At 38.9% G+C, this 72089-nt stretch overlaps 3 protein-coding genes across 34 annotated transcripts in view; 1 reads left to right on the top strand and 2 right to left on the bottom strand.

Annotated features, from left to right (window-relative positions):
- snx10b (sorting nexin 10b) overlaps positions 1 to 735 on the bottom strand; it is a 69353-nt gene extending 68618 nt beyond the window's left edge. For 4 of the 8 annotated variants that reach the window (XM_048617847.1, XM_048617832.1, XM_048617839.1 and 1 more), the window contains exon 1: positions 572 to 733. The gene's annotated coding sequence lies outside the window, so the exon portion shown is untranslated. Of the gene's footprint in view, positions 1 to 571 lie in introns of all 8 variants that reach the window. The other 4 variants (XM_048617810.1, XM_048617817.1, XM_048617803.1 and 1 more) reach the window with 3 other exon arrangements.
- A 17255-nt stretch (positions 736 to 17990) lies between these two features.
- On the bottom strand, positions 17991 to 38873 carry LOC109935775 (chromobox protein homolog 3). Of its 16 annotated transcripts, none has more exons than XM_048610465.1 (6): positions 38733 to 38873; positions 37172 to 37253; positions 31198 to 31339; positions 29542 to 29707; positions 24155 to 24252; positions 17991 to 19197 (listed from the first exon to the last, which is right to left on the bottom strand). In XM_048610465.1, the coding sequence occupies exons 2-6, from the start codon at positions 37221 to 37223 to the stop codon at positions 19068 to 19070; spliced, it is 588 nt and encodes a 195-aa protein (XP_048466422.1). In that variant the 5' UTR covers positions 37224 to 37253; positions 38733 to 38873; the 3' UTR covers positions 17991 to 19067. The 16 variants fall into 16 exon arrangements, with proteins under 16 accessions (XP_048466422.1, XP_048466376.1, XP_048466348.1 ...); XM_048610419.1 differs by having other exon boundaries at positions 29524 to 29707; positions 38733 to 38841; XM_048610391.1 differs by having other exon boundaries at positions 29524 to 29707; positions 38640 to 38768.
- Positions 38874 to 39165: 292 nt separating this feature from the next.
- LOC109935774 (heterogeneous nuclear ribonucleoproteins A2/B1) lies at positions 39166 to 62433 on the top strand. 10 transcript variants are annotated; one of them, XR_007264475.1, is made up of 12 exons: positions 39167 to 39364; positions 42020 to 42133; positions 43069 to 43215; positions 44358 to 44568; positions 45463 to 45564; positions 47415 to 47492; positions 47580 to 47639; positions 51245 to 51361; positions 53911 to 54030; positions 57499 to 57561; positions 59119 to 59331; positions 61687 to 62433. XR_007264475.1 is itself a non-coding variant. In XM_048610350.1 (11 exons), the coding sequence occupies exons 1-10, from the start codon at positions 39359 to 39361 to the stop codon at positions 57537 to 57539; spliced, it is 996 nt and encodes a 331-aa protein (XP_048466307.1). In that variant the 5' UTR covers positions 39167 to 39358; the 3' UTR covers positions 57540 to 57561; positions 57933 to 62433. The 10 variants fall into 10 exon arrangements, 4 of the variants coding, with proteins under 4 accessions (XP_048466336.1, XP_020390003.1, XP_048466307.1 ...); XR_007264473.1 differs by having other exon boundaries at positions 47580 to 47642; XR_007264474.1 differs by having other exon boundaries at positions 47580 to 47642; positions 57933 to 60226.
- Positions 62434 to 72089: the final 9656 nt, after the last annotated feature.

Genomic DNA, 72089 nt, shown 5'->3' with positions numbered 1-72089 from the left:
CCACAGTCAAAAGGAAAATGAAAATAAGGAAGCACTCGGTTTGACAGTGCGGATATTGTTTAAAAGGGGAAAGAAAGCAGACTTGTCAAAAGCTACAATTCTAACTAGTATTAACTAACGGTTCTCCACAAGGTCTCTCATTTGGATAAGTACATGAATAGGAAAGATTTAGAAGCATATACACCAAACGCAGGCAGGTGGGACCAATTTAGTTTAGGAACAGGTTTCTTTCTGGTTTGTCGAAAAGCGAGGGTAATACTTAGCAATCTCGGTGATCAGTCGGAATACCACAGATTTAAAACACGCAAGTTATAAAACTGCTGTGTTTTCTAATATTCACGTTTCAGATTCATTCCCCACCCACCCCACCACAGAATTGTTGGCGGGGTTATCCTCAGGTGATGGGAGAAATACTAAATGAATATTACGCGTCAGTTGGATTAAAGGGTCTGTTTCTACGCTGAATGACTCTAAACTTGCGCCCCTGGCGTGAAATCGTTACAATCAAATCACATCAACGTTCAACTCTCAACTTCAGTCAGCCCACTCCCAGCAGCCGTCCTTCACTCACCTGCCCACTGCACCAAAACCCTGAGTTGCCTCACACCCTTTCCACTGCACCGCGCCACTGACTAAAGCCAGCGCAAGCTCGTTCCGATTTCGTGCCTAGACTGGATTATCCCAGTCACGTGACAATGACCAACTTCTCAGCCGCTACTGCTGCTGCTTCCGCCCTTTGCTCAGACAGAGCCAAATACTTAAAGTGGCATACCGTGGCTGTGCAGATTTTTTAAAAAAGGTACTTTCTTCTGAAATGGAAATTCCGGTTCTTCAACGTGCCATTGTTTGATGACGCAGTTCGTTGCACAGTTGACAGTCTTTTTCAGAAACAGTAAGAATAAAACTTGTTTTCTTTCTGAGATGGTAGGAACTGCAGATGCTGGAGAAGAAGGGTCTCGGCCCGAAACGTCAGCCTTCCTGCTCCTCTGATGCTGCTTGGCCTGCTGTGTTCATCCAGCTCTACACCTTGTTATCTCTTGTTTTCTTTCTGCCGGCTTCTCACGAAACATCAAATTTCCCAATTGGATTGAACAAATGTATTTAGTTACTTCGTGTGTATTATGCATTTTCATGCAAAACAAAATAAACGAACCACAATCCAATTACTATTTAACGAAAAGGGAAATAATTACGTCGACGTCAATGAAAACTGATTATTATGGCAGAACTTCAACATATATGTATAGAACAGCTGTAAAGTGGGCACTTGAATAGAGCAATACACATTTGTCACTGAGTCAAAAGATGCAAAATTAGACCAAAGTTTAGTCATAGTGCTAAGATTTAAAAAATGCCTTAAAAGATAGAGACAGAGGAGGAAACTTAAGAGTTGAGGGCTTTGAAGGTAGGGTCAACGAGCAGTGAAACAATACGAAAAGGGAATGTTCAATAAACCAGGGTTAAGGAGAGCACATATATTGGATGGCCCATGGAGAGGTTTGAAAACAAAGATAAGTTTAAATTTGAGGCATTGCTTAACCAGGAACTCGTTTATTCACCATCTGCAGGTACAACAAGTAATTAGGAAGGCAAATGGAATTTTGTCCTTCATTGCTAGAGGGATTGAAATAAAAAGCAGAGAGATTGCAGCTGTACAAGGTGCTGGTGAGGCCACACCTGGAGTACTGTGTGCAGTTTTGGTCTCCTTACTTGAGAAAGGATGTATTGGCACTGGAGGGGGTGCAAAGGAGGTACACTAGGTTGATTCCGGAGTTGAGAGGGTTGGCTTATGAGGAGAGACTGAGTAGATTGGGATTATATTCATTGGAATTCAGAAGATTGAGGGGGGATCTTATAGAAACATATAAAATTATGAAGGGAATAGATAAGATAGAAGTAGAGAGGATATTTCCACTGGCAGGTGAAGCTAGGACAAGAGGGCATAGCCTCAAGATTACAGGGAGCAGATTTAGGACTGAACTGAGAAGGAATTTCTTCACCCAGAGGGTTGTTAATCTATGGAATTCCTTGCCCAGTGAAGTAGTTGATGCTACTTCAGTAAATGTTTTTTAAAAAAAGTAGATTTTTTTTGAACAATATATGAATTAAGGGATACAGTGAGAACGCGGGTAAGTGGATCTAAGTCCACGAAAGGATCAGCCATGATCTTATTGAATGGCGGAGCAGGCTCGAAGGGCCAGACGGCCTACTCCTGCTCCTAGTTCTTATGTTCTTATGCATGTGTAATAAAGTACATTATTTGTGTAATGTTGCAGATATCTAGTTCATATTTTATGTATCACTTGAATAGTTGGAGTCATGTTGATTTAAGAAGTTAACAACATGCAAAGTCAGATCAAAAACATTAGGTCTGCTTGCCAAGCTGGCTATATGGGCTAGAAATTTCCCAGCCACTGAAGATTATAGAATCCCTACAGTGCAGATAAAGGCCAGTCAGCCCATTGGGTCTACACCAACCCTCTGAAGAGCACACCACCCACCCCATAACCCCACATTTATCGTAGCTAATCCACCCAGCCTGCACATCCCTGGGATGGCCTTGGTGAGAAAGTTGGGAAAATAGGATAAGATTGGCAGTAAGGAAATTTCCAATGACGAGAGCAAAACATTTTCCAACCAAGTATGAATTGAGCGGTGACAGGCCTATTCATATCCATTTGTAGCATCTCATTATTAGTTAATCTCACCTCATTAAATGCAGTTTCACATTCTCCAAATGCCAGATAGAATTTAGTTGACAACAATTCCCGGCATGCAAGTTAGAGTGGATACCTGATGAGTCCAGCTTGCTACTTGTTCCTCCAGGTTTCCAACTTGGTCCCCAGTCAGCAACATCTCAGGGCATACTCAATAGACAATGACTGCACACATCTCCCATCTTTGGATGTTGGCATTGGACTCGTACTAGCCTTACTGCATCTGAACCAGTTATAATACGGTTTTGCGCTTCATTGCTGCACTTTGGAATGCACTGCACCTCTCGTTAAAATGCTGCTAGCAGAATACTGTGCATAGGGACAGGTAACTATCTCATGGTTTTGACCAGGGTACATTTCACAGCTCCTCACTTGTACACTTACTTTTTGCCTGCTTGAATGCTCACAGCCCCTCAACCAGAGCTTAAAGACTTGAAGTTCTTCTGTCTTGCCATGTCTTTCAGAGTACACAAAGCCAGGCAGCTTCTCATGGTGGTCAGTCATCAAAGGGATGGACATGTTGTTGTTTTGTCATTGTGATACATCAATCTCAAACCTGCATGATGTACCAAGAACACATACAGCAAACACACTGCACATGCATCAACCAAATGGCCATGTATTGAAATCTAAGGGATGTAGTCTACCGTCAAGCCAAAGAAGGCATCCTTCAGTCAGGGGACTAACAGTAACAGCTCCAGTAAGTCAACAGCAACATTCGCTACCTATCCAGGGCTTGTGCTCAGTTGTTGGCCATTCACGGTAGTCACGGTCAGGGGTTCCATACTTCTACAGTCTGGGGAGTGGGCCATAGTCAACTGTATGGGTCCAATGCAACCAGGCCCAGGAGTAGAGAGAGGTCACTTGGGTAGCTTCACAGAGATCAATTAGGGATTTGATCAGTCATCAGTTGAGGCTGTCCGTCAATTTCTGCCTAAATAGTGTGATGATACTGAAAGTGCAGCCATATTTCACCTGTAGCAATTAATAGAGTGTAGACAAAGGAATACAAAACACAGGAGCAGAAGTAGAACATTCAATCAATCATGGTTTGCCGCTCATTAAGATTGTGGCTGATCATCCTTAACTCCACTTTCCTACCTTATCCTCATAATCTTTTATTCCTTCGCTGACCAAAAATCTGTCTATTTCAGCGTTGACTCTACCCAACAGCCTGACTTTGACAGAGCTTTGTTCTAATATTTTTCTACTTACAGAGATTAAACTAACTGCCTACAGTTGCCTGTTTTATGTGTTGCTCCCTTTTTGAATAAGGCAGTTGGCAGTTTTTCAATCCTCTGAAATTTTTCCACAATCTCAGGATTTTTGAAAGATTACTATTAGTAGCAGCCACTATCTCTGTAGCTACTTCCTTTAAAACCTTAGGATGGTATCCATCAGGTCCAAGTGGCCTTTTGCCCACTAGTTTCTCAAATGCTTTTTCTCTAGTGATAGTTATTGCTTTATTTCCTCCTCCTTAAGCCCCTTGATTATTTACTATTCTTGGAATGTTATTAGTGTCCTTTACCACAAGACTGGTGCATTTCCTGGTTTACCCATAAGTATTTCCTGGCCTCGTTCTCTAAATGGGCCTATGTTCAGATTGACTTCTGTCTTCCTTTTCATATATTTAGAGAAATTCTTGCTGTCCATTTATAAATTACTTACTAGTTTGTCTTCATACTTTACTTCCTGTCTTTTTTTTGGTTATCTTCTGTTGGCTTTTAAACCTTCCCAATCTCTGGTTTACCACTATTATTTGCATATTGTATTTTTTTCTTCAATTTGATACTATCCTTAACTTCCTTGGTTAGCCATGGTCAGTATATTCACTTCCCATTGTCATTCTTCCTCACTGGGATATATCTTCTCATCAAATATTTTCTTAAATATCCTCAACATTTTTGTTTTGTCTAGATCTCTTTCCCAGTCCACTCTACCCAACTCTACCCTCATCCCTATTTAAGTACCCCTACCCTTATTTAATTTTAGCATACCTGTTTCTGACCCAAGTTTCTCACTCACAAACTGAAAGCTAAATTCCACTATATTATCATTGTTATCTCTAAGAGATCTTTTACTGTGAGATTATTTATTAAACCTGAACATTAAACATTACCGGATCCAAAATAGCCTGCTCCCTGTTTGGATCCACAATATATTGATTCAGGAAATTGTCCCAAATGTACTATATGAATTTTCCCTTGTGGATATCCTGCCAATTTGATTATCCCAGCATATGTTAAGATTAAAGTAATCTATGATTAATGTACTGCCTTTTTAACATGCCCTCTTTATCTTCTGATTTATTCTCTGTCCTATACAATAGATCCTTTTAGGAGACCTATAGACTACTCCCACCAGTGTATTCATACACGTGTAATTTCTTACCTTAATCCATATTGATTCTGCATCATCCAATCCTGAATCCTGAATCCTACATCTTAGAAGTAGATTGTTGACCTTACACTTTAATGTTTAAGGATGCTCCAAAGCTGAGGTTTAGTTTCCTTAACCTACCATTTATAGCAACATAAAAGCAAGACAAAGTGAAGATGAGTGCTGATAGACAAAGTATGAAACCTAAAGAGTGCATTGTCGATCAAAAGGCCATTTTAAAATAAACCTGTAGGCTGATAAGGCTGTAAACAGATTAGGTGCATTCAAATCTATCATGATGTTTGAAGAGAGACTCTATCAGTGTCATGTTAATCATTTGCTTGGAAGCGGAAATCTGAATAAATGGGGAGCATGGTAAACCTCCAAATACCCTCTACAGTCCAAAGCAAAAGTCAGAAATAAAGTGAAAGTCATAAAAAAATTGAAAATGAATCTTGCCAGCCTGAGAAATTTGGGAGAATCAAATGAGGAGTTAAGCAATGCCTTTCCCAACATCAAGACCAACAAGTTGCATTTTTCAACTAAGTTCTGGATGTTGAGAAGGCTTTCTCACTTGTGAGCAATGAGAAGCCCATTAGTGAGGAATAGTGTCCACTGTCACCCTCATTATTACTTAATCTCACCTCATTGACATGCACTGTCCTGTTCTGTCACCCACTGGATAGAATCTAGAAACCAAAAGTTCCTGGTGACTCCAGCTCACTGTGTCCTCCTCCAGATCTCCAATTTGGACATACAACACCAACTCATACCAGGCTGGCAGGCTCTGGTGGCATACCCTTCTCTGGTGGTCCTGTGGGAGGAGAACGTCCTCCTCTGCACCACCCTGTCTACCACGATCCTCTCCTTGTCGGCCTGAAGAGTTGGTTGTTGCACTCCTTTCCTGGCTCTTTCAGCTCCATTATGGGTTGTTTTCTGCTGGAAATGAGAGAAAGGGAGGGACTGAGTGAGATGAAAGTGGCCAGCATAGCTGTTACTGCTGGTGCAGATGAGAGAAAAGTGAGTGGCTAGGAAGCACAGAGGGCATGTAAGGTCAGGGCTGGCGGGTTGTTAGACTGCAAATGAGGGATGATGTTGCATGTAAGAGTGAGCGAAGTGCAGCCTAAGCCTTTGTGGGTAACAGGTGCAACAGTAGTGATAGAGTGAATGTGAAATAGCAGAGAGAAGAGTACTGCGCTTCCTCTGGCAGAACAAAGGACTGTTATTGACCTTCTTTCGGCACTGCTGGGCATCTGTCGACACTAACCCGGGTCAGTCTCAGAACAGGCTGGCAGGGTCTGGAGTCATGGCTGCATCTGGAGGTCCTGGGAAGAGGACCTTTGCACCCTCACCACCCACCAAGACATCAAAGTCCTGGTCAGCAAATTGTAGCACCGATTTCCTCTTATGTGTGCGACCATGCAGGGCAGCTTTGGAATGCCCACGCTTTTGTCCGGGTGCAAAATGTGGCACGGTGGCTCAGTGGTTGACACTGCTGCCTCACAGCACCAGGAACCTGGGTTTGATTCCAGCCTTGGGTAACTGTCTGTGTGGACTTTGCAAATTCTCCCCCGTGTCTGTGTGGGTATCTTTCAGGTGCTCCAATTTCCTTCCACAGTCCAAAGATGTCCAGGTTAGGTGGATTGGTCATGCTAAATTGCCCATAATGTTCAGGGATGTGTAGGCTAGGTAGATTAGCCATGGGAAATGCAGAGTTACAGGGATAGGTTGGGATGTTCTTCGGAGGGCCTGGGTGGACTTGATGGGCTGAATGGCCTGCTTCCATGCTATAGGGATTCTATGAAAATGGCATTTTAAAGATGGCACCAGCACCAGGAATGCAGGTCTGTTCAGAAACATCCGGGTAGTGACCTGTCCCTCAGGTTACAGTGGGTGGCAGAATCCACCTGGCTTTGGATGAACGAAACGCCATAGGGCTGGGCTAGTAGTTTAATGAGGCTAGTTTGGAATGATACAGTGAGAAAATTCTGTATGCCTCATGGAGACAAATCCTCCATGAAACTCAATGAAAATGACACACTGCCGAAATTTTTTTAAGATTCAGATCTGTATCTTCTCTCAACAACAGAACTCAACTACCTCACTTAAAATGTCAGGGTCCTGAAAAATACCAAAATATTTAAGGATTACAACTATATTTGCAACATGATAATTTGGACTGAAGCAACAACAAGGAAATGAAGGATATCTGATCTCTGCCTGACTGATAGGGTAAATGCACCACACACTGTTATGCTGAGTTGACTGATTTTAGACAGGGAGTCAATGAGCTTTTGAATTCACCTTAGTATACCCGAAAGAAAACAAAATATTGGCTACAGTTCCTGTTCCTGAATGTTAGTGAGTGCCTTCTGTTCATGACATGTGAAAGTAAACTCAGGTTATGATGTTTCCCTGTTTCTACTGAGCGATATTCACTGCCATGCAAGAGGAAGGGCAAGGACAGAACTGTTCTGTAAAATAACTTAAATTAATGGATATGAAGGAGAGTAAAATAAAGGCATTTCTTAACTGGGAGCTAACATGTACATAATTTGTTTTTAATTTATTCATGGGATGTGAGTGTCACTGACTAAGACAGCATTTATTGCCCATCACTAATTGCACTAAAGAAGATGGTGATAAGCTGTCTTCTTGAGCTGCTACAGTCCTTGAGGTGTATTGACACACACAGTGCTGTTAGAAAGGGAGTTCCTGGATTTTGACCCAGTGGCAGTGAAAGAATGGGAATATAGTTTCAAGTCAGGATAATGCGTAGCTTGGAGGGGACCTTGGAAGTGGTGGCACTCCAATGTATCTGCTACCCTTGTCCTTTAGATGGTAAAGGTTGTGGGTTCAGAAGGTGCTGTTAGAGGAGCCTTAATGAGTTACATGGTACACACTACTGCGACTGTGCATCAGAGGTGAAAGGAATGAATGTTGACGATGGGAATGGGGTACCAAATAAGTGAGCCACTTTGACCTGGATTGTATTGGAGCTGCACCCATTCAGGTAAGTGGAGAGTATTCCAGAACATTCCTGACTTGTACCTTGTAGACGATGGATCAGCTTCGGGGTTTCAGGAGTTAAGCACTACATAAATCTTCAGTATGTACAGTAAATATATATTTGTAATCATAAATGTGTTCTTGGACTAATATATTTGAATTTGTATATTTATTTTAGTAAGATAATGTAAGAAATAAGAGCAAGAGTTGGTCAAACCACCTTTTGAGTCTACTCTGTCATGTAATAGCTGATCTTCAACTTCAATTCCACTAGTCCTCACATCATTTGATTCCCTTTGGGTACACAAATACACTCATTAACTGAGTCTTCACAGCTCTTTGGGAAATACCAAAGATGACAATCCTTTGAGCAAGAAATTTCTTCTGATCTCAGTCTGAAATGGCCTTCCCCTTTCATGAGATGACAAAATTAATTTCCTGTAAAAGGCAGGGTTGGCTACAAATTCTGAAAATCTGTACTATAATCAGTACATGCTGTAGTATATCAGTGCATGCAATGGAAGTAGTAAAAAACATTGTCAACTCCAGGGCTTTTTTTCCTACCCTCATATATCCAGTCACCAATACAGCGTCCCAAGAACTGAACTATTTTTTCATGCATTAGTGTCACCATTACAAGTGGCCAGCTTTCATCTGAATTCTGATAAAGACATGAGTCTATTTCGCAGGGATCAAACCCCCAAAACCTTTCATGTTTTCATGACGTTAGCCTTTGAGTACCTTTTGTAATATCATAGAATTGGTGATATTGTCCTGTGTGATCAACCAAAACCCAAGTAATCATCTCCCATTTTAATCAGAGCACAACTAACATGGAACTTACGCTACAGTTAATGAAAGCAAGTTAGAAACTGAATTAATATTACAGATATCCTCAAGATATTTAAGACCCTGTCTCAGCATACATGCAGATCATGACTGTTTCTTCTCCAGGATCAACGAGGCAAAGGCAACCCCCTCAGAGTAGAGGCAGGCAGCTGGGGTTGCCTCAAAGGTTGTGTCCAAACTGGACTTGTGAACAGCTCCCTTAGCCAGGGATACATGCAGATTCAGGGTGAGATCTGCTGCCTTTCCCCCACTTTCTGCATTGGGTAGCCAAAGATTAGGAACATGGGAATGAAACCGAGCCGGGGTTTAGGAGCAATCTTTACAGATCATTGGCGAAGTCTCACTTCTCACATGCATTCCAATCCCTGCTCCCCCTCTTTCGCTACAGCGCAAGCCCTAATTCTCTGATCCTCCAGAATGCAGGGGCAAGTGGAGCATTAATGATTTAAGATGAAATCCCTTCTATGATGAGATTACATGATGCGAGGTAGGCAAGAAGTGGAGATTTTGTTGGCAGAGGTCAGAAAGAGACATAAATTTAAACTGTATTGTGAGTTGTGTACAGGCCAATGGTAGCAGCTGTGAAGTGTCAGCATCAGAGATCAGCCTAGCATGCAGTAAAAGCAGAGTGGTTTTAATTTTGGATTTTAACTTCTGCATAGATTAGGAAAAGCAGACAAGTTCATCCTGGCAAAAACTTTACATGTGTTCAGGACGGTTTTCTGCAACATTGGCTCAGACATCTGATTACTGTTGCAACTGATTTGTTTGGCGTTAATCATAACAAAAAGTGGACTGTTACTTTTCCATGTTTTTTGTAGCCAGACTTCTGAGTCTGGCCTCCCATAAGTGTTCATCTTAGCCTGTTGTCAAGGCCTTGACACAGCACAGGATGTTGAGGTACCTAAGAACGGAATATATTATTATATAGAGATAGCTCTGTAATTTTCAAGTCAAATCTTTTGTAATGTGCTTTTTCAAATTTTATGAATAAAGTATATTTTTGGATAAATAAATAGTTCTGGCCACCTAACCTTAAGAATTAACATCTCTGTTCTGTCTGTAGGAATGACCGTGACCTCCCAGCCATTTACCACTTCAATGAACCATCTTGGTCTCATGCTAACATTCTCTCCTAGGCGTGTGACAATTTTCCAATGAAGCACAACGCAAGCTTGAGAACAGCACCTCATTTTCCACCTGTGCACCTTACAGCCTCAAAGTTTCAATATTGAATTAAATAACATCAGAAACTGACCGCAGTATCTCTGTTCACCATTTTTATTACATTCTCTCCCCCAACCTTCATCCCCATCAGCCACGCCATGTTTATGTCTTGTTTACTTTCTGTTTAGTAGAATGGACTATTTCTCTCATTTTAGCAGCTTAATTTTCATCCATTTTACATCTTCTTTTCTCCACTATTAACAACCCCTTTATCTTTTGCATTGGGCCTGTATACCCTCTTGTACCTCCTCCGCCTCTGTCAAAAATTTAAAAATGAACTTATTTCCAACACCTTTTAGTTCTGAAGAAGAGTCATACCAAACCCGAAACATTAACTCTGTTTTTCTCTCCACTGAAGCTACAGACCCGTTGAGTTTCTCCAGCATTCTCTGTTTTTGTTTCAGATTTCCAGCATGCACGGTATTTTGCTTTTTTCTGTTGAATTTTAGTCTTGTTTATTTTGATGGGGATTTTGCTGATCTCTCACTGACATCATAGAGGGAGACTTTTCTGAAACAATGTAGAATTTAGGGGACCATGTTTCTAATCATATTAAAAAATTGACTCATTTTAAACAGTTTCATTTTCAAAATAAATATCATTCACATACAGCCACACAACAGAATGATAAGGAGTGATGATCTAAACTGTTACAGTTTTAGTCAGACTGTAGTGGGGAATTTTGAGTAAGTTTCAACATTCTTCACAAGTAGTAAAGACATGAAAAAAAAGGAAAAAGCATACTGTAGATTCATTGCATAAGTTCAGGGATGAGCAGGTTTACAGATATGAAAGCAAATTTGCTTAACTAACAGTGAAATTCACGGCTGACCTTGGAGAAACCTGTATGGGGAGATCACAGCAGGGGAGCAGCTAAGTGGCTAGTTTTTGTTGTAAATCTAAAATAGTGAGTAGAGTGGGTTCTTTTCGATTAAGAGTTTTTATTGAGATCGGTCTCTTGATTAAACTTTAAAAATATAAAACATAGGTACTAAGTTAGCCTGGAGCTGTGTATTACAGTAGTAATACTGTGCTATTTTCTGGGTCTGTAGATTGTTAAGGTGCAAGGATGGCCTTTAGCAGACTGATGTCCTCTTCCTAGTGGATGTGGTAGATTAGGGAGGTGTTCCGTGTTCCTGATGATTATGTCTGCAGGAAACGTGCTTGGTTGTGGGTCCTATCGGATCCCATGGATTGGTTGGAGCGGCAGTTAGAGGCAATGATGAATTTACAAGAAGTATGGGGTGTGACGGATGGCAGCTGCAGCATGGAAGATAAACTGAGAATACAATCAAATAGATTTGTGACCTCCAGGAAAGGTAGGAGAGGGAGGCAGGTTATGCAGGCATCTCCTGTGGCTATCCCTATCTCAGACAAGTATGCTGTTTTGGAAAATGTAGAGGGTTATGGACTCCTAGGGGCATGTAGCACTGATAGCCAGGTTTCTCGTACTGAGACTGGTTCTGACGTAACAAGGGGTATGCCAGGTTCCACACGATCGATTGTGATAGGGGACTCTCTAGTCAGAGGCACAGACAAACGTTTCTGTGGCTGACAGCAAGACATCAGAATGGTGTTGACTCCCTGGTGCCAGGATTAAATATATCTCGGAGGGGGTGCAGAATATTCTCAAAAGGGAGAGGGACCAGCACGAGATTGTTGTATGCATTGGTACTAACGACATTGGAGGAGATAAGAACGAGAGTCTGAGGAGAGAATATAGGAAGTTAGGCAGAAATTTAAAAAGTAGCTCCTCGTAGGTAGTAACATCTGGATTACACACGATGCCACGAGCTAGTGAGAGTAGGATTAGGAGGATGGGGCAGATGAATGGGTGACTGAGGAACTGTTGCAGGGGAGAAGGATTCACATTTTTGGATCATTGCAATCTCTTCTGGGGTAGAAGTGACCTGTATAAGAAGGACGGATTGCACCTGAATTGGATGGGAACTAATATACTGCCAGGGAGATTTGTTAGAGCTGCTCGGGAGGATTTAAACTAGTGAAGGGGGGTTGGACCCAGAGAGATAGTGAGGAAAAAGAGCAGTCTGAGACTGATACAGTTGGGAAAAGGAGTAAGTCAAACAGTTAGGGAAGGCAGGAACAAGGTAGGACTAATCAATTAAACTGCAAATATTTCGATGCAAGAGGCCTAACAGGTATGGCAGATGAACTCAGGGCATGGTTGGGAACAGGGGACTGGGATATCATAGCATTACAGAGACATGGCTCAGGGATGGACAGGACTGGCAGCTTAATGTTCCAGGGTATAGATGCGATAGGAAGGATAGAAAGGGGGGCAAGAGAGGAACGGGAGTGGCATTTTTGATTAGGGATAACTTTACACCTATACTTAGGGAGGATATTCCTGGGAATATGTACAGGAAGTTATTTGGGTAGAACTGAGAAATAATGAAGAGATGATCACATAATTGAGATGTATTGTTTTCTCGACCCCCAGTAGTCAGCAGGAAATTGAGAAGCAAATTTGTAAGGAGATCTCAGTTACCTGTGAGAATAATAGAGTGGTTATGGTAGGGGATTTTAATTTTCCGAACATTGACTGGGACTGCCGTAGTTTTAGGGGCTTGGATGGAGGGGAATTTGTTGAGTATACACAAGAAAATTTTCTCATTCAGTATGGAGAAGGTGCAAAACTTGACCTACTCTTGGGAAATAAGGCAGGGCAGGTGACTGAGGTGTTAGTGACCATAATTCTATTAGTTTTCATATAGTGATGGAAAAGGATAGACCAGATCTAAAAGTTAAAGTTCTCAATTGGAGGAAGGCCAATTTTGATGGTCATGAACTTTCAAAAGTTGAATAGGGGCAGATATTCACAGGTAAAGGGACTGCTGGAAAGTGGGAAGCCTTCAAAATTGAGATAATGAGAATGCAGAGACAGTATGTTCCTGTTAGGATGAGGGGCAAAGCTGGTAGGTGTAGGGAATGCTGGATGACTAGAGAAATTGAGGTTTTGGTCAAGAAAAAAGAAGGAAGCATATGTATGGTATAGACAGCAGAGATTGAGTGAATCCCTAGAAGAGTATAAAGGCAGTAGGAGAATACTTAAGAGGAAAATCAGGAGGGCAAAAAGGGGACATGAGATAGCTTAGGCAAAAATGGTTAAGGAGAATCCAAAGGGATTCTACAAATACATTAAGGACAGAAGGGTAACTAGGGAGAAAATAGGGCCCGTCAAGGATCAGCAAGGCCACCTACGAGTGGAACCACAAGAGATGTCTGAGATACTAAACAAGTATTTTGCATCAGTGTTTACTGTGGAGAAGGATATGGAAGATATAGACCATGGGGAAATAAATAGTGACATCTTGAAAAATGTCCATATTACAGAGGAGGAGGAGCTGGACGTATTAAAACACAAAAAGATGGATAAATCCTTGGGACCTGATCAGGTGTACCCTAGAACTCCATGAGAAGCGAGGGAAGAGATTGCTCGTCCCCGTGCTGAGATATTTGTCTCATCAATAGCCACAGGTGAGGTGCCGGAAGACTGGAGGTTGGCTAACATTCTGCCACTATTTAAGAAACGTGGTAAGGAAAAACCAGGAAACTATAGAACCAGTGAGCCTGACATCAGTGGTGGGTAATTTGTTGGAGGGAATCCTGAGGGAGAGGATTTACTTAATTTGGAAAGGCAAGGATTGATTAGGATAGTCAACATGGCTTTGTATGTGGGAAATCTTGTCTCACTAACTTGATTGAGTTTTTGAAGAAGGAACGAAGAGGATTGATGAAGGCAGAGCTGTGGATGTGATCTATATGGACTTCAGTAAGGTGTTCCACAAGGTTCCTGATGGTAGACTGTTAGCAATGTTAGATCACACAGAATACAGGGAGAACTAGCTATATGGATACAGAACTAGCTCAAAGGTAGAAGTCAGAGGGTGCTGTTGGAGGGTTGCTTTTCAGACTGGAGGCCTGTGATCAGTGGTGTGCCACAAGGATCGGTGCAGGATCCACTGCTTCTTTGTCATTTATATAAATTATTTGGATGTGAACATATGAGGTAAGGTTAGCAAGTTTGCAGATGAGACAAAAATTGGAGATGATGTGAACAGCAAAGAAGATTACTTCAAAGTACAACGGGATCTTGATCAGATGGGGCAATGGGCTGAGGAGTGGCAGATGGAGTTTAATTTAGATAAATGTGAGGTGCTGCATTTTGGAAAGGCAAATCAGGGCAGGACTTATAAACATAACGGTAAGGTCCTGGGGAGTGTTGCTGAACAAAGACACCTTGGAGTGCAGGTTCATAGTTCCTTGAAAGTGGAGTCACAGGTAGATAGGATAGTGAAGGTGTTTGATATGTTTGCCTTTATTAGACAGTGCATTGAGTATAGGAGTTGGGAGGTCATATTGCGGCTGTGTGGGCATCTAGTTCGGTGACTTTTGGAGTATTCATGCAATTCTGGTCTCCCTCTGATAGGAAGGATATTGTGAAATTTGGAAGGGTTCAGAAGAGATTTACGAGGATTTTGCCAGGGTTGGAGGGTTTGAGATATAGGAATAGGCTGGGTCTATTTTCACTGGAGTGTTGGAGGCTGAGGGGTAACCTTATAGAGATTTATAAAATCATGAGGGGCATGGATAGGATAAATAGGCAAGCTCTTTTCCGTGGGATGGTGAAGTCCAAAACTAGAGGGCATAGGTTTAAGGCGAGAGGGGAAAGGTATAAAAGGGACCTAAGGGGCAATCTTTTCACGCAAAGGGTGGTGAATGTCTGGAATCAGCTGCCAGAGGAAGTGGTGGAGGCTAGTACAATTACATCATTCAAAAAGCATCTGGAAGAGTACATGAATAGGAAGGGTTTAAGAGGAATATAGGCTAAATGCTGGCAAACGAAACTAGATTTGTCTAGGATATCTGATCGGCACGGACGCATTGGACCAAAGGATCGGTTTCTGTGCTGTATATCTCTATGACTCTAAGTTGGGACTTCTTTCACTAAGGTTGAAGAATTTAAGGGTTGGCTAGATAGAAGTATTCAAACACTTAAAGTTACAAAAACAAAATGTGCCTATTATGTGAACAAATTACTTTTGTTGTGGCCTGATGAGATTTATTCCCCTGGTTCACCTAATGACTACACTTGGCTATGTACAGCACCACAGGGGATTAACTAGTCCAACATTTAAGATCTTCACACAGAAAATATATATTAATCCAACTGTATTTTCTTTTGAAACACAAAATTTCTGGGTTGTTTTGATACCAACATTTAAGAACCTCAACATGAACAAGAGTAGGTCATAGCAGGAAGCAAGCACAGGGACAATGGGTGAATGAGATTTGGAGTAACGTACAGTCACGTTGGGGCAGCAGTTTGTGAGGAATGGAAAATATGAGGCCAGCCAGAGAACAATAGTATAGTTGTCTAGAGGTAAAAAAAGGCATGTGAGGATTTCAGTCATAGATAGGCTGAGATAGACTCTGATGTTTGAGACAGAAGTTGGGGCGGATGTGTGGTCAGAAACTTAAATACTGACAAGTGAACACCCACATCAGTCTGGAGTACAGGTTTTCAAAGATTCACAACTTTCTGATGGGAGAAATTTCTCCTCAGCTCAGTCACCTATTGTGACTTGCCCAAAGTCCAAAAACACGTCCACCTCAATTTCACAGCTGACCAAAGAAGAAACAGTCCAGGACTCTGGCACTCAGGGGATGGTAAATTAGGAACCATAGAATCCCTAAAAGTGAGGAAGCAGGCCATTCAGCCCATTGAGTCCAAACCAACCCTCCAAAAGGGGACCCCACCTAGACCCAGCCCATCCCTGTAACCTTGTACTTCCCATGGCTAAATCACCTAAGCCTGCACATTCCTGAACACTATGGGCAATTTAGCACAGCCAATCCACCCAACCTGCACATCTTTGGACTGTGGGAGGAAACTGGAGCACCGAAAGGAAACCCACACAGACACAGGGAGAATGTGCAAACTCCACACAGTCATGCAAGGGTGGAAACAAACACAGGTTCCTAGACACTGAGGCAGCAGTGCTAACCACTGAGCCACCATGCCACCCAAATGATTAACATCATTGTCAGAACAATCTTCAGGATTACCCATGCAGTGCAGGGTGTAGATTAATGGACAGATCATAGACTAATCAAAGCAATTCTCAACCTGCTATTGACTTGAACTCAGCACAAATTGCTAAAATTTATTAGAGGTCGTTTCCGAGCAGCTAACCTGAGTAATGTCGCTTAGTGGCTCTATGGTTCTGGGTAGAATGCTCTTTGGAGGGTTGGTGCAGGCTCAATGGACTGAATGGCCTCTGTCTGTAGTGTAGGGATTCTATGACGGGTACTGGGATTCTCTTTTGATGTAACCCAAACCTTTGATAAGGAAGTGGAGAGCAGTGGACCAGTTGTATTGCACCCCGAACAAACCCTCAGTACCACTGAAGAACTTATTAACTGAAAAATCACAATTGATGGCTAATTCAGTAAGATACCAGAAAATGCTTGTTGTCTAAGCAATCAAATCATGACAATGAGTCAGGTGAGGAGAGAACTTGGATTAAAGGGATTTTAAAATTAAGTTGTCAAAGAATGTACAGGTTGTCAATTTCTGTGACAGATTTCAATTTGGTTTTATTGGACATTTATAAGCAGCAGCTCTTAAAATTACTTAATATTGAACCAAAGTGCCCAAAAGAGTGACCTTTCCTTTCAGTAATGGAAATACACACGAAAGGGAGGAACTGTTTTACTTTGTTCATGCCTACGGCAATGATGCAGTGCATGTATTTTTCTTCACTGAAAATATCTTTACACTGCACAGCAAGACAAGGAGTGGCAATTGCAAGTTAATCCATGGTTCTGAACCAACCCCATCCACCACCACGCTCTTCTACCTGGCCGAACTTGTTTTCACTCTGAACAACTCTTTTAACTGGGTCACTGTCATTAGGTCAAAGGGGTGGCTATGGGCACTCGCATAGGTCCCAGTTATGCCTGTCTCTTCAAGGGGTATATGGAACCTTGAAAGCCATCTCTTCAAAAGTTTGTTTTTAGCCTCAATTCCTTTCTTTGTAAAAGCAGTAAACATTTGTTTTTTTCCCCCCACACTGGGGCACTACGAATGTCAGTTGTGGCTCAGCTTGTAATGTACTTGTCTGTGAATCTGTTTCTGGGTTGAGAGCTGACCTAGGCTCTAGCACAAAAAGTGAAGACCGTACTCTAGTGCAGTATGGGTAACATTGCATTAAAGGTACCATTTTTTGAAATGAGAAATTATAAGATTATAGCAACTCTGAGATGATTTTGAAGACACAGTCAGGAGTTGCCCTCAGTACCCTGGTCCATATTGATCCTTGAATCAACACTACAAAAGATGTTTACCTGGTCATTAATCACAGTAATTCAACAAACTCAATCACTGCAGCAAAGTATTTAATTCATTACAAAGCACTAATCATCCTGAAAACCTCTGTAAATGTGTTGGGTTTTTTTGGAAAAAAAGTAGTTGTTCGCAACCCAACAAACTTTTGACATTTCATGATTCTCCATTCTATTTTACCATTCTTTATCAGAAAGGATCCATTTATTCAAGATCACTAACTTATTATCAAAATGGGTCACTGGCAAAATTTGTTGCAGATTAGCAAAGTGCAATAGAGTGTTGGTACAGAATTTCACTAACCACCTTTGTGTTAATGCTAATCCAAACAAAATGCATATGTAGAAGGCACAAAACATGTTAAGCAGCACCAATAATCTATCCTTGTACTTTCATCTTCAATTTGGGATACTTGACTATCATTGAGTAAAGAGATCACATTTATACTCAAAAAGACAAAAATAGTTTTATTAAACATTTCCCTCAGCAGTCAACAAGAAAACAAAAACATTTCAGAAGAAACTGGGCAGTACAAGTATTCAACAAAAACATTGCTTAAGTCTAAATTTATAAATAAAATAACTCAGACTTCAAAACCAACTCGTGTATTGCAGAACTGGTCACATTGGAGAACAAACTGCTGCAGTAGCTCAATATTAGAGCAGAATTGTTTTGGATTAGCTACTTCATGATCATATCATTTATAAGCTTGAACAGAGTCAACTTCATAATAGTTACAGCCTGTAATACACAAGTGACCGTTACTGTCAAATGGCACTTAGTAACTTGATCAAGTACCCAAGTTTCAATTCAGCATTTGCATTACAACAGCAAATTTATTGAATATGAAGTGCCTGATCAGTTTCTTGGTTGTTTAAACCATTACAAAACCTGAGTTAATTGCAACTCCAGAGCAATAGTACATCGCAAATGATACTTTGAAACTACACTTCCATAAACTGCCAATGAAACATTACAGTAACATTAGAAATACGATACAATTAAAATAATTAAAATAGCCATAATAGATTGCTAAGCCAAATATTCTGCAAGTTGGAAACTGATTATTTGTCCAGACGTAGTCTTAATGTGTCATGTGTCCACTTGCAGTTCAGTTTTCTTAAACGTCGACAATATAAGCAAACAGGTTCATACCAAAGCTATTTAAATCAAGGTGACTGCAGTTTAAACGCAGATTTGAATGACAGGTCGCAAACAAGCTGTCCATTAACGTGCACAATAATTTTTCTGGCAAAACAGTCAAGGTAACCTTACTGTCAATAAAAGGACCAAAAATACATTTGATATTTATGCATTTAATCAATATATCCCAAGTAATGTAACAAATGTTCTCAATGCATAAACCAGCCAGTTGAAATTCACCTTGCAGTCAAAGGGCATTAAATAGATGGTGAACTTTATAATTCAGGTGCAGATTTTTAAACTTGCCAATAACAGTACTTCTGAACACGAATACACAAAATTTTGCCAGAACATCCTTTAAATTTACTGCACAGTTAATTTTCCTCATCATCCGTGGAATAGGAATGCCATGTCAGTCTCTCTTCATAAAATGCAATCACAACTTGCGGACACTTAACATTTGCTTCCTTGGATGGAACCAAATCTGCATCATCTGAATCCTTCCTGAAAAAGGTGCAAATAAGAAAGGCTAACATGATCTGTGAAACAAAACATTCTAAAAGGCAACATTCTGAAATCAAGCTCCATTTAATTGAGCCATTCATACACTAAAGTTGAGAACTGTTCAATATCTGACAGCACCCTCAGAATTCCTTCCACCTCACTCAGACTGAATTCACAATGCCACTTTTACCCTGGCTGCATGAATACCCTGTGACAAGAGGGTATTCTGTCTCTGACAGAGCTCAGGTTCCAAGCATAAGTTGGTAATTGTATTGCCAAAGCTATCCAAATAAAGAACAAAGTGCTGGAATAATTCAACAGGTCTGGTACCATGTGTAGAGACAGCAATAGTTAGTGTTGAGTCCAATACAACTGTTTCAAAAGCAAATTATATTAATACTTTGATGATCAATTCAAACCACAAAGCATTCAAAGAAACTCCTTATATTGTGAAGCGGTTTCACAAACAAAGTTGGAAACAAATTACCACCATGCTAATTCACTACTTTTACTCATTTTACCCTAAAATCACATATCCATTAAAGGCTCATTAATAAAGGACAACCTAATGTTATTAGGTCATAAAGATGCAACAAATAACCTTCAACACTACTTGAAGAATCTGACCTTGGCATAACACCAAGTGAGCATAAGGCCTTCAGCACAAAGCTGTCTGCTAACTGTGAAACAGATAAAAACACAATATCAGGGAGAAGGGTATGTAAATCCTCCAAGACACACAAGAAAAATTTAATCACGAGCGTGAAGAATGGACAGGGGACCTGTACCTCCAATCACAAGTTGCTTTTCTCCTGCATTTCCTGCTGATAGCCCCCATCAGCAGAAATGACAGAAGAAAAGTAACCTGTGAATGGAGGAGTGAGAAGGTGAGCGGCAAGAGTTAGCAAGGCTAGGTCTGGAGGGACTGGGGCTGCAGGCTCAGAACCAAGGTCTCGAGAGCGACAGGGAAGAAGTGGGGCAGCAAAGACTACAGAGGCTACTAGACATGGTTTTGACCAAAAACACAAGACTGATTAATTACTGACCCAACAGTGAAAACACCCTAATGCAAGTGAACTTTACACGCAGTTTATGGGATAGAAATGTGGGTCCAAGGCCACGATTTTGAATTTAACAACAGCAATTCAAAGGAAATAAAATCAGAGCTCATGAAAAGTGAACTGGCAATTTAGGTTACGGATAAGTGAAAGAGAGGTGGTGTAGTGGCAAACATTTAAGGGGACATTTCACAAAGCATGGAATAGATACATTCCAGCAGATAAAAAATTCTAGGCGACAACTGCCACCTGTTGTTCGATAAAGTTAAAAGGTAGCATCAAACTCAAAAAAAAGACAATTATGAAAAGACAGGTGGCAGGTCAGAAGACTGGACAGAAGTTTTCTTTAAAACAAATCAAAAAATTACTAATTTTCCCTCGTATTAATAGTTCAGAGTATGAAAGAGGTTAGCAAAAAAAAAATAAACAGATAGGAAACATTTCTTTTAATATTCAAAAAAGAAAAAGCAAGCAGTCACCCTACAGAAAATGAGTCTGGGGAATTAGTGATGGAGGCTAAAGAAATGGCAGACGAATTAAACATAGCATGTTGGTCTTCACTAGAGAGGATACAAGTAGCATCCGGAAAACAGCCGTAAGTTAGGAAATGAAAGAGAGGGAGGAACGCAAAAAAACACACCCATCACTGGGGAAGAGATAGTAAGAACTGCAGATGCTGGAGAATCTGAGATAACAAGGCGTAGAGCTGGATGAACACAGCAGACCAAGCAGCATCAGAGGAGCAGGAAGGCTGACGTTTCGGGCCTAGACCTCACTGGGAAAGTAGTACTGAGGAAATTGTTGGAACGAAGTTGACAAGCCCAGATTTCACCCTTAGGTCTTAAAAATAACCAGAGAGATAGAGGATACATTAGTTTTAATTCTCCAAAACACATTAGATTCAGAGAAGGTTCTTTTAGATTGGAAACTAACTCTTTTGTTCAAAAAGGGAGGCAGAAAGGAGGCAAATGCAGCCCCATTAGCTTATCATCCACAATACAGGAACATTAGAAGCTGTTAGTAAAGGCATTATATTGAGCTTATCAAAGTGCTCTTATAATTTGACAAAACCCTGTTAGCTTTGCCTAAGGGAAATCATGCATTACCTTTAATTCATTGGAGTTCTTTGAAGTAACTTGTGCTTGGTTAAAAGGGAACCCTGTGGATGCATTGTGCTTAAATTTCCAGAAGGCATTAAGGTTTTGTGATAAATAAAAGATCACTAAGGAAGGGGTAATATATTGGCATGGATAGAATCTTGGCTGGCTAACAGGAAATAAGGAGTAGGAATAAATGGGTTTTTCAGGCTAGTGCGATGTCATGAGTTGTATGCCACAGCGGGTAGGTACTGGGACTTTGAAATCTGTACAATTTGGACAAAGTGACCAAAGGTAGCTAAATTTGTTGTTGACATAGATAGGTAAGAGTGTGGGTTGTGAAGAGGACACAAGGAGTCTACAAAAGGTCACTGATAAGTTGAGTGTGTGCAAAGATTTGGCAAGTGGATCACAATGTGGGAAAATGTGAACCTGTCCATTTGGCAGTAAGAATACAAGAACATTATTTAAATTCGGAGGTTGCAGATCATTGGGATGTGGAGGGTTCTGGGTTTCCCTGTGCATGAATCTCACATTGTGCAGGTACAAGTAATTAGAGAAGCAAACAGAATGTTAACCATTTATCATTAGGAGAATGAAGTAAGAGTAGGGAGATTACACTTCAGTTATACAAGGTATTGGTGAGACCACATCTAGAGTACTGTGCACAGTACTGGTCATATTACTTAAGGAAGGATGTAAGTACGTTTAAGGCACTTCAGAGAAGATTTGCTCGACTAAGACCTGGAATTAGAGGATTGCCTTTGAGAAAAGATTGCATAGGCTAGGCTTGTATCTACTGGAATTTACAAGAATAAGAGGCAACTTGATTGAACCTTATTAAATCCACAGAAGTCTTGACTGGGAAAATGTCAAGTGATCGCTCCCTTTTATGGGAGAATATAGAGCCAGGAGTCACTATTTAAAAGACAGGGGCCACTCATTTAAAACAGAGATGGTGAAATTCTCTCCCTCAAAAGGGCCAAGTCTTTGGAATGCTTCCTAAAAAGATGGTGGAAACAAAATCATTAAATATTGTTTAAAAGGAGGTAGATGGGATTCTTGTTTAGAAAAAGGTTGAAAGCTTATCAGGGCTAGGCAGGAATGTGGGATTTGATGTTACAATCAGATTAGCCATGACCATATTTTATAGTGGAGCAGGCTTAAGGGGTTGAATGGCCTATTCATGTTCCTTATTTGTATGTTCGTATTTTATGCAGTGAGTGGTTTAATCTGGAATGCAATGTCCAAAGTGTGGCATACAGGTAGATTGAATTCTGATGTTGGGAAAGGAAATGGATACACACCTGAAGAGATGAAATGTGCAGAAATATTGGTCTGGCCAAATTGGTCCTGTAATCAGCTGTTGGGCTGAAATGCCTTCTTCAATGTTTTAATGTTTCTATGAATTGCAAGGAGCTTCTAGATTTTTCTTCCTAAGATGGAGACTGTTTGCTCATTTCCCCTTGCTAAATTCCTCCTCCCTTGTCCAGTCAGTCAAAATAACCAAAGCTCTCAATCTTCACACACTGTACAACACAATTCCCTAAAGTGCCATGGGATACCTTCCAATGTAAAAAAAAATTATAAATTCAAGTTTTGTATTGGTACAGGGGCAGAGAGGACCCCACCCTGATTAGGAATAACCAAATCCCTGTGGAGATGTCAATTAATACTGTTGGCTTGAATATAAATTAACAGGGGATGGGGAGATAAAGGTGAAACTTTTGAAAGGAGCAAGATGAGAGAACATACTTAAGAGAACATTGACAGATTGGTGAAATGGTATGATACATGGCAGATGCAATTTAACACAAATGAAGTGCAACATTTTGGTAGAATAAGTGAGCTGTGGCAACAGAAATTCAATTATGCAATGCTGGAGAAGATGTAGGAAGAGAAACCTGGGGATTGAAGGTTGAATTACATAAAGAATACACGGACATATGAATTAGGAGCATTAGCAGGCCATTTGGCTCTGCTATTTAATAAGACCATGATCTTGCAGCCTCAACTTCAATTCCTGCCCATTCCCAACAATCTTTGGCCTTCAGGTGCTTGGTAGTCAAGGAGGATCTTATAAAAACATTTAGGACCTTGGCTTAATAAAGAGAGGCAGGGAGTATAAAAACAAGGACGTGGTCAGCACAGTTTAGGGAGAATGTTGTGTCTATGGAGAAAATGCAGAGATGATTTACTGAAACACAGATGTAGGACTGCAGTTACATGCAAAGTCTAGAAAAGTTGTTGCTCTTAGATCCCAAAATGTTATGGGAAAACTTAACAGGGGTACTCAAAATTAAGAAGTCGTCGTTACATCAAATGGGAAACCGTTGAGGAGCCAGTATCCAAAGAATTGACATTCTGTGGGGTTGGCAATGTAAAAGTAATTGATAGGTAGAAGTTGAAGAAACATAGAAACAGGAGTAGGACATAACCATGTACCTGTTCCAAAGAAAAACGAATATAATCCCAAAACCACCTTGGCTAATATATATCCCTTACCCTATACAGGGAAAAATTACAACATTGTTGTGCATGAAGTATGGCAAGCAATTTGTACAGTACGGCCCCAAAGTATTTCCTAGGCTATAAGGCACTGAGTCAGGACAAGCACTAAATTCCCTTATTCTCTTGAACAGAGTCTTCTTGTAAGTTTCAGCATTCTATTCAGGTAGATTTGAGATTTTTTGTGATACTAAATGGAACATACCACAAACACAGACAAAAGGATTTTTAAAACTACACAATGAGATTAATCTACATCTGAGCTCTAGCACAATTTAGAATAAAAATCCTTACCATTTCATTAAAAACATCAATTCTCCACTCGAGTCAGTTGCACCAATGATGCGTTCTGGTTCTAATCCCCGTGCAAAACCTCTTGGTTGGTTGTCATTCTTTTAAAAGAAAATATATTAATATATAAAGCAAACACTAAAGTTGTAGAAAACATGTACACACAGGTATATTATGCAGATAAGAATTCTGCAATGGCATACACTTAAAAAACAGGAACCAAGTAATTTGTCAGTGCAAGGTATTTGGATAGAGGGCACACTAGGTAGTGTTACAACAGACTGAACAAGAGCAAATGAGCAATAGCAAGGATTGATTCACTATTTAATTCACGCTATGCTGACTTGGGTTGCAGGCTTAGGTTTTTAAACAGTGGTTCACGAAAAGTGATCTATTTCAGTTCCCCATGATCTCACCAATTTTGAAAATGGCCACCAATGCTTGTCGAAGAACATAAAAATACTGGAGACACTAATCATTCTGATTTCACATTCCTACCTCACTTGTACTCACCATATTTAATATTCCCCTTGAGCAAGACTGCACAACTTCTCACCTTACCTTTACTTGTCCGTACCAAGTTATTACTCCCATCCAAAGTCTACAACCTCAATTGCTAACTTGTCTGGAATGATGAGGACATTGCTGCAGCAGCAACACCCTAATACTTAGATGACTTGCTGACATTTGGCTCATTGATTAGACTATCAAAGGCCTGATACAGAGATGAAGTTTATCCAACTGCCCCACTCCCTAACTGACCTATACATGTCCTCCGCTTTAAAAATTTCTCTCTTTTTATAACGATTTAAAACAGTTTCCTGTTATCGTTAAACAATACAAGGAAGCATTTGAACATCAACTGTGAAGAAAATTCTCTATTCAATAGCATATGCGCAGACATACTAAAATTGGGAACTTTATTTACAAGTGCTTATATTGTTAGTTAACTTTCCACCTGGCTATACATTGCATCATTTTTCCTTCTTGAATATGATCCTCATAACCTTCCATTTGAACACTTCTTATAGTGCACCAACAGGGATCCATGCCAACTTACACAAAAATCTCAAACAACCTTTATTTATCAAATGACAGCCAATTCTTTAATCTACACTTTTCAATTTCAGAAAACTTCTAAACTTCTAACCATGCTTAATCTTACAGGCAACTCCTAAATGCCCAGACCTTGCTATCCAAAATTCGCTAAACTCTGGGGCAGTCCCAGCAGATTGGAAAACAGCAAATGTGACGCCACTGTTTAAAAAGGGAAGTAGACAAAAGATGGGGAATTATAGACCGGTTAGCTTAACCTCTGTAGTGGGGAAGATGCTTGAGTCTATTATCAAGGAAGAAATAGCAAGGCAGCTTGATAGAAATTGTCCCGTTGGGCAGACGCAGCATGGGTTCATGAAGGGCAGGTCATGCTTGACAAATCTTTTGGAATTCTATGAAGACATTACGAGCGAGGTGGATAATGGGGACCCAGTGGATGTGGTGTACCTAGGTTTCCAAAAGGCCTTTGACAAGGTGCCGCACAAGAGGCTACTGCATAAGATAAGGATGCATGGCATTAAGGGTAAAGTATTAGCATGGATAGAGGATTGGTTGACTAACAGGAAGCAAAGAGTGGGGATAAATGAGTGCTATTCTAGCTGGCAGTCAGTGACTAGTGGTGTGCCTCAGGGATCGGTGTTGGGACCGCAATTATTTACAATTTATATAGATGATTTGGAGTTGGGGACCACGTGTAGGGTGTCAAAGTTTGCAGATGACAATAAGATGAGTGGCAGAGCAAAGTGTGCAGAGGACTGTGAAACTTTGCAGAGGAACATAGATACATTGAGTGAGTGGGCAAAGGTCTGGCAGATGGAATACAATGTAAATAAATGGGAAGTCATACATTTTGGTAGGAGCAATAGTAAAAAGGATTATTACTTGAATGGTAAAAAGTTGCAGCATGCTGCTATGCAGAGGGACCTGGGTGTCCTTGTACATGAATCACAGAAGGTAGGTCTGCAGGTACAACAAGCAATTAGGAAGGCAAATGGAATTTTGTCCTTCATTGCTAAAGGGATTGAAATAAAAAGCAGAGAGGTTATGTTGCAGCTGTACAAGGTGCTGGTGAGGCCACACCTGGAGTACTGTGTGCAGTTTTGGTCTCCTTACTTGAGAAAGGATGTATTGGCACTGAGGGGGTGCAAAGGAGGTTCACTAGGTTGATTCCGGAGTTGAGGGGGTTGACTTATGAGGAGAGACTGAGTAGATTGGGATTATATTCATTGAAATTCAGAAGATTGAGGGGGGATCTTATAGAAACATATAAAATTATAAAGGAATAGATAAGATAGGAGTAGAGAGGATGTTTCCACTGGCAGGTGAAGCTAGGACAAGAGGGCATAGCCTCAAGATTAGAGGGAGCAGATTTAGGACTGAACTGAGAAGGAATTTCTTCACCCAGAGGGTTGTTAATCTATGGAATTCCTTGCCCAGTGAAGTAGTTGACACTACTTCAGTAAATGCTTTTTAAAAAAAAAAGGTAGATTTTTTTTGAACAATAAAGGAATTAAGGGATACAGTGAGAACGCGGGTAAGTGGATCTGAGTCCACGAAAGGATCAGCCATGATCTTATTGAATGGCGGAGCAGGCTTGAAGGGCCAGACGGCCTACTCCTGCTCCTAGTTCTTATGTTCTTAACCTTAACCATCCATCCTCAGTAGTGGTAGGGAATGCTCACACTGGAAGAAAATTTGGTCAGTTCACTAAATAAAAAAATTACACTTCTTAATCTTCTGTCACATTCTGACACTCCAACCATTCTTCATCTAATCTCATCTTTGCTTTTGAAGATCTTCTCACTGTAATATTCTTCTCTAGTATTCCTCCTTTTTTCTTCCCTCAGTCTGGGGTTTTCAAGCTGGAGTACACAACCAATCTAGTCCATGATCATCTGATCTACTTTCATCATGTTGAACAGTGCATTACAATCAGAATTAAAGGGGCAGATACCTTTTAATTGACTGTATACCTCGCAAAATTCCTTTTCTTCCATCACCTTCGAACAGAAAGGCCACATGGATTTTGCTATTGAGATTAACAATACAATAAACATCTCACCTCTGCTCACCCACTTTTGCTTAATCCCCAATTACTATGACTTTTATTTCATTTCACTGTTGCCTACCACGTCCAAACTTAACTTTTCCATAACAACCATTTAGTTCCTTCAATCCCACCCCATTCAGCCACCATTCCCAAACTATATGGTCACTAACATTGATAAGAAGATCACATGGCACCTTTAAAAGAGCAAGGGAGTATTACTGGTGCCATGGTTAACATCTATCCCTTACCAAACACATTTGTACATCATGTTTCCAATACTTCACGTGTAGCACATTATTCAATTTCATTCCCCATTGCAATGTTGGATGCAGTCAGCTTCCTGGGATTTTCTATACACATTAGGGGCTAGTGATTTGTCTTCACGATTTTCAACTTTTGCCTATATTTTGTCATTTTGTGCAAGGACTATTCATCTCTACATGCATTCTGTGGACTACCCTTGTGACTCACTTCCCACAGTATAAACAAAGCAAACAGATTGTTTTCATGAACAAGATCACTGCAATACAGAATTCATCCTTAAACCTTCCACCTTTTTCTAAATGACGTAAGTGCACAGCCACCTTCTAACAAAGGAACATCCAAAAAAAAACAAAAAACTTGCACTGATTTTCTTTGGAGGTTGGGGTGGGTGGTTGGGTGGTGTGGAAGCAAAAATTGGCCCCAAGAGGAAGATGTATGAAAAATAGTCAACAAGCTTGATCAAAAATTTGGAAGGTCATAAATGAAGGATGTGGTAAAGCAGAGCAGTTTGGAGAGGAAATTTTAGAGAGTGTAGGATCCAACCAGCTAGGCAACAGAAAGTAAGTTTCAAAAGACATATCCAATCACATGAGGAGGAGCCATTTCTAGATATTCTCCTATGATATCCAGCCATATTCCACATTAATTCTATTATTAGCCATTGGCTTTTCCTTCTGAATGTCAGGAAAACTAATCTTGTAACTTGGCATACATAAACATCAAAGTTAGCTGGAATATATACTCAGACTGAACCAGTCCTGGCAAAACTTTGGCATCTTTGATCCTTGGCTATAAAACCATTCATCACATCCAGCATTGTGAATGCATTTTCCATGTCAGCAGCAGTAGCTTGTCACAGTTGCTTAGAGTCATTATGAAATAAATTGTAAAATTTTACCATGTGATCATAACCATCTTCACCAATTGGGAGTCCAGCCCTAACACAAGCTGAAAACAGGTGCCCTCAGGTAATCCCATTATCTTAACCAGTGCACAAACTTCCCCCTACCTCCCAATCACAGCATTACTTTCTTCCGCAGACCTTACAAAACGTTCCCAAAGACCATCTCCTCTGCAGTTTTAGAACATTTCAATTCTACTTCCTTCGCTATGTCTTTTAACATTTAGTTATTAAAAAAAATGAAAAGGTCCTCTATTAATGCATCTAGATACTTTCAGTCAAGCAGTTCAGATGTATTGTTACACACATGCAGCAGATGGAATTTGAACCCGGGCATACTGAACCAGAGGTAGGGACAATATCACTGTGCCAGAAGAGTGCTTATAAATGCCTTTTTTTAAAAAAAATTAACCTATTTTTCTAATCAACCTGCTCAGAAATATTATTACATCCCTCTGGAATAGGTGGGACTTGAACACAGGGACATTATCACTTGCCACAGAAGTCCCTTAAATGGATCTATTGACAATCAAATTTATTAAAATCACTTGGACTACTGTAGGAAATTAAACAAAACCCGAAAATTTAATTAAAAAAAGTTGACTCCCTGTGATAACCTAATAGTCATTCTAAACTAAGTGTTTTATGTAGAATTTCAAATGTGAAAATGCTGGCAGCCCCTAAAAATTCTACTCACCAAGTTATTTCCATTTTGCTATAAAATCAAATTTATCTCTAGGTTGAGGTGTCAGGCAGGTGGCAATTTGATTTAAATTGGCAATAGACTCACGACCTGTATTTATACCATCTGCTACGTTCTTCCTAATTGACTCTTTCTTATTGCTGGGGTGGAATGGGAATAAGCAAATGATTAAGGCCCCAAATGCATTGAGACAAGCTACTTTTAACATGCGCAGCAACTAGACACAAGTGAACTAGTAGCCAGGGAGCAGTGCTCTTGCTTGACTTCTAATGTAAGAAATAGCTGCTGTTTGCTGCACTATTATCATTGGTTTCTGTTGTCAGACTATTGTTGAGCACAGCCTTGTTGTAAAGTAAAATAAAAGCTGTTTCAGCCGAAAAAGTTCAGGAAACATCAACCTGAAGACAGTGGCTTACTGGATCCTTTTTCTTTTTTGGCTTGTTTTCTTCACCCTCACTTTCAGAGACAGATTTTCTTTTGAATCCATCCGTACGCTCCTTGGTAGCCTTTTGGGAATCCAGAAACTCCTGGATCAACTCTGGGCAATCTAAATTGTCCTCCGGCTCCCATGTATTGTCAGCACTGAAACAGGTTCATGTGAGAACAGAATTAAGCAAGTGTTTAGTCAGAATACTCCATTTAACATAATTAGCACAAATCCTAATAAAAATCAGCCACAGAAAGAAAGCACAGAACACCTAACTACACAGAGCTGAAAACATTTATACACAAGCAAATCTTTCCATTGACACCCGATGCTAGCTCTTCCGAAGAACTAACAAATGTGAAAAAAAAATGGATACAGGAAAAAGACTAGCAATAAATCCTATTACATTGCACATATTGTTAATCAATAAATCACTAGTTTGAATTATATGTACTTTACAACTAACTGGCAATAACTGTTATACTCAGTAACCACAGCACAAGAGAGTTAAACTTCTCGTTGAACAATACTGGGAAAGGAGCTGACCAAATACCAAGTACATTTTTTATAAATAGCATTCTGTAGTCAGTAACAAGTTTTGTAATGCTCAAAATAGGGTAGTTTATTTGTTACATGGCATAGGTTTGCAGCACGATCTTGCTTTCTTTCCCTTTCTCTTCAAAGGGTGTTCTATTACGGAACTACAATGGAAATCCACCTAACAGTGTACAGACAAAGAAATTTACAAACAAAACTCAAATCTGTCAACATTCATCTCCACTTAGATTTAGGATCTACTCAAATTCAACCTGCAGCAGGAATTATGTTGTTTGGTGGTTCTGGATTGCAGTATACTCCATGCTATACAGTAAATACAGCACAAGAGCTGACCGAACAAACATGAATCATGCTGCATCCTGGAACACCAAAAACACAAATATCCAGTATTTGCTCAGAGTTGAGGAATATAAGCTAAAGGAGTCAGCCTTTTAAGATTAGATGATACAGGTCGGGTCTCACATTAGCAGATAAGGATTGGCTGAGCAGTCTTTGACCACAGCATTACAACTTAATTGTCAACACAATCAGCTCAATAGGTGACTTTACCCAATGCTACCGACATCAATTGTGTCAAACATGATGTGTTAACTGTTGCAATTGGATTATGTGCACGACACAAACCAAAAACTCAACTGCTGGCAATCTGTGGATGGTTAACACAAGGGGAAAAAAAGCTTTTGAAAAGTTGAAGTTTTATGCGCACTTGCTTGTTGTTCTCAGCACTGTGAACTCTGCCCCAATACAAAAGGAGTGGATTTCACAGCACCAGATGCTACAGCAGATATCAGAATTTCTTCCACCTAAAACAAATGTCAATACGTAGTCACGTCTATGCCTCATTTACTCAGACAGGGGAGACAGAACCCATATAGAAGCAATTTCCAAATTTAATGGCGCCTGTAGGATATCAACATCATGGCAAGCATTTTAAGTGTGTTATCAAAACACATTTAATTTCTATTTCTACTCAAGATTTGGTGGATTTGATTTGATTTTCAGAAAAGAAATCACCATCTAACATTCAAACAGAAATGAGTCAGAAAAAAGTCATGAAATAGGCTGCCTGTGCAGTAAAACTCCTTACTCTGTAAAACCTTTCCATTTCAAAAGGTATTCAACCCTTCCTTGTACAACTCTTCTGTCTAACACTCTTTCGACAATATATTCTTCAGGTTGAACATCTTCAGATTTTTTTGTCTTGCTACCTTGTTTCTTTCCCATTTTGTCTGGAAAAAAGAAGACACGATAAAACAAAAAAAAAGTTCTCAAATCAATTTGTAAATATTAACATTGAAATTTAGAAATAGATAAACCAAAACAAGTAATATCTGATTACTCTCAATTCCCCATGCTCACTTTATCTTACAAAGAAGTCCAAGTTAAGGCCAGCATTTGAGTTTAAAAATAAAACAAACTGGTTTTCCCCATTATCAGACGTTCTACTGAATGAACCATGTATTATTCATGATGGTACAAAAGTGAGCCAACAATATAAGTTTGAAGTTTTTCACCTGGTGGGCCAGCCAAAATTTTATACGTTCTTGATGTAGGATTACCAACAGCACCAAATTCACATGCTGCAGTTGTTAAGTCCTACAGCCAAGTGCTTTTACATGTATAAATGCAAATACAGGCTTGCACGAATATTGCAGTACACGCATCTCCAAGAACATGGTCAAGGCACACATCACTTGAGAGGCTGTACAAGGAGGCTTAGCAGTTGGCAAAAAAAGGCAAAGCTGAGCTAAGATGTTCTTTTCATCCGAAGCATCTGTTAATTAAGAATTGAAGTGATTTATCGATTTTTACATTCATCTTTTCCAAGATATTTGCAAATATTCATATATGCCTTCACAAAAAAATCAAATTTGTGGCACAGAAAGAAGCTATTCACAGCCTATTGTGCTTTTGCTTCCAAACAAAGTGTCCATCCACCGTTTCCAACTATGGGTTTACACTCTTGCAGATTATAGTACCTCAAATGCATTTTCATGTACCTTTGAAATGTTGAGGTTTTCTTCCTCAGTTGGTCTCTCTGATTGGAATTATGCATCATTTTCAACTGCACTCCCTCCACCCATTTTAAATATTGCATCCAGAGACTGCTATCCTCAAAACATATCTATGTATGTAGACAGTGTTTTTTCAAAAAAAAATTCTTTACAAAACTGTGGTCAACACTTGGAGGGAGCAGAACACCACTGAGGGACATGACTACTTGTCAAATGACTAGGTGCAAAATATGCACACACACACCTCAAGGTTCAAGTACAATAAGCTGCAGGATCTAGACATAGATCTGCCTACTGACATTAATTCTGCATTGCTTCATTCCTGATACGTGTTAAATATTTCTATTTTCTCCAACCCAAAGCGAAATATGGCCAACTGAAATTGAAATAATCACATGGTACCTGAGCAATTTTAAAATGTTATCAATACCATACCCATGTTTAACAAATAGCCAATTAAGTTCCGCATATGAAAAGTGCATTATTACCACATGGCAATAAAAACTAAAACATTTAAAAAGCTAATACCTTAAATGTGTACAATTAAAGTCATATGGAGCATTGTAATTTGGAGGCTTTCAAAAATGCTGCATAACCTGATTAAAGATTTGCAATTGATCTTTCTAATAAAAGATCAATTAGAAATGCAGAACTCCTACCAATTTTATAGATTTTTTGGTAAAAAAAAATTATACTCTATGTATTGCTTGGGTTACTGGTGCTACTTTCCAAAATATCTTGGGATGCACCAACATGAAAAAGTCATTATTTATTCTTACTACTTACCATTAAGTGCCAATGATACGCAAGACAGTCCAGAAAATAGTGGCGAGTCAACGCCATAAAAGATATCGAATCAGTTCAATTTTAAAACAAAAAAAAAAAAAAAAAAAAAATTGTACAGGCCAAGAACCAACCAGATTTACTGAATTCAATTTCCCTATCTGCCATGATGGAATTTGAATTCAACATCCAGGTTAGCGGCCGAGTACCTAACCGGTAGGTGACTCTATTGCTAAAATCTTCTCCTTTCACTCATCCACAAATAATTACAAACTGAAACACAGGATGAAGAGGAACACTAATCCTCAAAAGATGTTGGTTTCTAACAGTTCCCCAGAAAGACTGGCATACAAGGATCACTTTCAACTTTAAAAATATTTCAGACGAAAAAAAATTGAGAATTTCATGAAACAGCATAACTGGCTAAGTTTGCATCACTTTCTATGCTAACCATCACCATGTCAAAATTTCAGAAAGGCTCATTTAAAACAGAATGTAAAACAAACACAAGCAAGCGGAGGTCAGTCAGTGAAAACAATCAGGACATGAAAAGTGTAGGCCTCAACACAAACATTATTAAATTGAATCATCAAATCTTAAATATATGCCTAACATGAATAGATTAATGTAATTTTAGAAACTTCCCAATGTGGCTCAGAGATCATAAAATGCATTCAAATATTCAGAATGCAGGTCTCAATAGAAAAAAGGAATACAAATTCCAGAACAAGAAAGAAGAAGGAGCAATGACCTAGGTTAATTGCTGCTGGGCTTAAAAATTGAAGGTAAATGTACAACCAGTTCAGATTTACCATCAATGCAGCAAGTCAGATGATTTCACACGAATGGCATGGAGCTGTGTTAGTGAGCTAAACAGGGTTCCAACAGAAGTTTTACGGAGATGGCACAAAAGCTGGAAGAAATTTAGATGTAAAGCTCAAGTTTCTTTAAACCATAATTTCTTTGAGCTTCTGCTCAAAAATTGAAATGCCATCCTTATACTTATTTCAGAACATCCTGAAAAATTCAGAACCAGTGACAACTGAATTCTTCTGGAGATATGAAGCTGAAGGGGAAAGTTCGAAAACCTCCCTACAGATGGGCAAAATCCAATCTGTTGCAGTTAACAGAGCCATGCACAAAGGTAACAAAACAGTCAACTCACAGATGCACTTTGCTTGCTAGCTTGGATTATAAAGCTAAAGCTAGAATAAAATCTTGCAGAATCAAAGGCTGACAAACATATGCCCTGGCTCTAGAAAAGTGCCAGCACCAGCCTCAGTTACCATTTTTACAGATTTCAAAACAAGCCAATTTGTTGGGCATAAGGAAAATATACATGATATTAATTTCTGGGGGAAATTAGGGTTCAATTCAGAAAAAGACCGTCAGAAATGGTCTTTTGAGTGAGTTCTTTTAAAGAAAAATAGGTTGTTGAACAACTTAGTTGCTTTATAAATCTATTTTATCCATTCTACGTCACCTGCAATTAGTTAGAATTACTATAAAAAAAGAGATACGCAAGAGCAATTGGGGTGGCGTGAAAAGTCAAGAGTCCACAATTACTCCCATAGCATTAGTATCAAAATCTAAGCCAATGTACAAGGATTTGTGCCAGTTGTGAAAGACTAACCCTTTTGATAATAAGTGGCATTTTCATCTAATCAATCTTAGGTTTGCCAAACTCCGAAAGGCAAAAGGAGATTGTCTAACCTATTGAATACTAAGATTCCAACTACAATTTCATTTTATTTTTTAAGTCACCACGTTAGCACATTTGCTTTAGTTAAGCACTGTGGAAACAGAGGAGAGAAAACGCTTCAAACTCTCTTGTGCTAGGCATGACAAGTTTCCAGGTAGTGCCCCTGGGCTAAGGAGGAAAATCTGATCATATTGTCAAATACTGATTGTTTGCAGCTCCTACTGCAAGTATGAATGCATACACACATTCAGCAGGAACTGAACTGAATTCATTTGACAGATTCCCTTTCTCTAGGATGCCACAGTCTTAAAAGTTAAAAACCATTTCGCTAACTCGGTATGAAGGTGACTTAGAAATAACTTGCTGCAATTTACCTTGCAATTGTTACAAAGCCTATTCCTCTCTTTACCGACTAAAAACCAAAATGGACAAAACACTATTGTCCAATTACTGTCCAAGTATCTCACACACAGACACAATAAGGGGAGTGAAAAAACCTTGGTGACCACTTAACTTTTTTTGAAAATGGCCAAGAGATTTCTTCACTGGCTCAATAACTCATGCATCAAATAGCTGAGCCAGACAAATCAGATGTCCTAGGATAGAAGTGCATTCAGATAGCCAATACTAAAATATATGACTGGTTTCAGTACCTCTGGGTTAGGATGGGGAAAAGAGCACAAGGTCTTCATTACCCTGGTGTGCACATTATTATTAAAAAGAACAAAATTAAGTTTGGCTAGGAATTCCCTTTTCCAGTTTGTAAATATAAAACAATAAGGATTACACACAAATAAATGTCTGCGCAAGACATTGGAAAGCATTTTCGAATCTGTAAACTAGCAATACAGAGAGACAGGGTAGCAGAGGAAAAAGGAAGAAAATATAAAAATTTTGTCAGAATTTATGCTCTGTAGGGTATCCTGAAATCAAAACATTACTACAGCATCAATAAGTAGTATCACTTTGTCATTAATGATTAAACCCAACAAAAGCATTTCAACAACACTCCTATCCCTTCAAGTTTTAAAACTAATTTAAACTGAGTTGTGAAGGAATTGGGAATGTAATAAATTTATCTGCCTTCTGTTCAACAAAAAAAGTGCAACAATGAGAAAATGTTAAGTGCTGGCTTGTCAACAGTGATTCCATATCAAAGTATGATCATTCAATAGTGTCATTCACATTTTATGAAATTACAGTAGCAAACTTTTGTTTTTAGTATTGGCCATACTTGGCTAGAAGGGATTTAATCTAATCTTGCTGCGAAACAGACAGACAATTTATAAAATACGCAGATCTAAATTTCAGATTTCCGTCATTCACAATGGCATTCTTTTGACTACAGTTTAGAACTTCACAGTACAAAAAAAAAGTAAAATGGGAAAGTGGAGAAGAGTTTCACTGCTGAATTCAGTCCAAAACTAGATACATCTTTCAAAGGAGGTAAATATGGTGGAGTGGGTGGCATCTCTGCCTCTAAGCTAGAAATCCTAGCTTCAATGCTCTCACCAGAACTTAAATGACTAAGAAAGGAGTAATCATAAAATGGCTAAACAGGTTGAATGTCACCCTGTAAATTTCTCCAGAGGGTACATTATAGCTCACTTGGTTGGGTGGCTGGTTTGTGATACAGAATAACACCATCTTGGTTCAATTTCCACACCAGTTAAGGTCACAGATACATGGTGACTCAAGCTAAAGTCACCTATCAGTCACCTTTCTCTAATGAGGGAGCAGCTTTATGGTCCTTTGGGACATTGGCAGCGTTACTTGCTTAAATCCCAGCAGCAAGAATGGGAAAGATTCCTCGTCAGCCTTGTAATGGAAAGAACTTTGGAGCCTCTACCATCATGAGCCTATCATTCACACCTCCAAACTACAACATGCACATAGAAGTGCATTTTATCATAACAACCCAAGCATGGAGTAAACTGTAACGTACCACCACATTGCAGAAGTTGCTTTACCATCAAGATAGTAGTTAGGACAGCATATTTGCAGAAGCTTGCAACTTCAGACAATTATTTCACAATATGTTTTTGTTAGACACATTGCTACAAGGATATTTAGCATATTTAGGCTCCAATAACAAATCTAATATATAAATGAGCATTTTTTCCTAGCTCCACTGAACACATCCATGATATTCCCCACTTACTAGCTCTATGCAGGGTCCTTATCCAGCTGCTGACTATGAGAATTTGAAGTGTTTTTTGTTTGATTTCAGCAGATCCTTAATTCACAATTATAAAAATCTGCCATTTTGTAATTCTTTTAATCAACTCCAACATCACAAGTGGCACAATAACTATCTGCTGAATAGTGTCAATTGTGTGTTGAAAAGTCTGTGTCCCAAGATAAATCGTTAACCTCATTCTTAAGTCAGAATGGCACACCTGGGACCACAACAGGAACTCAGATTTTCATTGTTTGGGGCCTAGGAGTATATGAACAAATTTTATTTGTTAATTTAAATATGGTCAAATGGCTAAGTACTGTAAATGGGATATAACATGATGCATTTTCTTTTTATTATTTGTAAACATGGATTAACTCACTAGTAGAAACAAGGCTAATAGGAGAAAAAAAGGAATCTTCAACCGTGGTCATCTTCTACTTTGTATCCGCCTACTCAAGCCCCTAGGAAAGAATAATCAGCAATTGCTCACATGTATAAAGTCAGCATTTCAAACATTACATTTTGGAGTAAACATGATAGTAACTATTTGAAAACGTGTTTAAAATTAGAAATATGTTTAATAGAAAAGGGATACATAGTGCAAGATGGCAAAGGTTATACCAACCTAATCTTGATCAGTCATATGAATATAAACATTCCAAAAGCAAAAACACAAACCAATTCCAATGTAATTACTTGCTCCTGTTGTGTAGCAGTTGATTCAAATTACAGACTTCTGTCTAATAATTGTTTAAAAAAACTTAAAACGTCTAAGCCAGATTTTAAAAAGTTAAAGTACAGCAATAATCAAAAAAAAGTACTGCAAGAACATTAAACTGCTCTTACTCTTTGAATTCAAAATTATCTAACATATATAAAACATCTAACATTAAGACCCACTAGATCACCATGTTACATCTTCCTAGTTTCCACCTCCCTCCTCATAACACAACGACCAGACTAAAAAAAAGTGACAGTGGCAAAGAATCGTCTCATAATGAAAAATAAAGAATGCGCACTTCATAAGAATGCTAAGGTTCAAGTCCTGAATTTCCACATACAAGGGTCCAATTAAAATCACAAAAATTGCCAGTTACAAAGTGATAACTAAACACCAATATTTACAGTATTAAACAAAAAGACTTCCGCACGGTAAGGAATTGGAATCTCATTTAAACTACCTTTTAACTCATTACCTCAACCTTACGTAAATAACCCGCGCAGAAACAGCGACAGAAGATAAAATCCAAAGCAATTGTTAACGAAAATTTATGTCAATCTCTTAGGTCTATGAATCAAAGAAGGTGCAATTTTTTCCCCAGTCTCCAGGTTGAAACTCGACCTCGCCACCCACCCAAAAGGGGCAGGCAGAGAGCTCACAAGTCCTAGAAACCTTCACGACCAAAACAAATGAACCGCGGCCTCCTTAGATTATTAAACGGACTTCCGTTCGCTCCCGCCACTGGCCAGGAGTTTGGGCCTATATAATCTTGGTGTGCTCCACTCGATTGAGATGGAAGTTTAAAAAAAAAATCAGTTTGTTGGGCGATTAATCTCGAGCTGCTCTGCAGTGCTGCCAGGCCCACACTCCGCGCTCACTAGGAGTCACCGGATGGAAGTAAAAGAGTGAAGCACTGATCGGCTGGCTAGCTGGCGAACTAGCTGCTGCCTGCCCTACCTGCCCAATTCAGTCCTGATGTGCTCCGCTGGCTGTCCGGACTGCCCTCCCTCTCTCTTTTTTTCTTTTTCACTTTCTTTTCTCTCTCTCCCTCTTCCCCCTCTCCCTCTCTCAGAGGTTCACTCAGTCCCGCCAAAAACACGCGCTGACGCAACGCGCTTGCGCACACCTCCAACCAGCACTCCCTCCGTTTTCCAAAATTTATCGAATAACTTAACATCAACTATTCACGAACACACGCCTGTGAGGCACAGAACCAAACCTAGATCTTTTAAATTGAAAAAAAGTCCTTATCGAAACACTAATCATTTCCGAGCCCATCCGCCCGTCACGTGACCGAGAACCACTTCTGGAGAATTATTTTGACAAATTATATTAAACTATTCAACCGGATATTGACTGGAAAAAACGATAATATCCTACGAAACAAAAATGTCTGTGATGTACTTAAAAATTCGATTTTTAAATTGCGTCATACCCGAAGCCGTTTCGACTTTTTCCGTTAGAAGCCCCCGAGGCTTAATTAATGTGTTCAATTAAGGGTGATACTTCTTTTAAAAATAATTTTTCAGAACTGTAGTATAAACAAATTTTCTTTTATTTTCGGAAAATCTTTTTCGATTCTTGTCCGGTTTCGTCACCAACTTTGCCGTTGGCAACTTGGCGTCACGTGACTAGTGGACGGCCATTTTGTACGGCTGAGGGAAGGTTCTAGAAAGTGTTGAACGGCGGCGGTGGTGGCTGTGTCGAGGAGGCTGTGCATCACAGCTTGTCTGTTTACTCGTTTTTCTTTAGCTATAACGCAATTTTTTATCGATATAACGTTGTTTACGAAGCGCTTGAGTTGAAGTATAGCATTTTTATTTAAAAATTATTTTTTCGAGCAGGATGGAGGTAAGGGATAGAAAAAATGAGGGTTGGGGAGGGTGGCGTAGCGTATTTTTTTTTTCAGTGTACAATTTTGAAAGGTTTGATTTAAGATCCTGTGGTGATAGAAGAAAACGGGGATGCCGCGCCGAAAACGGTGGTTAATCGCAGCCTGTTCGCGGGCTTTATTGTTGTTACTAGGAAACAGGAGTTGAGTGTAGGTGAAATATATGGGGGATTGAATTTAGATTACTGATATCTGCGCTTCTCGGGTCTTTCTCGTTATTTTACAACAGTTTTTTTTTGTTGTCAAGTTGTCCGTTGATATCCAAAGACAGACTTGTCTTACTTCTTGCGAAGTTTGAATGTTCATTAACATTTCAGGATTGAACCCAATCTTTTAATAAACGGTAATCTCAAACGTTCCATATTTGCGTTAAGTTTACTATACTATCTAGAAGGTTTGAATCTTTTCAATACCAAAAAGTTTCAATACACACACACTTCTGTGCAGGGGAGTTGATGGAAGGCAAGTATAGAATGAGCACTTAGTGTTTTATTCTGTTCCGAATCATTGTAGAGATTTTTTAAAAAAGCCTTCCTGGAGGGTGACAGGTAAAGTGGATAAATTGGTTCCTTTGCATAGGAAGGGTGATTTCAGAAACGTCTTGGGGGAAGATGACATGAGATAGGATTAAAAAGCATCAGAAAAACCTACCAAAAGAGAATAAACTGCAGGAGACTGGGGGGGGAACCAGTAGTTTGGAGGGTTTTTGCATCAACTGTAAGCCTCCATGGTGCACTTCTCACTGATGCCTGAGAAGTGCTGACAACATTCACCCTACATGAGCAGCAGTTCCTACTGAAGTTGTTAAATCCATGTGGCCAGAGGGCTGAGGTGTGTAGAATTACAACACTGTTCTCTTAATCTTGTTACATTGAACTGTATAGAAGACCAAAAGTAGCGATGGATGTGTATTTAATGAGTTGCATTTTACATGCCTGCTTTGGAGTCCCAAGTCTGGCTTTAAGTCCCATTTTATAGGGCTTGAGTGCATCACATCAGGCTGATGCTCCAGCAGGGAGTCTTAACCTGCCAGAGATACCACCTTTTTTTGAATGAGATGTTAAACAGGTGCTGGCTGCCCTGTCAGGTGTTTGAAAATAAAATGTGGTATTATCTTGAGAGACAACCATGGAATTACTCCTGGTTAATATACATTCTTTGTTAAAATCACAAACATCTGGTCGTCATCACATGTTGAGAACTTTGCCTGTAAGTTGGCTATCAAATTTCCTGCATTATAATAGGATCCTACGCTTCAAATGTACATCATTGACTGACTAAAGCACTTTGGGAGACCTGGCGGTCTTGAATAGCATGGCATAAATGCAAATCCTTCTTCACAGATGTTTGTAAAGAGCTTTGCACTTGTTCTGTGGAGGATACTGCATATTAAGCTGCGAGTGTACTTGTGGCCCTGAGAATAAGATGTGTTGCAGCTCTTGCAGATATGGGGAGAGGGTGGCATGAGGTCCCTTCATACTATGGGAGGAGGGGTCATGTTGCAATAATCTGTAGATGTGAAAGGTAAAAGTGAAGATGATTCTGAAGAAGGGAAGGCAGATGTATGCCATTTAAGGAATGGGATAATTCACTAATGCTAACATGGTGTGCGATAGCCCACAGGCATAACAGTAACATCCCTTGGAATCCAGGTTTATGTAATTTTAATCCATACATGTGTGAATTTAAAAAATATACTGGATTATCAACAGTAACTGTTTACATTTATATACTGTGAGAGAAATAATACGTGTTCCTGGAGTATTGAGGCCAAAGCTGGAATCATATCAGAAGGGATTAGGGCAGTACATAGGTGAAAGTAAACAGTATTATATTGAGGATGAAAGTTCAATTTGGTGTTAACTAGGAAGTGGGGTGGATAAGTTGGTGAGGCAACTGAGTTTTTGGCAGGGGCCAAGGATTGATGGCTTTGGGCTTCACAACTTCTTCTGGAATCGTTTGATTTCAGACAATTAAAACACATCCAGAACTGCATGTCAGGGAAGCAGTTTGACTGCACAGATAATTGAGGGAGAGGTCTGTATTCTCGTTAGATTTGGATCCTTGAAAGATACAAGTGCTGAAGTCTTTGTAAAATTCTTGAAACTTTCTGTTTTAAATTTGATTTTTATCTTTGGTTTTTTCCCCACTATTAGAGAAATCCTTTTAATATATCAGGGATAACCCCTCAATTGTATGATGAGTTTGAGGTCTGCTCACTGCAGGATATATAAAGGATTTGTCAAAAGGGTTAGCTCCACTAGAATGTGTCCACCTACCTCTATCATTTTGCGGTCAGATCAACAGTCTTGTGCAAGGTGATATAAAAATGGAAGGATCTCCCCAGCAATGGGAAGCTTGTGATTATATTTTCTCAAGTAAATATTCAAATGTTTAACTTCAAAGGTTATTTTAAGCACTTCACAATGACAGAATGATTGTCCTTTTGTCAAAATCATCCTGAAATGCTTTCAAGTGCTTTTGCCCCAGAACTGCTGTTCTCCGCTATACAATACAATCCCATTGATGTGTTTCCTGAATATCCAGTTGCCTTGATATTAAAAGGGAATGAATGCTGTGTCAAATTAAGCAATTAAAAATACTTGTTTTCCCAGAATAGGGATAAAGAGCAGTATCGCAAGCTGTTCATAGGTGGTCTTAGCTTTAATACAACTGAAGAAAATTTGAGAGGCCACTTCGAGCAATGGGGAAAGCTTACAGATTGTGTGGTAAGTTTTGAAAATATGCTTATAGTTTGTTCAAGTCAGATCTTTGTGAGACTTTAGTTAAGTAGAAAAGGAAAATGACCATTTGTTGAGCTTGTTAAGACAAGTAATAAACAATAATATTCAGTTTTCAGGCTTAATTGTGCCTTCATTCCATGCATGTGTTTTTGGGAGGAAGGAATAAAATTGCCAACTATAATAGCCAAGAAATTTTATGGAAGTAAATTCAGTTTTAAATTTGTGTTTACATCTGTGTTTGTACTTTAGATAGAATCCTTGATAAGTTAGAACTGAATACTTTTTAAGAAATATACAATAAACCTGAGACATCAGTTTCTAATGTTTTCCTAATATTCAGCTATTTTTGCCAAACAGATGCCCCGGTGGGAAAAGTTCAAACAGCTAGAAGTCAGCAGTTGACCATAATGTACCTATTGATGACTTGCCTAAAAGGAAGCTCTTTGAACTGTGTCTAGACTATTAATTAAAATCCAGGAACACCCCTAATGTACAAATGTTCAAAAGGTGGCACGGTGGCTCAGTGGTTAACACTGCTGCCTCACAGCGCCAGGGACCAAGTTCGATTCCAGCCTTGGGTGACTGTGGAGTTTGCACATTCTCCCCTAGTCTGCAGTGGGTTTCCTCCCTCAGTCCAAAGATGTGCAGGTTAGGTAGAATGGCCATGCTTATATTGCCCATAGTGTCCAGGGGTGTGCTGGCTAGGTCGATTAGCCATGGGAAATGCAGGGTTTAAGGGATAGGTTGGGGGAATGGGTCTGGCTGGGATGCTTTTTTTGGAGGGTTGGCATGAACCTGATGGGCCAAAATGGCCACCATCCACCCTGTAGGGATTTGATGATTCTAAAAGACAAATACTTGTTTTTATAATTGTATTCAAAAGTGTTGCAGCATGAAATTACAAGTAACCAACTTTGCAGGTCATGAGGGACCCTCAGACCAAGCGATCAAGAGGGTTTGGATTTGTGACATTTTCTACACCTGAAGAAGTTGATGATGCAATGGCTGCTAGGCCTCATAAAATTGATGGTCGTGTTGTGGAGCCTAAACGAGCAGTTGCAAGAGAAGTAAGTTTCTTTCAATGATGAGAGCATTAATGCTTCATTTTATCAAATTTGAAAAGCAGTATGGGGCATTTTGCACATATTTCCTGTGCAGTGCATCAGTAAGTGACATTTGTCCATAATGTGTTCTCTGATTGCAGCCAGAATAATTTTGTTACATCTGAATCTCTGGTTGAAAATAATATAATGAACTACAAGTTCTTCACCGTAAGCCCTCCCAATAGGAACAGGCGTGGACTCCACAGTCCATTGATCTTGCCCTGGCATTTACTGTGATTGTACCTGATCTTGGATTCCAAGATTTCTCCCTGCTCTCCATATACCTTGATTTTCTAAGAGACCAGAAATCTTATAACTGCATTCATTGTATTGTTGGAGCATGCGCAAGCCTTATTGATAATTCTGGTTGTTTTATTTTATGTTGACTGATCAAGGAAGATTGTTGGCCATGAAAGAGATGTTTGTGTTGTAGTCTCTTCCTTTTGAGTGTTCTGCAAAGTACTTCCTTAGGTCAGTTGCCTTCTGTAGTTTTATGTGCCACAAGGGTATCACAAGCTAATAAATCACATAATCTCATTACTGAGATGTAGAATTTCATATTAGACCCCATCAGAGTTGTAGTGTTTGTCATGTTTGTGTATTCCTGCTTTTTGAGTTGGACTGTTGACTAACAACGATGTTTGATTATCTAAGTGTGATCTTTGTTATTAATTAGACAAAATTTACTTAAGAATCTGTAAAGCCTTTTTTCTCTATTTATCTTTTTAGATCTGAACTTGCTTACACCTTTTCAATCAAAAACCTTAGCATGCTATCATTTAACCAGAAACGGTTGGTAGTTACAACATAATGTAAACCATGTGCATGGCAATGGTGAAATGCTGTCAGAAATTCAAAGCTCAGAAATGGTTCTCTGTTTTTCTCTTTAAGGTGATGACATTTTGTTATCTTCCATTTCCGGTTTCTCCAAAGTAATGCCTAAGAATGCCTCTTAGTAGAGATGAATCCTGTTGTCGATTAGGTCACAATTGGAAGAATTGAAAATTTGACTTTTCAGAAAAATGGTGTTTATTGATGCTATGGTATTTGTTGCTTTGGATTAATTTTGAGAATATATTTGACAATTCTTTTTGCACAATCTTTAGGAATCTGGGAAACCAGGAGCACACCTGACTGTGAAGAAATTGTTTGTTGGTGGAATAAAAGATGACACTGATGAACATCACCTCAGAGCATACTTCAAGAACTATGGAAAAATTGAAAGCATTGAAGTAATAACAGACCGCCAAAGTGGAAAAAAGAGAGGTTTTGCATTTGTATCTTTTGATGACCATGATCCAGTGGACAAAGTAGTCCGTAAGTATCTTCTGTAGCCAACTGTAATCTCACGTGTACAATTCCCCCAGCCCCTGCACATACTATCCACCCATGTCTGTTGTCCATACATACACATGCAACACCATATGCCTGTGTGTGCGTGTACACACGAATACACCCCTACCTTCACCTGATGGTGATTACTGAATTGGTTCCATGAGGCTAGAATATTTCCTGTGCAGTCTCCACAGAAAATAATTGGAAGCTGAGAAAACATTTTGTTCTGAAACAGCAACACTGTCCTATTTGCTAAACAAGCTGTAAGTACAATATATCAAGGCATGTAACAAGTGAAATTAACAATAAAAGTTAAAGTCTGAGATATTCAGAACAGTAATTAAAAATTTGGTCAGGCTTTGGGATACTAAGAATAATTTTAATTAAATGAAAGGAGGAAAGAATGAAGATATTTTGAGACAGAATTCCAGAACGTGAAGGTTAAACTGCTAAGATATTGCCATGATAAGGCAAAGGACGTACGGGGATTTCCACAACTTAGGGATACATGAATACAGGAGAGGTGAGAGTTTGAAAGTTAAATGCAAAACTTGAGCTTTAAGTTAATAGTTTCGGAGAATGGCACACTGAACACAGTGTTTTGCAGATAATGTGTGGTCTGAGATAGTTCACTTTACATTGTAGTAACTTAGCATATCTACTCAAATTAGAATATGCAGGACAGCTTTGTAAATAGCAATATTCGAAATTGATCTTTTTAATATTTTGCAGAGTTAAGAGATTTTGTGTAATCAATTGCTTTTATTTGTGGACATGTTGGTAGCTTCTGTTTGTAGTTGCATACCCCAATGTGAAAGTTGCCGCATTACCATGTAGCCATAAATCTGTAACTACTGTTGTAAACTTCTGTTCCAGTTCAAAAGTATCATTACGTTAATGGACATAATGCCGAAGTAAGAAAAGCTTTGTCCCGTCAAGAAATAATGGAGGCACAAAGTAGCAGGTCAGGACGAGGAGGTATGTATTCTGACCAATTTGAGACATTTTGGTCATTTAACATTTTGAATGATTCAGTACTAACCTCGCAGGGGAACAGTTAGCTCAGTTGTTTGGGTGGCTGATTTGCAATGCAGAGTGGGTTCAGTTCTCATACTGGCTGAGGTTACCATGAAGGATCCTCTTGGTCAACCTCTCCCTTCTCTTTAGATTGTGACGACCTTCAGGTTGAATTGCCTCCACTCTTCTCTTTCTAATGAGACCCAGTCCGATGGACTCGGACTATATTGTCTTTTAAACTTTCAGAACTTTTTCCTGAAGCAGTTAATCAAAATAGCAACTGAATTGTTGAAATTTCAGGCACACCCTTTTGAACAAAGAATAATACAGCACAGGAACAGGCCCTTTGGCTCTCCAAGCTTGCGCCGATCTGTTTTGCCCTTCCATACTAAAACTGTCTTCGTTGCATGGTTCGTACCCCTCTATTCCCTTCCCATTCATGTGTTCATCGAGATGCTTCTTGAATGCTGCTTATTGTGTCTGCTGCCACCACCACCTCTGGTAATGTGTTCGAGGCATTCAGCACACCCTTGGTGTGAAAAACATACCTCACACATTTGTCAGCGCCGCCCCTCCCCTATGCACCTTGACCCTGTGTCCCCTAGTAATTGACCCCTGCACCTTGGGAGAAGGCCTCATACCTTCCACTTTATCTATGCCATTCACAATCTTCTAAACTTCTATTAGATGATGATCCTCCTCCATTCCAGTCTAAACACACCCATTCTATCAAATCTTTCTTCATAGCTAAAAGTCCCCATACTAGGCAACATCGTGGTAAACTTTTTCTGTACCCTGTCAAAAGCATCTACATCCTTCTGGAAGTGTGGTCACCAGAACTACACAATGTTCCATGTGTGGCCTAACTAAAGTTCTGTAAAGCTGCAGCATAACTTGTCTATCCTTATATTCAGTTTCCCTTCCAATGAAGGCAAGTATGCCGTAAGCCTTTTCTGCTACCTTATCTACCTGCGCTGCCACCTTCAGTGATCAGTGGCGCTGCCCACCCAGATCCTTCTACGTATCAATACTCCAAAGGGTTCTGCCATTCACTGTATAATTTCCACCTGTATTTGACCTTGCAAAATGCATCACCTCACATTTGTCTGGATTAAACTCCAACTGCCATTTTTCTGCCCATGCCTGTAACTGATACATCCTGCTGTATTCTCTGAATATCCTCACTATCCTCAACTCCACCAATCTTTGTATTGATGGTAAACTTACTAATTAGACCAACTATGTTTTTTTCCAAATCATTTATGTAGATCATGAATAGCAGAGGTCCCAGCACTGATCCCTGTGGAACATCATTAGTCACAGCCCTACATTCTGAAAAGCATCCTTCCACTGCTACCCTCTGTCTCCTATGACTAAGCCAGTTCTGTATCCATCTTGCCAATTCACCTGTTATACCGTGTGACTTCACCTTTTGTACCAGTTTGCCATGAGGGACCTTGTCAAAGGCTTTACTGATCTCCATGTTAGACAATATCACTGCTTTTCCTTCAATCATCTTTGTCACCTCAAAAAAAACTCGATCAAGTTAGTGAGGCATGACCTCCCCCACATAAAACCATGCTATCTAGCGGTGGTAAGTCCATTCGCTTCTAAATGTGTATAGGTCTTGTCCCTGAAAATCTTTTCCAATAATTTCCCTACCACCGACGTGAGACTCTCTGGCCTGTAATTTGATAATTATCCCTGACATTGTGATAAGGCTTGTTCAATTAGTTGAATTCTGATTTTGTGAAGACCTCTTTCAGAAGCATTACTTCAAAATGAAAGTAACATGGTATTGTTATTGACAGGTGGTGGCTTCAGAGGTGACTCCCGTGGAGGTGGCAATTTTCCTATGGGACGTGGAGGCAACTTTGGAGGTGGCCCAAGTAAGCTTTGGAGATATAGTTGTATATTTTAATGAGCAAATATTGTCTTTATTTTAAGATTGTTAAAACTATCTTTTTCTCTCATAGATGGATTTGGTGGTGGCCGTGGTTTTGGTGATGGCCCTGGTTTCAATGGCTATGGTGGAGGTGGTATGTTTTTTAAACTTTCTCATTGTTTCTCTTCCAATTACCTCTTCTCCCACTCCCTCCATCTTTTGAATGTATTGCTTTCTAACTGGCTAACCATGGATTCCTCCTGCATTTTGCCAATGTACTACTTGTGGGCTGTTGAATTGCATAGGCAATCTGTTGAAGGGATGTGCCTTCTGCACTCAGCCATTCTGTTGTGAACACTTGGCACTGTGTTGTTGGATGTCGGCTATTTGGCAAGAACTTTGCTGAGAAATAGCATCCATTATAGAGAATAGTGTATGTGAGAGATGGATAGATAGCAACAACAAAGGATAATGTGGAAGTTAATGAATTGTGGAATAGTTAATAGACAGGGAAGTAACCACTAAATGTGAGTGGGATGAAAATGCATAATATCGGCAAGTGGTGTTAGCGAGAATGCAGGTATGCTAGAAGATGTGGAATAGATATTACAAATGAATATTAAAAAAAAACAGATCTCGAGTTCATCACCGGGCCCTGATGGTGCGCTTTCAAAAGTGTGAAGGGAGCTTATAATCACAATTTTTCAGTTCTCCACCAGTGCAAATTTGGACAGTTTTGAGATTGTGTAAATGAGTAATGTTTGTAAGTCGATTTGTAGACAAGGTGTCCAGCATTCTTTCATAAGTGTGGGAAATGTTTGTAAGACCAATCTTTAAAATTACACTTCTGTACCGGATCGTGATTGTAAGAATAAGCGATGTATGTAAGTATGGGTCAGATGTTTGTAGATTGAGGAGACCCTTACAGTTCTGGAAGGAAATCAATGAAACAAAATAAAGATCTGTATTTAGTGCATTTCATGACCTCTGATGGTAAAGCACTTGAGACAATGAAATACATTTGAACTGTAGTTCTGTTGTAAGAAGCACAGCAAGCACTTTGCCTGAGTGACACATTCCACTCTGGGGTTTGAACACAACTCTACAATTCCACTTCAGTGGAATGTTCAGCAAGTGCTGTATTGTTGGAGGTACCATCTTTTGGACGAGACCAGTAATCTGGGAGCCCATGTGCCTACTTGGGTTGGTGTAAAATATTCTGTGGCAACACTTTTTCAAAAAAGATAACTGGTGTTCTGGGCAATATTTAGCTGGGAAATATATTGCACAGGTTAATGTTGGGTTAATTTATGCTTTTGTGTTTGTAATTAATTCAGACTTGAGCATCATTTACACAATCAATTTGCAAAACTTGTTGGATTTAAAGATTGATTTTAATCTGTCTTTTTCAACCTCTTTGTGCTGTACAACCAGTGAAATAATGGTGAATATTCTAACAAAGCCAGTCTGTTTGCAACTTGATGTTACATTTGTCTCAAGATGAGATTCCAAACACACAGTTACAACCTTGCCTATTTTGGCCTCTGTAACTTTGTCACGTATTTCAGTTCACTTGTTAAAACCCTCATTCGTGCCTTTTTAGGCTTGACTATTCCAATACATTCCTTACTGGTCCCCTCTCATTCTATCCCTGATAAAATTAAGGTCAGCCAAAACACTACTGATGTCTCCCCTCCCTTCTGTTCAGTGACCTTCATTGCTAACACCTGGTTGTGCAATAACTTGATTTTAAGGCGCTCATCCTTGGGGTTTTCAAAACCCTCCATGGCCACAGTCCACTGTATCTCTATCTGCTCCAGCCCACAAATTTTGACCTCTTAAACATCTCCCATCTTGAATTGCTCCATTGTTGCTGGCCATGCTTTTAGTGAAGAGGTCCTAAGCTCCAGAATGCACTCCCTGGCTAATTTTTGCTGCCTTGCTTTTGTGCATTTGTCCTTTTAAGATGTATAAAAGCTACCGTTATGACATGTGCCTTGCTGGTATATTGTATAATGCTCCTGTGAAGCATGTGTGACATTTTATGTTACCATTTTCAACTTACAATGCCTATAAAGAAAACTGGAGAATGGTATTAAAATAGCTAGATTCATAACAGATTGTAAGACTTCCATCGTAATTAGCAAGTCGGCCATTAGTCAGGGACAGGAAAGGGAGAATGAGCAAGCGGCAGTGCCGTTGAATGATGTTTTTCTATCTTTGTGATAGAAGACAAAAAAAATGCCAGAGATGGTACAGTACGAAAGATTTTAATGAGAAACTATTCACTTTAAGAATATTATTAGTATTATAGAGTTAATCAGAATAAAAGATAACAAATCGCCTGGAACTAATGACTGACATGTTTGGGTTGTCAGATGCAACTGGATATATTGCTGGTGTTTGGACTCTAGCATGGACTTTGGATTGGAATGTAGCTAGTATTCCGTCCTTTCTTGGAAATTGGTTGAACTGGCCAGTTAGCCTGTAACCCACTGTTGGGAAAATGCTACAGTCTATGAGGGACATGAGAATAAGATAGTTAGAAAATCGCAATATGATTGGGTATGGTGGAACCAATGGACGTATTTTGAGTTTTCAAAAACAAATTAAGGGTGCTTGACAAGAATTTAGTGATCAAAAATAGATCTTGAAGAATTGGAACTAATCCATTTGCTTAGATTGAGGATTGGTTAACAGGAAGAAGATTAGTCTTCTGGTTTAGCAGATTAACTAGTTGAGTATCTCGAGTGTTTTGGCTTCAGCTATTTATAGCTTTTCAGTGACTTAATTTAGGCTGATTGCAATAACATAACCTTGGATACATTACAAAGCTGCGTGGAAAGGTAAAAGCTGTGAAGAAGTTGCAAAAGGATTCTGAGAGATCATGAATTGGCAGGTTGAATTTAAGGTGGAGGCAAAAAGTGGTAGTTTTGATCTATCTAAGGAAGAACCTGAAAGGGAATGGCACAAAAAGATGACCAGTTTGATTCCTGCAATTGAGGGATTATCTTTGAGACAATATTGTTATAAACTGTGAGTTTAGAAGAATAAAAGGTACTACCATTGAAACACAGGAAATTTTTAAAGGACTTAATAGGGTAAATGCTAAGAATGTATTTGCCCCACTAGGAGTATAGTCTTAGAATAAAGTGTTGTCTATTCAAGACTGAAATGAGGGCAAATCCTTCCAGTCAAAGGGTTGTGAATCTTGGGACCCCTCTCCCAGAGTTCTGTGAATGCTCAGTCTGAGTATCGGTTCATTTTGGCTCACTAAGTGATGAGGGCTAGGAACATACCTCTGAAGTAGAGGACCCAGTTATGTTACTGAATAGCTTTTGCTCCTATTGTGATCTGAACAGCAAATTGTCAAACTGGAAGTTCTGTGCTTGGTTCGCGTCCATATTTGTGATGTGTAGAAAAACCATTTTCATTTTCTAATGGAACATCGGATCATATTCTTTGAGGCTTTAAACTTACAACTTATTAGAACTTTCAAAGGCATTTTTTTACTGTAATTGCTAAATGATGTAGCAATTACATGTGAAATAACTGCATTTTTGCATGTTAGTGCTGTTGTCTATTTATTTTCTGCTTTCAAACCTAACTGCTGCATTTATCTCCTTTTGGAAATTTGTTTAATGAATAGATTCAGATCTGAAGAGTCTTGTATCTTTTTGCCTTGTGATCCCACGCAATGCTGACAGAATTGGATCTAATTAGATGAGATATTCAGTGTGTTTTTTCTGTTTTAAGGCGGTAACTTTGGAGGTCCTGGATTTGGTGGAGGTCCTGGATTTGGTGGAGGTCCTGGATTTGGTGGAGGATTTGGCAACCATGGTGGTGGCTATGACGGAGGTGGAAATTATGGTGGTGAGTACCTTGCTGCTGCGAAGAAATTTGAGACACCTTTATAAACCACTCTGAAGTGTGTGATATTGCAGCTGACATTATGACAATCACTGCAGCCTTAAGTGCATTGAGATGCGCAACCTTTTGTACAGAATAGTAATGAAAGACAGTATTTCTAGTTCATGTTCAAATAGTATTGCCAAATATTTAATTTGGCTTCTTTAAAGCTGAAAAATTGCAATATCAGGAGGGGTATATAGGGTAGAAAGAGAACCTTGTAGGAAAGATTGGAGAATGGGTTATCCTTGGGTCACCTTTATTCTTCTAAGTGGATAGGAAAGGACCTGACGTGAAATTAATTGAAGGGAAAAAAATGATGTCCCTGAAACAAAAGTTGAAGAATCTGTCTTCAAATGTCCATTTTTGAACTCTTAAGCAAACACAAGGCTGCGTTTACTTCTTGGAGCTAATGTTCGTCAGACACTTTGTTATTCCCATCAAAAATTATTGTTTATTTGTAGCTGGAGGTGATCCAGGAGTGTTCTGCTCCAAAGTTTTCCTGGTTATGTGATGGCACTTCTGGGATATAGCTGATTGCCCATGTTGAGACTGGGATGAAAGGACAAGAAATGTATTTGTAACCACTAATCCTGAGCATCATGGTTTATTTGGGAATGCTGTAAATATGTACCGATGAAAGCTTGGCAAAAGAAAAGCACACGTTGGTTCCTGTGTTCTGGATTTGCTTATCAGTGTATAATTCATTGCATTCACAAAGACAAAATTATTTCAGTATATCTTAAACTCTAATTGTTCATGGATGTGAGTGAAGCAGACATTATATTCTATGCATAATTAGTTTGAAAGAGTTAATGAGCTGCTACCTCGCAGTTGTGTGGTGTTGTACGTCCACAATATAGCGACTTTTTGTCACAATAGAATTTTTTTAAAAAGCAATATTTTTTCCAAGTTGGGTGATGTGTGACTTGAGGCTCTTGCAGGTAGCGCTCCTGTATATCTGCTACCCTGGTTGCCATAGGTGAATTTGAAAAATATTGTCGGGTTGCTTGTAATTGCTTTGCGTAGAGCAGGGTGCACCACTGATGGTTGCTAGTCAAGTAGGCTGTTTTTGCTTCTCTGGTGCGCGAGCAATTTGTGTTGTTAGAACTATACTTCTCTAGGTAAATGGAGAGTATTGTTACCTGTAGAATTCCAAGCCTTTGATGTAAAGTTGTCATTACAGTAGTTGTGTGGCCTGTCTGGTTAAATTTCCGGTTGCTGATACTGTTGAATGCAAAATTCTAGGTAGAATCTATTCTCTTGTTGGAAGTAGTCATTGTCTGGCACTTGTGTGGTGCATATGTTGATTAGCACATATCAGTCTAAGCCTAAACATTGTCGTGGTCTTGCTGCATGCAGGCAATGAATGCTGCATTATCTGAATGTTGCAAATGGAACCAAATGCCTGTGACCCTCACTTTATCTCTGACATCAGCTATTTATTTGTAACAAGGCTGCAATGATGCCTGCAGCCAAGTGATCTGGCAGGACTTGAACTGCACATTGAGTAACTAATGACGTCTGTGCCTTTTAGGACTGGAATATTTTGTACAGCAGTGGTCTTAACAAGTCACTCTGAGTGAAGTTCCCCACCTTGACTACATTTTAGCTACCTTTAGTTCTCAAAATGGAAAAAACACAGATTCCTTAGCTGAGGGACAGTAGTACATGACATCAACAAAGGTTTCTTCCACAGTTTGACCCGAGGCCATGAGACATCAACATGGAGTCAGCGTTGAGGACTCCCCCTTAGTTTCCTATCATCTGCAAACCACTATAGCTCTTTGGTGATCTGACCTGTTGGTGGAACAGGATGCACTAAAAGATGATGATGAAGGAACATGACTGGAAAGTAAACCATTGTCAGGCTGTTACTTGATTAGTCATTGCAACATATGTTCCCTGATGTTAGCGAGGAGAACTTTGCAGCATCAAATGAGCTGGATATTACTTTGTGCCTGGTGTACTTTTGTGCTTGATGTTTAGGTTGGTAACAGGAGGTCTGTCTGTTTTTATTCTTTGACTTTGACTTTGTTTTTGCAGAGTTTGAGTATAACCTGATGGCTTTCCATACAATGTTATAGGGCCATTCAAGTTAATCATATTTTCAAGGATCTGGAGATTCATTTACACCAGATAAGGCAGGGTTAGCATAACGTCTTTCATATCTCCTTAGTGAATTAGATTGTTGGAAAAAATAATCTAGTAGTCTCATGGCCGATACATTTCTCTCACCTGTTAAAATTCCACATTCAATTAATTAAACTTTTAAATTACCTAACTGCTATAATGGAATTTGAACACCTGTCTATGGCTCCCAGGCCTTTGACTAGAGCAGCAAAATATCGTTCCCTTTAATGTGGGGAGAAATGAAACTGGAGTTGTGGTTGTGAAATTTGGATGACAACAGTAAAGGTTAATTTCTTAACTAATAACAAAGGCTTCCTATGGTGGCATAGAATATGTAGGATTTAAATAACTGACCTGGTGATCTGTATTTTATGTCCTAGGAAATTTTGGAGGAGGTGGGAACTACAATGATTTTGGGAACTACCATCATCAGAACTCTAATTTTGGACCAATGAAAGGTGGAAACTATGGAGGAAGAAATATGGGTGGACCATATGGAGGTATATTTTTAGTTAATGTATGACAGAAATCAGTGTAGAGGTGGTTTAAATAATTCATACTCTTGAGAAGATTGAGTACTTTAACTTTCACCCCAGTCAAGCAGCAAATGTATTACTGTTGGGAAGCTAAAACCTTGAACACTTGATTTTAAGTATTTGGATTCAGCATTTCTGGGCAGGCAGGGTAAAACTTCCTATTCTGTTAGAGCAACATGGTTTGATCCCGACCACAGGCATATTTGAATTATGCTGTGATTCAAACATGGACCTGTTGAAACAGCCTTCATTAGATTTGTAGTGTTTCCTTTTGCCGCCTCTGTGGAGTGTAAATAGTTTTATGTTGAAGAGATTGTCTCTGTTCATTTCATAATTTTAGTTTCTTGATATTATTTGTTGCCCCTCCATATTTGTGACATCATAAATTATTGGTAGTTTCGTGAGGGAGAAGTGATTCTTGACAGATGAGTGTAAACACTTAAGTGGCAGGAGGAAATTGGTCTCGTAGGTAGATTATAGCTGAAACAATCCTGCTCTCAACCATTGTTCACAATCCATTTAGAGTCACTAAACAGCAATCAGGCATGAAAATACCATTGAATTTCTTTCTTCATGCCCAACCCTAGTCTTGTCCTTAAAGGACAACACCTTGAGGACCATGTGCACTTCTTTCCTCGTCTAACATAGTGGGAAAGGAATTTAAAAACAAAGTACAGGTAGTTCTCTTATAACGCGATAGTTGCATTCTTGTGTGACCTCACACCATAGAAAATCGCTTTATGGGAAATCGCTATAGAAAATAGATATACCTCTCCAGCGGAAAGTTTGCATTATCCAAACAGTGTCCACTATTCATCAATTGTGTGACAGCCAATTCTCATTAAAGAAGAACGCGTAAACAGCAGAACTACCTGTACTGTGATTGCTGGAAATCTGAAATAAACAGAAAATGCTGGATAAACTCAGCAGGTTTTGTGGCATATGTGGCGTGAAAAACAGAATTAATGTTTTTGAGTGCATTATGACTCTTAAGAAGAATCCTCTATTCCACTAACATTTTATTTAGTGGAAAGGGGGTTAAATAGGATAAATTGTTAAGTTAATGTGATCTGTATGTAGACTCAAATGTGTTCTCATTTTAAAATCTAGAAATCATGTATTGTAAAGAATCCTACCAAAATAAAGGATTTTGTTGAGACGTAGATCCTGAGATGACTTGACAGGTATTTGCAGATTTACCCCCTTTCCAAGTGATGAGAGCAACAGGATATTGTTTTAAAATCAGAGTCTCCCATTTAGGATTAACTTTACTGAGGTTTGAGTGTTTTGGAATACTGCATAAAATGAGGGAGATGGGGTCATTGAATATTTTTAAAACACATTGTTTTGCTTGTTAGTCAGCCATCTGTGGTTATTCGAGTAGGCAGAAATATGGGATTGAGGCTATGATCAGATCATCTATATCTTGTTGAATGGCAGAGCTCACTAGATGATCAAAATGGCTTACATACTGCTGCTCTTACTTTGTGTGCTTTACAAAATGCCAGGTAATCAGTAATGCTAATTGTATTTCAGGGATGTCTTCTGACCTTTCGAATGGCACATTTATTGAGCAGTTGTTTTTATTTTGTGATTGTATTCTGATAGAAGCAGTTTGGAGTTTTCTAGCTCATTAAACATTCACTTCTATAACATTTACTCGAGGTAGGGGAAAGCTGGATTTTTTAAAAAATTGGATCAAGCCTGTGCTTAAAAGTCTTGATTTTAGTTCTCAGAGAATTTAAATTGGTAAGGACCACAGTGTAATCATAAATGCAGTATTGTTTGAAGTAGACTACATTGATCAAAGGGAGGAAAGGTTTTTCCTTTTTGAAAAGGAATGGTACATACATATCTAAACATGCTTTTAAGATTGGCTGAAAAGTTGAAAGTTAATATTCCAATTGCTGTCTTTAACTATGAACACCAAACTTGTATTTTTCATTGTGTAACCTATACACAAGAATACATTCTCACTTTCTTTGTGTTAACATATATTTTAAAAATGTTGTTAACAGTAGATAATATTCTTTGACTCAGTCTGGAATTTCCTGAAATGTTTTGGGATTTTGTTCATTGTTATGACCAGTCCCTGGTCCAGGGCCCTGAATTTACTACGGTGCCAAATGGGATACCATGAATTATCAAGCTCTCAATTGAGCAGAATTGAACTGACTTCCCTTTATTCATCCACCTCCACAGTTGGTTGCAATAAGGTTACTTTAAAAAAGGATTCCTTCCCCTGTGACCTTCTTTCTCCAAGACCAAATGAAGTTATGTTTTAGAAGGAGCCACTTTAACCAGGTTTTCTTGAGTTAACTAAAGAATTTATTAGTAACTAAGTACAAGAAGAAAGAAAAATGCAACACACAAATAGATTAGAAATGAGTGGTGAATCTAATAAAGGTAAAAATTCAAAAGAAATGTATGGATCAGCTAGAGTTCCATGAAGAGTAGACGATGGGATGTTGCAGCCATTAGATTGGATGATCTGGTATCGCAAATGTTAGTAGGGATGCAATTGATTTTGAGATAGTTGCTTTACAGCTCAGCTGAAATGCTCTGTCCTGTTTCCATTTGATGGTGGCTGGCTTACAGCACTCAGACAGAGAGAATGTTGTTACATTTTTACCTGGAGTGTACGGGTGCTTAATTGCTGTCCTTGAGCTGTGACCTTCACAACAAATTAGTTCAGTAACATAGATAAACTATGCATTTTAACTCAGGCTTTGTGTATTCATGTCTTTTGACTTCTATGCCCAGTCTGGAATATAATCACAAGAATTATTCTTTTGAGAGGAGGTAATTGATTGCCTTGCACGTCTGCTTTTTCAAGTCTTCTTTTCAACAGGCAATGAATTTTATACTAGAAGTTACCTTATCAGCCAGCCTTAGCTTGCAGTTTTTATTTTATAAAGAAGTCTTGCTTGAAAGCTCTGTATGTAGTTAGAGTTCTCGTCCATAGTCGTGATATTATTCAATATTTGACTGATTTGTTTAGTGAAGCTTGAGTTAATCCTGTTCTGCTATAAATTCTTGAATTTATGAAATTTAAAGTCATTCATTTCCTTACCAGCTTAAACCAAAAGTTGATATTTTTCTGCTATGACCACCTCGGTTCTCTTTTAAGACTTATGATGGCATTGCCTTTTAAATTCAACTTGCTTAAACCTTGTTGATAATTAATAATACTGTTGCGTACCAATGGGCAAATGACAGTGAATGTATCAAGAATTCCAGGCTAGTGTTTTTGACATGGGGCAAATCACTTTCACAAGGTTATTGTCAACAAAATCCCAGTGAGATTTTTACCATTGAATTATTTTGATAGCACCAAAGGAAAAATAAATAAGGAATATTGAATAATTTAAATTTTGCGTATTGCCTGAAATGGAAATGTATTGATACAATTTTATATAACCTTGATCCCAGGGAACTATGGTGGTGGATTTGGTGGACGTAACAGATATTAATTCAACAAAACCCATTCCAAGGGTACGTATGTGGCCTGTTCCTATTATTACTGAATTTAACTCTGTATGGTACTGGTAGCGGAGATGTAAATTTTTTTTGTAAATCTGTGTTGCATATCTGAATCCTGAAACTCTCAAGTTTCAAGTAATAATTTGAAGTTGTATCTCCTTTGTATGCTAACCCCGCAATGCACAACCATTCATAATTGTAGCAAGTTGTCTGGGGAAGAATAATGTAGCCACAATTTAATTAGTAACTTTATTTCTGGAAATTAAGGTTCATTCAACGTTACTAGTTCTTAAGGGTTTTGTACCATTTCAATGTTAAATGGATAGTAAAACTGGATTTTTATGATTAACTGCTTACTGTTTACCTCTATTTTATTGTAACAGGCATCACTATATAAATAGGGGAGGATGAGAGCCCAGAGTTTACAGGACAGCTGCAGGTTATTCTCTCAGCAAAATTTTAAGGAAAAAATTATCTCAGCGGAACATAAGTCAGTGAGATGACGGAAGACTCCAGAGCACAGGCAGAGAAAACCATTTTGTCAATTCTTGGGATTGTTTAATTGAGCGGACTCTTGATGTGGAGAAAGGACTGTAAAGATGCCTTGGAGACAGATTTCTAGTTTTTTAAAAAAAATTTCTTTGCTGTAGTATCTTTATAGTGTTCTTCATAAGTTGCGATGTGGAATTGTTATGAGTTTGAGGGGATTTTTTGACATTTTAAATATTCCTAGATGCACTGAGAATTTTGAGAGCTATGAACCAGGATCATGGAGTTATAATATTCAGCCTTTCTATGTTAAATATCTGCAGTGTGTAGAGTTTGGAAAATGTTGTATGTCCACAGTAACTTTAATAAAATCCCAAAAAAAAAAGAAAAGGGGGTGTGTAATTGTTTTCTTAGGTAGATTTGTTATGGGTGGGTAAAATGTTCAGTCTTTGACACAGCTAGGGAAATGCAAGGACTACTAATCAGACAAAAAGTGCAGAGATGAATCGTCAAGTCCGCAATTTTAAAAACTGCTAGAACTGAGAGTGGTTTCTGCAAGAATCAAAGATCTTTAGATCCTGTAGATACAGCAGCTACTTCATCGGCCAGGAAAGGCGTGATCCGACGTTAAACAGCAAGTGGTTTACACTTTCAAGAAAACAGGTCTAGCACAAGAAGTCTGGACAAAGAAGCCTAATATCAGCCAGCACTCTTAAAGTGAGTGGTATTCATGCAACAAAAGCTTTAACTGCAGTAAATTTAAAGAGGAGGCCAACGAAAACAGATGTGTCTTGTAGAGCAGAATAGAGCTAAGCATCAGTTAAACCTCATCTTGTAGGTAAGATATTATTTAATTGTCTTTTACTTCACAGAAGTGAAGAGGTGGTCAATACAATAAAAGCTCAAAGCAATGTAGTGGATTGTTTCTTTTTATATTTTCAGTATGTTCTTTGGTATCATCTTTGGTTTGTAGGAATTTATATATACCTGATTCCTTTTGTGCAAGATTAAAACTGACACAAAACTAAAAACTTATAGTTCCTTTGTGCCTAACTATTTACCTTTTCTGTGCTATTTAAGGTTGTAGTATCTGAAGTTGATTGGGTGTTGATTGTCCATTGGATCTTAAACTGAGAGCTGCCAGACTTCATTCCACATGTGATCAGAACCATCCTCAGCCAGCATCTGACCTCTATCAACTGGTCTGAGCTGCACTGAAACTGAAATCACAGTGGAGAAGGCAGTGATCTAAGCTATAAGCTACCTGATCAGTTTTGTTCTCTACAGAAATAGGTAAGTGTACAGAACGCTGAGCAATATGTGGTGATTTGAATGTAGCGTTCAGAGTGACCAGTGAATTTATAAAAATATTAGATTGCACTAAAGGGGTTTGGCATGTCAGCATCGGAAACATCTAATTAATACTTGTCAATTTAATGAAACTAAATTGGAAAATTACTAACAAGGCAAATATATGAAAAAGACTTTGTCATAAAAATATTGCTTTTTTAAAACTTAACTCTTGATATATATGGCTCCTGCTTAAGCAAATTTTAGTTCATGTTTATTTTCAAAATTCAGATTTTCTTAACTTGGATAAATTCATGTTTTTTTGCTCCATTAGCCCAGGTGTCAAGCCGCCACTATTTCACATCATTGACTAAATAATTGAACGTCTATGTCCAGCTGTTTTCAGCAGTAGATTCCCATCTAGAATCTGGCTAGCACTAGTTATATTCTGTGCAAATTCTGCATTTAACAATGTATGTCTGATTGAGGTTAGCTCTAAATACTTAAGAGATTTAATAAAACTTAAGCAGATCAGAAAATAAATTATGCAATACCCTAATTCACTCGAAAACCATACAGTTCAGTTAAGTCTACAGCCCCCAAGTTTGCTTTATTGCTGGCAAAAGTGCTAAAGTATTTCAGGGTTCAGTGCTACTTGTCATTTTGCATTTTGCATTTTGAGTAATGTTGGCTCCTGGAAAAATTTCCTCCAGCAAAGGTCAAGTATTTAGTTTCCAAACCACTGCTCCTTTTCACTAATATGTTCTTTTACAGAAGTAGGTGTCCTTTTTATCTACTTTCCTGCTTCGAACTGCCAGGCTTCTATGTTCTCTATATGAGTCTAGCAGATGGGTACCTAGAAATGAGGCTTTGAGATACAAAATATATGTGAGGATTTGTAAGTAATCTGATTTAATAAATTGATTCAATTAGAACTTCTAGTTTTACTGGTCACTTTCTAGGTATTTAAAAGTTGTAATTATAGGAAATGCAGTAATGTGCAGAGGCGGTCTAAGCTACTAAATGGGCTTTTGAGGCAAATGCCTTGTCTTCTAAGTAGTGATTTTGTAACCAGGGTATTTTGCAATCATAAAGATAGAGGTCTGTAGGATAGTGATTTCATGAGGTTTATAAGTATCTTTGAAACTTGTTGCACCTCATTTCTTGTTTCATAGGCCCTTTGATAAGCTGTTTGATATCACTGGGAGACGGTGTTGTAGTAACGTCACCGAGCTAGTAATCTAGAACTGTGGTTAAAGTTTTGCGGAAATGGGTTTGGAAAGCAGATGAAGAAGTTTGAATTTAATGCAAATCTGAAAAAGCCATTGGTGAATGAAGCCATCGTTGGTTGTTTAAAAACCCATCTGGTTGACGGATTTCCTTCCTTGAAGGACGTTAATGTCATCCTGGCCTACATGTGACTCCAGACACACAATAGTGTGGCTGAGTTAATTTAATGGGCAATGAATGTTTAGCCAGCAACGCTCATGTGTTGTGAACAAATTTTTTTTTAAAAAGCTGGGGATGAAGAGGAAGTGGGGATGTGGAGTAATCAGATCTGCCATGATCTGATTAAATAGTGAGGCAGGCTAAAGGGGCTGAATGACCTACTCCTAATTTATATGTTTGTATGTTTCATAGGTTATGTTGGGTTACAAAGCCTTATGAAGTGGAAGTATGATTTTTATGCATTCAAGTTTGATAGTTGCACCGTGAGAATTAGCTGCTGACTTCAGGAGAACACATATTGTATAATGGATTGAGCTGTAAAGCATACTTGTTTGGATTGTGGGTGTGAATAGATTTAGACAAAGATGTAAGAGTATTCTTTACTGCCTTATTTTCTACCTTAGACAAGGTATTGATGATCCTAGCTAGCTTGGTGAAGAACGGGCTAGGTTCTTGATGATCTTGTTAACCAGTAGTCCCTGTTGGTCGTGTTGCAGTATTGGCTATTGGAGTAAAAGAGACACAGGTCTGATTAGGATAGTTTCTGTTTTAATCCCCATGAAGAACATTAATATCAGGAATAATTGTCAGCATCAGCTCCATTTGCCAACCTGATTTCCCTGTATTTCACTGTTCTGAGTATCCAAAAGCCAAGCAGTCTCAGTCTTCACCATAATAACTGAACATCCACATTCTTCTGGTTGGTGAATTCCTAAGATTCACAACCCTTCTGGTAGAAGAAGTTTCTCCTAGTGTTTGTTATCCAAGTTTTGCGCATGAGGAATGGTTGCTTGTGAGAAAATCCATGTTTTAATATGTTGGTGTTCTGAAATTGCTTAATCTCTGTTCAGTTCTGTGAAATGTGAAACTTAACATTTGGATTGTGATAATATTTTTCTCCCTTTCCAGGAGCTGATACGGAATTCAATGGATTGTGGATGTTTTTGACAAGGATGCTGAGTTCAGTAAATTGATAGCTTTTCATTCATGACAGGTTTAAAAGATAGCTTTGACCAGAGCTCCAGTTTACTTAATGCTAAAACCCAAAAGATATTTCAGTTCACTCACCGTTTTAGCTCCTCGTTTATTAACTGCTACTTTTGGAGTCTGTTTGGATGAAAATGACCAGAATTCATTATAACCTGATGAAGAAAGCAGTTTGGAAATAGCTTGTTTAGTTTCAAAAGTATAGTAAGTGTTGAGGGTCGAAAGGTAAATTTAGAAATAAGATCAGGAAGTCTTCAAAGCAGACAATATTTCAAATGGGCTCAACTCCTGGATAGAGTAGTTGTGACAACAGCCTCAAATCATTCAAGAGCCAGTTGAATGCCACTAGTCTGCTTTGGTGTGCAATTTACATATAACCTACTTATAGTTGCAGTGAGTTGTGTGAATATGAACCCAGGGAGAACCTCAGTTAAGTAAAATAAATTTATTACAAAGTGAGTTTAAATTTTTCTGCTGCAGTCTTCCTCAAATGTCTAATTGCAGCAACAGAAGGTTTGAAGTTCGATATGGAATTGAGAACTATTTTTAAGGAAAATTAAATGATGGATATGCAATATTATTGCTAAAGGACTCAATGGACAGTGGTGGTTTTAAAAAGAACTCGACTCTGCTCTCACGTTGGTGTAATAAACCACCTGTTGCAGATTATTTTGTGACTAGTTTCTCTTGGCTTATTTTCCTTGCCGTATTTTCATGCATAAACTGAATGTCCAGTTTTCCCTTGACATTACAAACATTTGGCTTCCTTTGTTCTTTCAAGAACTGAAGAGTTCTATGATTCAGTAAAATACATCAAGTTTTCCTTGTTCATCATTATACATTTGAAAATCTTAAAAGAATCTGCTGTTTGCGCTCATTGGCACAGGCATAGTAAATTTTAAAAGCATTATCTTTCTTAAGGGAGAGCAATGCAAGATAAACTACTGGGCATTTCATCAGAATGACCATTGCCAAATGGAAAAACTGTTTTGTTGAAACTAAATTGCACCTTGTTAGTTCTGCTTTACCTAGTTATAAGTGTCACTGATTTTAGTAGATTAATAGGACTGCGCACAGATTCTGTAGGCAGTGCCAAAGTCCATAAAGTGCACTGAACAGAGTAAAATTGCTTTCAGTCAGAAGAGTAAATAGATATGTGGTTCATATTTGGATTGCGGAGGATCTTTCTATTTCCAGCTTAGAAGGGGGCATAAAAGGTCTTTTGTCAACTTTGGCACAACATTACATGTGTGCTGTAAGCTTGGGATACATGGTGTACGTTGAAAGTATGCTTTTTGTCTATGAAATCAAAATTGTGGCTAGAGTCACAATCACAAGATCAAGGCACAGAAATAACGGAACCCAACTCTCTTATAAGATCATGGTTTCATCAAAATGTACTAAATATAAAATATTAAATTAACTTTGGAGTCAGAAGCATACATCATTCTTGGCTAATGGATAGAAATGTGCTTACCTGAATGTTAGAAAGTAAGGTTGTGTTTTCACAGGCTAAAGATATGTTAAGACATCAAGATTTCGTCATTCCTTTAGATGGACTTAAATATGATCAGTCACACAAATAGCATCTGAAATATTATTCTGCAGCTTTGAGTTCAGCTAAGACAAATATAACATTTTAAATATGCTATGAATGTTGTAATATTTTGCTATTATCGAGTAGATACCTAATTAATACAACTAGATAAAGGGAAGACTGGGTTTGCTTAGAAAATAAATTTGTTGCTGCATTGGCACCTACTGTAAACATCAGACTTTCTATGATTTAGCTGGCAATTGCAATTCTTACGTATATAAATCTCAAAATCTAAAGTGTTCAGAATTTGAAGGTCCTGTAAAAGAACAGACTGTTTACCCCTTAATACTGCCAGCAGAGCAGGAGATTGAGCAAGGGTGCCTCGACTGTAGATCAACTGGTGCACTGAGGGAGACCAAGTGTGGTAGTTTGCTAAATAGTGAATGGACAGGTGACAAGGGAATTTTTTTTTTAATGCTGCATTTGCGTCCTTGATCAATGGAGGAGATTAAAGATGTGAGCCTACTAGAATGTATGCCTTTTTGTTTCTTGAAGGACTTCCTTGATCTCTTAATTTTAGGATTAATTTCTAGAGATCCCAGGTGGATGCATCTCGGTACTTACCCTGAAATCTGTTATCTTCATTCCAATTCCATATTTGGATCTGTGATTCAGAATTTCCCTGCACCAAAATTTTCATAACAAAGTCAGAAATGCCATCCTTGATGGCAATGGTGCATTAGTTCTGTTATTCCCTCTCCAATCTTTATCTGTATTGTCCTTCCATAAGTTTACTTTTCTCCAGTTGAGTGGGATGATTGCCATGTGGTTTCACTCTCCTTTATACCTTAAAATGTTTTTTCTTCTACCAAGAATTGAATGGCAAGTCTTGAATCCAGTTTTTTCATGTGCACTGATAAGATCTAGCTCTATCCCTTCTTCTCCGTGGATCCATTGTCTGATAGTACTCCAACTTCAAATATTAATATTTGCTGTCATGTTATGCACCACCTTGGCCATTATTTTTGACTATGTCAGATCAATTGGAACCACAATATTCTATGACCCTGAATTTCCACCCCAAGGTAAATGCTTATTTCCAGAGCGATACCTGGCTGTGACTATTTTTTGTGGTATTGAAGCTTTCAGCTGTAACTTTGTCACCTCCGTGATTACTCCAATCTTGATAATTGGTTTTCCAATCTAAGTAAAGTTGTTTATCCAAAATTTTGCCAGTTTATCCTGCAATGAATTCTTTTCATTCTATGTATACTGACTGCTATCCCTCTTATTGTATTTAAATGCTTTCATAACTGGATTTTCTGACCTATTGGAGTCCACATTTGCTCAGTTCTTCTGTTCTGAAAGTGGCCTCTTGTTCATTTCTCCCTCACTTCCTCCCTCTGGATGGGTACATGAATAGGAAGGGTTTAGAGGGATATGGGACTATCTTAGGACGTTTGGTCAGCATGTACAAGTTGGACCACTGGGTCTATTTTCATGCTGTACAGCTCTATGACTACAGCCCACTTTTTTTATGCTGAAATTGTAGACATAAATGAGATTTAATTTGCTTATCCTTTCTTATCACTATTGCGTGCCAAATTTTTCACAACCTATCATCAGCTGCCAGAGGGAATGATCGGCAGAAAATGAGGCAATATTAATTATTAAGGATCATACAGAGGGACACTGAATTGGTGACTATTTTAGGTCATGGTGTGAGAGCTGGAGCCAGTTTGTTCCCTAGTACCAGAATCCCACTATTGTTTATGTTGTGGCTGAAAGAGAGAAAGAAAACCACAAGCTGGAACAGGAGCTACATCTTGCATCATGCCTGGAGTACCTTTCTAATACGCTGTTTGAGAGTTGAAAGGTTAGAGTGAACTTGGTGGGCCTGAAATTATTTTTTACCCTTGTCACATCTTTTAAAAGAAATCTAGAAGTTCAGTTAATTCACGTGATGTTAAGAAATAGCCTTTGCAGTACTCGTTCACCTGACCACATCTAGCAAAAGTACAGAAGACTTGTGCTGCAGGACTACCTGCATCTCTAGCGAAGCTGTTGTAGTACGGTATCAACACTGGCATCTACCTGGAAATGTGGCAAATTGCCCAGGTATGTCCAAAAAGCAGGAAAAACCTGTGTTGGCCTCTTACTACCGAAGCAGTTTACTTTCAATCATCAGCTAAGTGATAGGTGTTGTTGGCAGTGCTAGCAAGCAACTTACTCAGCAGTGACCTGTTCACTGCTCAGTTTTGGGTGTTTTAAAAAAAAGTACAGATTGATAGTTGCCAACTAACATTTGAGCCAAGCAAGTACTAGGCGATGATAGTCTCCAACAAGAAGGAATCTACTCGTCATCCTCTGATGTTCAGTGGATTATCATGGTTACGTTATCAACACATGGGAGTTGCTATTGAGCAGAACATTAACTGAACCAGATGTGAATAGCTACAGTGGCTACAAGAGCAGGTTCAGAATTCTCCAGCAAAGTTTGACTAAAGAGTACAGAGTACAGCAAAGTTCTACTAAATGACACCTGTGAGACAAGTGTGCTGGTTGAGCAAATATTCTAGATGATCAAAAGGTCTATGTAATGTAAGAACAGACACTAAGTAATAGAAATATCCTGCAGAGGTATACATATTACTGTTATATTTTATTTCCAGCATAAATCACTTAAATAATGTAACTTTGCTTTAAATAAAACTTAGCAATAGAGAGCCTTCTTACTCCCACCCTCAATTGACTATTCGGAGATCTCAAAGTTCCAGTATTTCAGGTATATAATCTTTGCTGGTCTGTTGAGAGTGCTGGTTCATAAGGTGCTGGTTAAAACAGTTTGCTGAATCTCACCTGACTCCCAACAGTGTGTATGCCATTTACAAAGCACAGCCAGGTATGTGATGATGTGTTCGCCACTTGGTTGGGTGGGTGCAGCTCTAAAAACATGCTAAAAACACCATCCAGACAAAAGCCTGCTTTTACCACCATTCACTACCTTCAATATCCATTTCTTTTATCACCAATACACAATGGCAGAAGTGTATTATTCATAAGATGCACTGCAACAACTCACCAAGGTTTCTTAGACACATTTTCCAAATCTGCAACTTCTGCATGGAGAAGGAAAGACAAAGGCAGCAGGTGCCTAGGATGACTGTAACTGCAGGTTTTTCCACCAAGTCATCCACCATCCTGATTTAGAGATATTTCACTGTTCCTTTACTATCACTGGTATCAAAATCCTGGAACACTTCCTAACTTACAGCACAACATGAGGGACTACACCATGACTGCAGCAACTCAAGAATGTATCTCAGCTTCTCAAGAGTAGTTAGGGGTGGGTGATACTGTACTAGACTGAATCAAAATCCTGTGACGTGTTGTCTTTCAACCCATGATTGTTTCAGCTGTTGCTTACAATGAACAGTTTATGGAGTATAGCTTTAATATCATTAAATTGGTATTCCAGTTACAGGTGTCAATAGTGGGCCATGCTACAACATGTTGTGGTTTGTTTAGTTCGCATTCTGCAGCCTACTGCTAATATATCAAGGTGAGACAAATTTTCAAGTGTAGAAGTGGTACAAGACAAAGTGGTAGCCTTGAATTTGAGGGCCCAAAAAAATTCTATTTATATAGTATCATTAATGTAAAAACATCCTTAGGTGCATCACCCAATGTTGGTAAATGTTAATTTGACACCAAGGCTCATAGGCTGCTGAAGTCTGATCAAAACATGCTGAAACAAAAGTTAGGATATACAGCATAGAAACATCATTTGGCCCAAAACAGGCCATGTCAGTGTTTACAAGCCACTTGAATCCTCTATCATCTATTTTCTCCCAAATGCTTGGTTAGCTCCATCTGCTCCCTGTGGTAACATGTTCCATATTGTTTACGATGCTTTTTATGTTTGACAATAGTCCCTCAGTTTTTTTGACATCTCTCCTAGCCTCTTTGTGTGTCCTCTTAGGCATTCTTCTGTCTGGGTACTTAATGTATGCCTATTTCCTCCTCCCCAGTCATTTTCTTACATCATCAGTCACCTATGGAATCATATTAATGTTTTGTTCTTTTGCAGAATATATTTTTATTCACTGTCAACTCGTACGTACAGATTCTGTTTTGCTGTGCTGATAGTTAATGTTCCTTTTGGTTTTATACTGTCAACATTCCACTTAATGAATATAACTACATACTCAGCCTTCCTTTTTTCACCACTGCATTTCTAAAACCATGCTGCAATGTTTTGATTCCCAGCCCTGATCATTTTTGTTTTTGCTGTCATGTTGCAATCATCCTGCTGTCTCCTGGTTCCACCAAATACATGATTGCCTGCACCTCCCTTATTCTGGTGAAGACACTGCATTGCAGTACAAATGGTTTTGTTTTCATAAGAGGAAATCCTATCTTTAGACTTGTTCAATAAGTATCTACACTTTTGCTATCAGTTGTCAGTCTGCTTACATTTCTTGTAGATCCTCCTCAGTGTTTTAAACACCACTCCTTCATTTGCTGTTTGGATGGGAATCCAGCCCCATTTAAAAGCACTTTTCTGTCCAGAACTGAAAGCATTGCCTTTTGGACATGAATCCCTCTCTTCCCACGTCAATTCTGCCAACTGTGCTACTTTGAGGTTTAAGGAGGATGTTCTGATTTAGGTCCTAAGCAGCTGCAACCTGCCAGCGGTGGATGTATGAAAATAAGGAATACTCAAAAGGCTAGTGTTGGAAAAGTATAGGGATCTTGAGGGCTAAATGGATGGATTCATTGAGAGCTAGGATTGGGTGAGGTCCTGGAAGCATTGAAAAGTGAAGATGAGATAGCTAATTTTAAATAGTCATTGGGGGATAATGTGTGCCAGTGATGGTGGAAGCTGAACCTTTCTGGGCAGCATGAGTTTTAGGATGAGCTCGTACTAAAATCCTTATGATTTGCTGTAGAATATGGCAAAAAAAAGAAAATTGTTTGGGTGCATTTACACTTAAAATTTATAACCATCAGATGAATGGAGAGTTGGTGTGGCCTTGATGGGTCAAATGGCCTGCTTTCACATTGTAGGTGTTCTATGATAATGGTTATATGGACTTGGATTAAATCCTTCCAAGGAAAAAGCAAGGTATTGGCGTGGTGTCATATGAGATGCAATATCCAAAATATGTTGTGAAATGAAGGTGTGCTGTGTCAGACTTTGATCAGACAGAAAACTATTTGCCTGGCTTATAAATGCATCTCTCCAGTGCAGCATCCAGAGAAACTGCCTCTGTAGAAATCAAGGCAGAGAACTATAAAAAGGATTAACATTACAGACACACCTATTTTAATGGCTCTGGTTGCCACATAATTTTAAATATCCAGTATGAATATCCGTGTTAGTGAATGGATGAATAGTGTGAAGAAAGTGTGTAGGGTCAAAAGGGTAATTGGATCAGAAACTAGTCAGATAGTGGAGTTCAGTCAGGCCATCAATTAGTGTGGTCAAGTGCAGGTGTGTGACTGGGGCAAGATCAGTTGTATCATTAGGAAGGAGTTGGAATTTTTCTGTTGAATATTTCCTGAGCAACTTCAGGCAGCTGCCACAGAATTGTCTGAAATCTGTGTCACACTTTTACACAGCATCCTAGGAACATTACGTCAGAACTGGAAAATTCCATTGTAAGTTACCATATCTGAATTTTTGCGTGTCCCAACACATTACGTCACACATTTAACCTCTGATCTGGAAACTCAGTCTCTGATTTGTTGAATGCCCATGAGGTCTGGTCAGAGCCTGACAGAGTTCAGAAGACATGGTTTTCATGAAAACATCCTGTACCATAAATGATTGACATTTGATTTGGGGATCCCTGCATGATACTAGCATTTAAGTTAGTAAGTTATGCCAAGGTGTCTTAAATGGATTGACAACTGGTTCTACTTCATGTCCAGAGTTTACAGAAGGGAATGTTGGGTCAGATCTGTTGCTTTTTGGGGGGAAAAAGTGGTCAGGAGAAACATGCATTTTCTTAATCATGGAACAAATGAGACATTCTGTGGTGACATATAGAATGCTAATGTTTGTGACTGGAGACAAAACAAACAACAAAAATGAGCTAAGGAATCTCGGGCACATATTAGATCCTTCATGTATAAGTTGAAGTATTATCATGAAGTAAACTATTGAAAGAGGTAGGGCTTTGAAATGAGTCCAGGGGAAGATGATAAATGTTGATGAATCTGGAAAAAACATTGCACTGATCATGATTTTTGATCTGTGCAGTAAGTGCATGCACTTCAGTAACTTCAGAGAGATTAGTGAATTGAGCTATTATTTTAACCAAAGTTGAACAATACAAAGTTAAGGCAAGTGCTACTTGCTGTAGGTTTGCCTAAAAAGTGTTGTAATAGCTTATTCCAGTTATGTTTCGAGAAATTGTGGAATCTTGAGAAAATGTTATAACATTGACAAAAATAAAATTTGACATGGAACAGCAATTTATGGAAGTTATGAAAGCTATCTGAGTCCACTGCATCCTCTTGTAAGTTTTCTGTTGGCATTGATACTGAACTAGTTTTACAAGGAACCAGACTAGATTGGATGTTATTTTTGATGTGTTGGAGAGAAGTACTTCCATTAAAACATTCCCTACTATAGACCATTTTATGAAAAAAGTGCTGTGAAATTAAATCCGCAGATGACTACTGAAAATTAAGCTAGTCATTTTTAACATGTTTCACATGCTTGTCTTCCTGACAGGTATTCTAGTGCAGCTGGTTTCATAATATTTGTGATGGTAAGAATGACAAATGTCATTAAGTCTGAAGTCACATGACACCAGGTCACAGGTTTATTTGAAGTCACAAGCTTTCGAAGCGCTGCTCCTTTTGCCGCTGCTCCAAAAGCTTGTGATTTCAAATAAACTATAACTTGATGTCATGTGACTTCTGACCTCGTCCACCCCAGTCCAACAAAAGCAGCTCCACATCCTGTCATTAAAACTGGAAGACATTTGGAATCTTAGAAAAGGATTAAATGTTACTTAGGTACTAATTCGTTCTGGAATAACATGCACTTGATTTAAAAAACAAAGAATAATTATAGATTGACCTTGCTGCCTTGAAATGAGTGCTGAGAGAAAACAAACTCTAAACTTAAATGTGTGGATCGTCGTCAGTTTTCTTTTACAAAAAGATGCCATGTACAAATTGTTTGAGGCCCTATAGGAGGGGTGTCTTGAATTGTATGGAAACCTTCAAATTTTTGAAATTTGTATATAGTCTAATTTTAAATATTTTAATTTTGTTCATTACATTCCATCAGCTACCTAGTTGCCTGTTCACTTAACCTGTCTGCATCTCTTTGGAGTCTTGTTGAATTTCCATCTATTTTTGTATTGTCAAATTTGGATGTATTAGGTGTAGTCACTTATTCAAGTCATTAATGTAGGTTTCAAATAGCTGAGGCTCCAGCGCCTTGCAACACTGGAGAAACTGTAGCCTGCTAACTTGAAAATGCTCTTTATTCCCACTCTGTCTTGCTTCCTATCTATTCAGCAATATTCTCCACGAAGACAGAGGCAGTTAAAGAGATGTTGCATTTACAATATTTCTATGGAAAGGTACCTTGGGAAGCAGAGGGGCTACTGGGGGTGTTGTCTCCATTCTCAAACAGCCTTTCTATACCACCACCTCAAGATGCACAAACAGACTGCTCCAGTAGACCTATTTTTAATCTGCTCCTAGCTTGTGGAAGTGATTTCTTTCAATAACTTCTTTCTTTTGTCTAGTGTCTTCCCATATATGTTTATAACTACTCGGATGCCTTCTGTTACTTAAGAATTTTCCAATTTCCTGATCCTTTTCTTCATGGGAGTTCAATTTCTTTACACCTGAATGCTTCACCAGAGCTCTGCTTTTTTTCTTGAACAGCAGCCTGAGCAGACTCTATCCACAACTGCCCTCCTTTGATCAAACAGCACATAATAGTTGACGCTGGAAGTTTAAAATAAAAACCTAAAAATGCTGAAATTAGTCCAGTTTTCAACTTGTTTTCACATTGAGCAACTTCTTTAATTCTTTAATTTCAATCACTTTTTTCAAATAAAATGTGGGTACTTGTCTGAGTGGTAGCTATGCCTACCTTTTTATAGGATCTGAGAAACTTTGCTAAAGTTTTTTTTAGATTCTTTCATGGGATAAGAGTTACTGCCTAGGTCAGCTTTCATGCCATTTCCTCATTTTCGTTGAAGCCAATAGTGAGCAACCTTCTTGCATTGCTGCTGTCTGTGAGACTGGTATATCCACAGGCCTGTTAAGGAAAGATTCTGGAAAGAACAATATTACATCTCAAAGTTAGAATGGTATGTAGCTTGGAGGGACCTTCTAGTTATGTTTCTTTGCATCTGCTGCCATTGTTCCTTTCATGGGAAAGATGTGCAGATGGTGTTGACAAAAGCACTCTTGGTGAGTTGTTCATACAGCTATCAGTGTGGTGGATGGAGACAGTCAATTTTAAAGCAATGAATAATCTGTGCACACAACCCCAGGTTCCTCTGTTCCTACACCCTTTTTAGAATACTGTCCACTTCATACAGTCTGTCTTCACTCTTCCTTCAAAATGATAACCCTTTGTATTAAATTTTATCTGCTTTTCTCCCCATCGCGACAGCCTAAGTTCTCTTAAACTGTACGACTATCCTCTTCACTGTACTTCCACATTTTGTCGTACGATAATTTTGAAATAGTGCTAGTTTCCTGCCACTCAGTCAATTTCCTGTCCATGTTGTCACTGCCCCTCTAC

The sequence above is a fragment of the Rhincodon typus genome, chromosome 2 (genome assembly GCF_021869965.1).
Source record: "Rhincodon typus isolate 14 chromosome 2, sRhiTyp1.1, whole genome shotgun sequence".
Classification (NCBI taxonomy): Eukaryota; Metazoa; Chordata; class Chondrichthyes; order Orectolobiformes; family Rhincodontidae; genus Rhincodon; species Rhincodon typus.
This window is presented reverse-complemented; position numbering and strand designations above follow the sequence as displayed.

Coding starts and splice junctions, on each gene's coding strand:
- LOC109935775 (XM_048610419.1), bottom strand. CDS start 37,223: ATGACCACGGTTGAAGATTCCTTTTTTTCTCCTATTAGCCTTGTTTCT. Junction 31,340..37,171: donor TATTAGCCTTGTTTCTACTA/GTGAGTTAATCC, acceptor TCTTTTTTCCAG/ACAAAATGGGAAAGAAACAA. Junction 24,253..29,523: donor CAGTAAGCCACTGTCTTCAG/GTTGATGTTTCC, acceptor TTCTTTTAAAAG/AATGACAACCAACCAAGAGG.
- LOC109935774 (XM_048610336.1), top strand. Junction 42,134..43,068: donor GAAAGCTTACAGATTGTGTG/GTAAGTTTTGAA, acceptor CCAACTTTGCAG/GTCATGAGGGACCCTCAGAC. Junction 51,362..53,910: donor CGGAGGTGGAAATTATGGTG/GTGAGTACCTTG, acceptor TTTATGTCCTAG/GAAATTTTGGAGGAGGTGGG.